The sequence below is a fragment of the Peromyscus californicus genome, unplaced genomic scaffold, assembly GCF_007827085.1.
Source record: "Peromyscus californicus insignis strain IS unplaced genomic scaffold, ASM782708v3 Scaffold_4__1_contigs__length_199733344, whole genome shotgun sequence".
In the NCBI taxonomy this organism is placed as follows: domain Eukaryota; kingdom Metazoa; phylum Chordata; class Mammalia; order Rodentia; family Cricetidae; genus Peromyscus; species Peromyscus californicus.
This window is the reverse complement of record NW_026294562.1, coordinates 116,459,170-116,531,258: the sequence shown is the minus strand read 5'-3', so window position 1 is coordinate 116,531,258 and position 72,089 is coordinate 116,459,170. Positions and strand designations below refer to the sequence as shown.

General features: G+C 38.1%; 2 protein-coding genes across 2 annotated transcripts; both read right to left on the bottom strand.

Moving 5' to 3' along the window:
* Positions 1 to 33,997: 33,997 nt before the first annotated feature.
* LOC128094393 (vomeronasal type-2 receptor 116-like) lies at positions 33,998 to 50,656 on the bottom strand. The gene is made up of 6 exons (XM_052712752.1): positions 50,457 to 50,656; positions 38,865 to 39,144; positions 37,683 to 38,489; positions 36,567 to 36,791; positions 36,055 to 36,178; positions 33,998 to 34,917 (listed from the first exon to the last, which is right to left on the bottom strand). Exons 1-6 carry the CDS (start codon positions 50,651 to 50,653, stop codon positions 33,998 to 34,000), a joined length of 2,553 nt encoding a protein of 850 aa, XP_052568712.1. The 5' UTR covers positions 50,654 to 50,656.
* A 17,828-nt stretch (positions 50,657 to 68,484) lies between these two features.
* LOC128125099 (actin-related protein 2/3 complex subunit 1A-like) lies at positions 68,485 to 70,084 on the bottom strand. Its single transcript, XM_052762095.1, is given in 2 exon segments — positions 68,485 to 69,125; positions 69,127 to 70,084. Coding segments are annotated over 2 exon segments (1,098 nt in total). The 5' UTR covers positions 69,930 to 70,084; the 3' UTR covers positions 68,485 to 68,830.
* Positions 70,085 to 72,089: the final 2,005 nt, after the last annotated feature.

Below are 72,089 nucleotides of genomic sequence, written 5' to 3'. Positions count from 1 at the left end.
CAACAATAAAGGGACATGTTACAGGGTCCGGGAGAGGTCATGCGTGGTTCCCCACTGGTATGGATTCCATGGCTGCAGAGGTGTTGAGAGGGGCGTGGAGCCACCCGGAGCTCTCTGCCCACTGAGCTCAGGCCACTCCAACACACATGCTGGACACTGCCTCGTCCACACAGGACACTCTGCTCCCACTTGGAGTTGCCACCAGCCAAAGCTTTCAGCGGGACCTGGTTTAAAGCTACAACAGCGACACCTGCTAGCCAAAAAACGCTAGTACACCCAAAAACCATTGAAAGGAAGGTAAGTCAAGCAAGCCAGTGTTTTTTTGCAGGGAATAGTACTTATTTCACAACTTGATACTGCCTAACAAATTTTGAGTAATCCTTACAATATGGCCGAAAACATTGCCTCACAAGAATTTAAAAACTTTTTTGTCCATATGATGAACAACATTGTCCTGGAAATATATGACCTTCCTAAGGCATATCTGGTCCATACCATTTTGGCATTTACCATAATAATTCACTGGTCTAATAATAATAACAAAGATGAATCATTATTGGTACTGACACGGGCTTTAAAAGATAGCAATGAAGAATTACATAAAAAGATTCTTTCTCTGTAATCTACTAACCAGGATTACAAGATAGTAATAAAAATTTACAAAACAGGCTTCTTAGTTTGGAATCTGCTAACTTAATACAAGAACTTCAGTCCATTAATAGTAAATGCATAGCCAAAATTGATTTTATTGATAATAAATATGGATATCTAATGGATAGAACAATAACTCTCCAGGGTGAAGTTGTAGCTACTCAGAAACTTTGTAAGGAAGAAAGATTATCATTAACTGAAAAGATAAGGTCTATGGAATCATGTGTTTCAGAAGAACATAAAAAATTGCATGCTTCCATGAGAAATCTGGAATCCCTAGCAATACAGGAGGTTCACTCCCTAGAACAGACCCCAGGTGCTCATTTGCAAGCCCTGGAAGAAATTCTCAGGAAACATGACAAGGGACCTAATAAGCAGAAGGGCAAGACCATACAGGTTGTAACATCTCCAGATGGCTCTCATACAATGGCTTATCTTGTCATCATCCATGAGAGGCCAACAGATGATACACACCCTGAGCCATATGTGAGATATACACTACAACCAATTTGGATGAGTGGCTTTAAAATATGAAGGAAGGAATAGTCACATATGGAATAGATTCCACATATCTAAGACTGATGTTCAATTCATGGTCTGCGTCACATAGAATCATTCCAGATGACTGGCATTATTTAATTTCAGCTGTTCTAGAATATATCCAGCAGTTACAGTGGAAAAGCTGGTTGAGGGAAGAGGCAAGAAATTTAGAGAAACAAGGTAAACTCGGATGTTTTGAGATCTCCCAAGATCAAATTCTTAGTGGGGGACATTTCACTGGTAGGAATGTACAAGTCACTTATGATGAGTATACAATATCCCTATGTGTACAGCAGCACTAAATGCTTGGTAAAAATTCCAGAACCAGGAAAACCAACTGAGGGATACACAAAGTTATTTAAGGGACCACAAGAAACTTTCACTGTTTTTTTTTTTTTTTTTACAAAGGCTGACCACAGGTATAACAAAAGATGTGTCAGATAAAGAATTAAGACAAGGCCGGGCGGTGGTGGCGCACGCCTTTAATCCCAGCACTCGGGAGGCAGAGCCAGGCGGATCTCTGTGAGTTCGAGGCCAGCCTGGACTACCAAGTGAGTTCCAGGAAAGGCGCAAAGCTACACAGAGAAACCCTGTCTCGAAAAACCAAAAAAAAAAAAAAAAGAATTAAGACAAGTACTAACTGAGTCCTTGGCATTTGACAATGCTAATACAGAATGCAAAAGAATACTTACACCATTAAAGGTCAGATCAACTTTTTTGGAAGAATGGATTCATTATACTAATGGTGTTGACTCTCTTAACTATAGTAATGAGGCTTGGATAGGAGAAGCAAATCCCAGAAATGAAAGATGGCTCAGTGGTACCAATTGTTTTAAATATGGTACACAAGGTCACATAAATAAAAATTGTACATGGGATTCTTCTAGAAGTAATCCTTCTAGACATAACCCAAATAGGAGACCCCAACCTTCTGGATTATGTAGAAGATGTGGCAAAGCCGACATTGGACCAGTGAGTAAAGACCAATAATAAATATATGAGACAACCCTTTACCAGTGGGAAATGCCTCAGGGGGCCTCTTGCAGACCCACAAATCAAAAGTGATCCAAACATTTCTATAAACTGTGGAGGAAATTCCTCTTCACGACAATTAAATAAACCAGTGGCTAATGTAAAGAATGATACTGCAATGGATAATAGAACAGCTATGATAGATGAATAAAAAATTCCAAAGAACACAATAAAACAATTTTTTGGCAGACTTCCATAAAAAACAAAGACCAAAGCTTAGAATTGGAATTAATGGCCTTTTTCTGGAGGGCATGATAGATATGGGTTTGGTTGTGACTAAAATTACACCAAAATCATGACATCCAAATTGGCCTCTTCAAGACGTAGATTTCCAATCATAGAGATTGGAACCCTGTCTCAGATAAAACAGAGTTTGCGATGGGTTGAATGCATAGGGCCAGAAGGAGAGAGAGAAAGGCTGAAGTCATATGTTGGAAATGTAGCAATGAATCTTTGGGGCCGAGATCTGTTACAACCGTGGAATACCAAGATTAAAACTCCTAAACTCTCAGAAAAGGAATACAGACCAATGCATGTTTCTAGGTATAATATCATAACATGGTATAATAAACAGTCACCAACCATTCAGGCTGTACATAAATGGAACACAACTGCTGCTGAACTCTCAGAAGTACCATCAGCCTTACCTTTTTAAAATGGCTAACTAATAAACCTGTATGGGTTGGACAATGGCCTTTGACAAAAGAGAAGCTACAAGCTTTAGAACAGCTTGGTCAAGAGCAGTTAAATGTACAACACACTGAGGAATCTACCAGGCCTTGGAATTCTCCTGTATTTGTTCTATAATAAAGTCTGGTAATTGGAAAATGGTGACAGATCTGAGAGGTATTAATAAGGTAATTCAGCCTAGGGGCTCCCTACAGACTGGGATGCCCTTGCCCTCCCTACTACCCCAAAATGACCCATAATAGTTATTGACTTAAAAGACTATTTCTTTACCATTCCTTTACAAGAAAATGATAGAGAAAAATTTCCTTCACAGTACCTAATTAAAACAATTCCCAGCCAGGCAAGAGATACAAATGGAAGGTCCTCCCACAGGAATGTTAGACAGCCCTACCATGTGCCAATACATTCTGCAAAAACTATTGCAGATAATTTGTGTTATGTTCCCACAATCCATAATTTATCAATATATGGATGATATCTTATTAGCTGATCCAAAGTTAGGCACATTAGAAAGTATGTTTGAAGAAGTGAAAAAGGTTTTGCCTCACTGGGGAGTTCAAATTTCTCCTGAAATAAATACAAAGAGGAGATTCTATTAATTACTTAGGATATAAGATAGAGCTACGAAAAATTAGACCCCAAAAGGTACAACTAAGGAGAGTTTGATTGACTGCCGACTCTTAACGACTTTCGAAAATTGTTAGGAATCATTTCCAACTTACTGGGTATTGTGGGAATACCCAAAGATGGACTACAAAATTTGGCTAATAATCTAAAAGGGGACAAAGAATTAAATAGTCCAAGAGAATCATCAGCCGAAGCTGAGATGAATTGGCTCTATTAGAAAAGACAATTTGAGAAGCACATGTGGATCGTGTGAATCCAGAACTTAAATGCATTCTGGTCATACACCCCTCCAGACATTTCCCCACAGGTATTTTGATGCAGAAGGAAGATACTATATTGGAATGGATATTTCTACCATGTAAACCAAATAAGAACTTAAAGTCTCATATAGAAAAGATCTCTGATTTGATTCAAAAAGGAAAATTAAGACTTCACCAGTTGACAGGAATGGACCCAGCATAATCTGTACTGCCTTTAACTAATGAAGAAATTTTCTGACTATGGAAAGTTAATGAATCCATGGCTGATATGTAAAATTTGGTTCCTAGTACTCCTGGATGTTGAATGGTAGCCTGATTGGAGTTCTCCGGAGAACACTGCTGGACTGCACTTCACCTCTCCTGGACCCTGTAACCTATTCCTTTACTTCTTGTAAGTAAAACCCCCAAATAAACCTCCCTTTTAACTACATGGAGTTGCCTTAATACTTCCACCATTACTCAAGTGATTGGGACAGCAACCTGGCCACAAAACTTTTGACCTATATGTTGTCCTGATTGCAGAGTGTTCTGGGGCCATAGTCTAGCATAATCATCATCAAAGAGGCCAGAGAGACTTTATCCAGAAATGGATGGAAGCAGTTACAGAATGCCACAGTCAAAGATTAGGTAGAGCTCAGTATTATGAAATAATTTTTTTGTGCACTGTGAAGATACTTCTTTGTCAAGGCACATTCTGGTTAGTTTAATAAAAGAGCCAACTGGCCAGTAGCTAGGCAGGAGGTGTAGGTGGAACAGCCAGACATAATTAATACTGGGAAGAAGAATGGTGGAGTCACAGGAGTTTCAGGAGTCATACGCAGATGCAGAGAGAAGCAAGATGAATGTGCCACATTGAAAGAAAATATTGCTATGTTGCAGAGGGTAGATAAGAAATATGAATTCATTTAAAATATAAGAGTTAGCTAGTAACAAGCTTGAGCTATGGGCTGACCATTTATAATTAATATTAATTCTGTGAGTGGTGATTTAGTGGGCAGGACAGAAACTTTAAGAACTAAGGTTACATCAATAATTACTGTTGGACAGTTCTGGCATGAACATATATGCCGTGATATTGTAAAGTTAGAATAAGTCTTGTAAGCAGATTGGCTTCAGAACAGTGAGAGGGTCATCTAAGTGTGAACCTACTAGCATGAAACTGAAAAAAAAAATGGCATTTCCGTGTGGTGGTGGCACACACCAGAACTCAAGAGGCAGGCAGATCTCTGTAGATCTAGGCAAGTCTGGACTATAGAACAAGTTCCAAATCATCCAGAGTTATACACAGAGAAACCCCATATAAAAATATAAAAGGAAATAAAATATAAATAAAGAGAAGCCTAAAAAATTGAATTAGGCTTTTGGGGCCTTTAGGTTATTATTGCAGAGAGTTTTATACATTACTAAATTGGATTCAGCCAACTGAATTTGAATCTTACTGGTCTACTTAATTTTTAGAATTTGCGTTTGTCCTACTTATGGAGTCATATTGTAATTCTCACGAACTCTTATTTTCTCCTCATTTTTGTATTTAAGGAATTCTATATCAAATCTTTGATCATTTAGTGTTTACATTTTTAAAAAATCTTTATTGCCTTGTAACATCATCAATATTTCCATATTTCTTCATTTATTTGATGAACCTTTACTTATCACTTTGTGTATTCATTTTAATCTGTGGAAAAGCTGGAGTTCAGTTGAAGAATGTGTTCTCTTTGATTTGCCATATTGTTTTCTGCTTCATAGCTGTTTTACTGTCCATATAGATCATTTCGTATATTTTTCTCATTCAATGTGACAACCGTATTCAGGAATAATCTGTATCATTTTACTTTTTTTTTATTGAGTCTTTCAGCTTTTGCTTCCTCTCATATGTATGCTATTCCTTTATAGCCATATTAACATAGTACAGTGCACTAGCTCACACTGTTGCTATGCAGCTAGTATCCTGTAGAAGAGCAACGTATGTGTCCTATAATTGTCCTACTCATGCTTGAATAACTTCATTGTGCAGTGTTTTGTGTTATTCCTCTATTTCCCAATTGTTTCATTATTGTTTGGCCACACCAAACCCACATTGGTTTCTAGTGCCTTGTCATTTTGTGATGTATTTCATTGATGTATGTTTTCTCCAGTTTTAAATTTGAAATCTTTAGTTAAACCAGTGGTGCTAATGTCCTGTGAAGTTAATATCTCAAATTACATAGATCTTTGTTTTCTAAATAAAGTTTAAGAACTTGTGTTTGTTCTTCTTATGGAGTCATACTTTCAATTTCCATGAATTACTATTATCTCCTCATTTTGTATTCAAGGAATTATTTGCCAAACCTTTGATTGTTTAGTGTTTACATTTTTAAAAATCTTTATTTGTTTGTAACATCATAAATATCTCCATATTTCTTCAACTTTGCCATAAACCTTCACTCATCAGCTTTGGGTTTATATATTTTTTTTTTTTTGGTTTTTCGAGACAGGGTTTCTCTGTGTAGCTTTGTGCCTTTGCTGGGACTCACTTGGTAGCCCAGGCTGGCCTCGAACTCACAGAGATCCACCTGGCTCTGCCTCCCGAGTGCTGGGATTAAAGGCGTGCGCCACCACCGCCCGGCTGGGTTTATATTTTAATCTATGCAAAATCACATGTTTAGCTGATGATTGTGTTCTCTTTAATGTACCATATCGTCTTCTTCTGCCAAGCATGCAAGGGACATGACATTCTCAAATTAAAAGCCCCTTATAATTTTTAAGCCAAAATATTATTGCCATTGCTTGTTTATAACCTAAACAAAATTTTGATAATATAATGACCTCCTTTGGTCACCACTAAGTGGATCATATCAATTTCTTTTTCTTGAATCCATTTGTATTTTTTACTTGCTTTATTCAAACTTAAGAATTTTCTGTGCTGTGAAAATCCACTATGTATAAAGAGAAAAAAGAAACTGGACCCAAATCTCCCTCTCTATACAAATATATGACTATAAATGGATCAATATTGGCACTTGATAAGTGCTAGAAGAGGATGCGTCAGTTTTCTTAAAGGCTGTGGCCTCTAGAGAGTCAAATACAGACTAGTGAGAGGCCACATATTGAAGAGCATATCAGCAGCACAAATTAAATTTGATGAGTTAAAAAAGAGTCACAGAAGATCTAATCCCATGAAAATATATTGTATAAAACTATCAAATAAGTAATAAAATTGTACCCAAGGCAATCAGCTCCAAAGCAGGACAGGTTTTAATAATCTCATAATCTTGGAAATTAGACTTAGTATGAACAGGGATTGATTGATTGCTTGGTTTATGACAGCATTTTTCATGTAGGTGTGAGAGAGCAGGAGCCAAACACATTTACATCACATGTTGGATAAAGAAGAGAATGTCAGGAAAAATTGGGATTCCATAATCCCAATATCAAAAAGCACACTGTGAATAACTTAATTCACTATAGCATGCACAACATACAGAGAGTTTCAAACTGAAGCTCAGCCATTCATTATGCCAGCACTTAATAACCCTCCAATCCAATTTATAGAAATTCTTGAAAAATAAAAATAAATAAATTGAATACATAAAATAAGCCCCACTTTCTTTCTTGTATTATTTAAATTACATATTTTAGCTAATAACAAGTTCAGAAGAAAAAATGTTTTATCATTCACAGAAATTCTAAATACATAAATTATTAGATGACTTGGCACATGTGAAATCTAATTTGGAAAGCCACACACCAAGAAATATTAGAAGTGTATTGACTGGGCCAGAAAATAGATAAACAAAATTTCTTTTGAAGGATTGTATTTGTGAAAACATGTGGGTGCATAATATTGGTATTGTACATTGGATGAATTCTTCAATTCAAGATTTGATTAAATGAATATTGTATGTTGTCTTTAAATACTCTAATTCATCACAAAAATTCCTGATTTTCTACAATCCTGTGAAGAACAAGATATGCCCAATATTATCACATACTACTATAGCCGGCGAACTGTGATAGAATAGGATATTTGGCGGAAAGAATAAGAACAATTTGATGATATTTTGTTCTCTCTAGAATGTCACATTACTACCATAAAAATGCCACACTCAAATACTTTTTTGACAAACAATAATCACAGCAATATCTTTTCAGTGCTTAAATACAAATGACATTTACCTAATTGGTAAATATCTTCATAATAAAAATACAGTATTATCTTAAGAAATGTCCCTATGAAGCAAGGCAGAAATATGAAAGTCCTCTCTTCACAGGAATTGGGCATTCCATAATGAAGCTAGAAATACCAGCAGACCATTGAAAGAAAACTTTACTCAGTCTGTAAGATATGAAGGCACGGCAGTGCTTTGGATTGTGCTTCTCTGGGACATCACTTGACACAACGCAGTGCGAACCACCATCAAGTGTATCCTTTAGAATAAATGTAGATATACTGTCAGTTCCAGTCTGAAAAAATGTGAGTCTAAAGGACATAAATGCAGCCTCTAAAGTACCACAAACAAGGAAGTGATCAACAGTAAAATAACACAAATTTGCTTATTTCCTAGGTAATAAGGGAGGGTAAATTAAAGAGAAGAATGGTGGTCTGCCTATGTGCAGCCATATTATATATTCTTTACACTGAAAATGAATAAAAATAAATAAAGGGAAAGTACTTACTTCTTATCTATACCCTTAATGAAATTTTCAATTTTCACCTGACCATGCATTGTATAAATGGAAGAAAAAGTAATAATTTCTTTATCTCCACCCCACATTTTTTTAAGCTCCAAAAGCACCTGAGATCAGTCAAACTGAAGAAAACAAAGGAAAACTTTAGGACAAAGAACAAAATATCAAAGAGAACATCTTTATCATGTCAACAAGATGGGGGCATTTGTTAAAATTGCAAAAGTAAAGCTTCATAGAAAACCATTTGTCCAATATGCCTGTACACATACATATGTGTCTTTTTATTACTGTAGTCACTAAGAAGTTCATTGATTTTTTTTCCCAATACTATTCTTCTCAGCTTGCTGTTCTATGGAGAAATTCTCCTTCCTAAAACTCTCATTATCTGGTCTCATGGCAAGGTGCAAACAACAACTGTTTATTTACTTTCAGGATCATCCTTCCTTCCACATTCTGGATGAGTAGATCATATCAGTGGGCATGAAATACACAGGCCAGAATCCTCTTGACCATATTATCTCATAAACCTAATTCATCACATCACAAGCTTGATCATCATGTGAACTCTTTGAAGCAGATTCCATTAGACATTCCAAAGCAAGTTTAAGGTAGAAGCATAATAAACAACTTATCCTAGAAAGATCTTAGTGTAGACATACAGGTATTATGTTCATGAATGCCTATAATATGCAATATATTTGGTATCTAGACATACAGAGAACACTCATATTCTCTGTCTCTTTGTCTCTATCTCTACCGACCTTCTCTCATACATACCTGTATTACCAGTTACTGCACAAAATCTCCCAAGCTAGCAGAGATTAGAGAACCATTCATAATTCTAAAACCAGAAATATACATCAGTATGTCAATATCAAGGTAGACACTAAGTTTTATATTACAGTTCTATTCATGACCTTGACCTCATTTTCAATGGATAGACATCTTTTCTTTTTTTTTTTTTTTTTTTTTTTTTTTTTTTTTTTTTTTTTGGTTTTTCGAGACAGGGTTTCTCTGTGTAGCTTTGCGCCTTTCCTGGAACTCACTTGGTAGCCCAGGTTGGCCTCGAACTCACAGAGATCCGCCTGGCTCTGCCTCCCGAGTGCTGGGATTAAAGGCGTGCGCCACCACCGCCCGGCGACATCTTTTCTTTTTAGTATTGTTCCTGGTTTTATTTTTTCCTTTCATATAAAAGAGCTTCTTTTCCCACAACATATATTTCAATTATGATTTTCCCTGTTTCTTCTTCTCCCTCTTCATCCTCACCTCCTCTTCCACCAGATCCAGACTCTTTCTGTCCCACATTAGAAAACAAACAGGTTTCTAAGGGATAATAATATAATATAAACAAGATAAAATAAAAACTAACACATCTGCATTGTACAAAATGAACAAACAGAAGGATAAGAACCCAAGAGAAAGCTGAGATAACAGAACCCACTCATTTGTACATTCAAGAATTACACAAAAATACTAAATGAGAAGCCATACTATACATCCAAAGAAAATACAGGATAAAAAGAAAGAATAAAAATGTATAGTTAAAATAAAATAGAAATAATACATAATAATATAAAATTTAAATGAAGTTTGGAAAGGCTTCACATGCCATTGTGAGAAAAGGACCTCCAAAGATGCCCTTGAATTAATTTTCTGTAGGTTATCTCCTGCTGGACAAGAATTCTACCTTTAAGAATACTGTGTTTTTCACTGGTGAGACTCCCTTGGAGGAAACTAAATTGTCATTTCTAAATGATTATCATTTGGAGATTGCTTTTGGATTAGGCATGGTGATATGTTTCCACTTTTTCTTTCAGCTCTAGGACCCCAGCTAATGCAGACTTGTGAAGTCCCTGTACATGATGATGCATTCTCTGTGAATTCATGTGAGCTTTGATTATACTGATTTAGAAGGCCTCATTTTTAGTATCCTCTATCCATTCTGGCTCTGAAACCCTTTCTTCCCCCTCTTCTGAAAATTTCTCTGAGTCTGAGGTGAGGGATATGATAGAGACATTCCATTTAGGGCTGATTGTTCAAAAGAATTTTCCTCTCTGCAGGAGGTCTGGCTGTCAGTCTGTGTTTCTTCCCATGTGCTACAGGAAAAACCTTCTCTGATCATTCTGAACAAGGCATTGATATGTCAGTATAGCAGAATGCCTTTATAAATCATTTTATTAATATTCTTTTAGAACATTCATGTTTTATTTTACCTGAGGTTAATGGGCTATTTAGTCTTGGGTTCCTGGTCACCTGACCGGTGTCTGGCATGGGCCTTCAGGCTAATCAGATATTGTTTGGTTACTTCCATAAGCTTTTCCTGTCATTTCTTTAACATATCTTGTAGGTTGGACAGCATTGCAGATCAACGCATTTGAGGCTATGTTGGTTTTTATTTTTCTTCCTTGGTAGCATGCCAAGTACCTTCCTATACTAAAAATACAAGCATATAGGGATGAACACTTTAGGTAGGCACCAACTGCAACACTACATATTCAATTAGTTTTATACATATTATCTTGAGCAATGGGGCTTTGCTATCAGTGTATAGAGAGCAACTTATAGTCTTGTCAAAAGCTTGCTTTTTTTTTTTTTTTTTTGGTTTTTCGAGACAGGGTTTCTCTGTGCAGCTTTGCGCCTTTCCTGGGACTCACTTGGTAGCCCAGGCTGGCCTCGAACTCACAGAGATCCGCCTGGCTCTGCCTCCTGAGTGCTGGGATTAAAGGCGTGTGCCACCACTGCCCGGCTGCTTTTGTTTTTTTTGTTTCCCATGGGATCCCTTGGGTCAATAATTCTATTAGTGTAACTAACCACCAGACTGGAGGCTGTATTTGGTGACAAAAGATGTCCAATTGGGGCTCTGTCTTCCCATATATGTGGCGATTTCAGTTAGATCATATTCATATGGATTTATGTCTGGGCCTTCAACTAGATTCCATTGATCAATATGTCTGTTTTGGGAACAATACTATGATGTTTTTATTACCATAATTTTGTGGTACAACCTGACATCTAGATTGGTGATACCTCTTCAGTTCTTTTATTATTCTGAAATAGTTTTGCTATCCTGACCTTTTTGTGTTTGTACAAAAAGCTGAAAATTGTTCTTTCAGGATATGTGAAGAATTTTGCTGGAATTTTGAGGGGGAATTGCTTTGAATCTATAGAAAACTTTTGGTATGAAATGCCAATTTTACTATGCTAATCTTATGGACCAATGAACATGGAGGACATTCCCTTTCTGTCTTCTGATATCTTCTTCAATTTCTTTCTTTAAAGACTTGAAGTGTTTATCATACAAGTCTTTCACTTGCTCGGTTAGAATTACTTCAAGGTATTTTATATTATTTGAGGCTACTGTGAATGATATTGTTTCTCTGAACTCTCTTTTTTTGTTTTTCATTTTTTTCAATACATCCTGACCACAGTTTCTCATTCCTCCCCTCTTCCCAATCCTCCACAAACTCTGAACTTCCTCTGAAAAAGTCCATTTCCCTATTCCTTTAGAAAAGAGCATGCCTCCCCCAAATAACCACCAAACACAGAATTACAAGGTAAAATAAGAGTAGGTACAAACCCTCATATGAAGACTGGTGAGACAACCCCACAGAAAAAAATGGTTCCAAGAAAAGGTGAAATAGACATCTCTATTTCCACTGTTAGGAGTCCCACAAAAATACCAACTAATAACCATAATGCATATCAACACAACATAGCACAGATATTTTCAGGCTCTGTGATTGCTTTTCATTTCTATGAGACTCTCTGAACTCTACTTAGTTGAGGTCTGTGGGATGTGTTTTCCTAAGCTCTTCTGCCTCCTCCATTTATTCCTCTCCCTCTTCCACAGGGTTCCCCAAGCTCAAATGAGAGGGATCTGATGAAGATCTCCAATTTGGGCACTTTGTGCCTAATGTTTGACTGTGGGTCTCTGCATCTGCTCTCATCAGTTGCAGGCCAATACCCCTTTGATGATGATTGTAATATTTGCCTATCTCTGATATATAGTGATAACATTAGGAATCATTTTATTGAACTTTTTCAACCATAGATCTCTAGGCTAGTCAGCCTACATTTTCTGGTCATCTACACAATGTCATGTAGGCTTCAAATCAGATCCATCATTGGTTGGCTAGCCCCTAAGTTCTGTACCTCCATTGCCACAGTACATCTTGCAGGCTGGATAGGTTATAGTTCAAAGCTTTTGTGGCTGGGTTTATGTCCCAGTCTCAACTCTGGAAGCATTGCCTTGTTTCAGAAAATGTTCTTTCTCAGTTTGTTTGCCTTTTCTATATAAGAATGCTACTAATTTCTGTGAGTTAATTTTGTATCCATCACCTGGCAGGTGAAAGTTTTAGGGTCACTTATGTAGACTATATTTCATTAGCAAATGAAGGCATTTTGACTTCTTTCTTTCCAGTTTGTATCCTTATAATCTTCTTTAGTTGTCTTAATGCTCTAGTTAGGACTTCAAGTACTATATTTAATAGGTATGTAGAGAGTGAATGACCTTGGCTTATTCCTGATTTTATTGGAATTACTTTGAATTTCTCTCCATTTAACTTCATGTTGGCTTTGGTCTTGCTTTAAACTGCCTTTATTATGTTGTGGTATGTCCCTTGAATTAAGGAATACTTTTAAACAAACAATGAAAGAGCCTGTTGAAGCTTGGTTTTTGAGGTTGTATGAAAAAAACCACATGATCATCTCATTAGGTGCTTAAAAAGCCTTTGACAAAATCCACCACCCTTTCATGATAAAGGTTTTGGAGTGATCAGGAATACAGGGAACATACCTAAACATAATAAAGGCAATTTACAGCAAGCCAACAGCCGACATCAAATTAAATGGAGAGAAACTCAAGGCATTTCCACTAAAATCAAGAACAAGACAAGGCTGTCCACTCTCCCCATACTTATTCAATATAGTACTTGAAGTTCTAGCTATAGCAATAGGACAACAAAAGGAGATCAAGGGGATACAATTTGGAAAGGAAGAAGTTAAACCTGCATTATTTGCAGACAATATGTTAGTATACATAAGTGACCCCCAAAATTTTACGAGGGAACTTCTACAGCTGATAAACTCCTTCAGTAAAGTGGCAGGATACAAGATTAACTCAAAAAAATCAGTAGCCCTCCCATATACAAATGAAAAAGGAGCTGATAAAGAAATCAGAGAAACATCACCCTTTACAATAGCCACAAATAATGTAAAATACCTTGGGGTAACTTGAACTAAGCAAGTGAAAGACCTGTATGATAAGAAATTTAAGTCTCTGAAGAAAGAAATTGAAGAAGATATCAGAAAATAGAAAGATCTCACATGCTCATTGATAGGTAGAAAAAACATAGTAAAAATGACAATCTTGCCAAAAACAATCTACAGATTCAATGCAATCCCCATCAAAATCCCAACACAATTCTTCACAGACTTGGAAAGAATAATACTTAACTTTATATGGAAAAACAAAAAAACTAGGATATCTAAAAGAATCCTGTATTATAAAGCAACCCCTGGAGGCATCATGATCCAAGACCTCAAGCTCTACTATAGAGTTATAGTAATAAAAACAGCTTGGTACTGGCATAAAACCCAACATGTGGACCAATGGAATTGAATTGAAGACCATGACATTAATCCACACACCTATGAACATATGATTTTCAACAAAGAGGCCAAAACTGTACCATTGAGAAAAGAAAGCATCTTCAACACATGGTGCTGGCATAACTGGATGTCAACATGCAGGGGATTGCACATAGATCCATATCTGTCGCCATGCACAAAACTCAAGTCCAAGTGGATCAAAGACTTCAACGTAAGTCCAGTTACACTGAACTTGATAGAAGAGAAAGTAGGAAGTAGTCTGGAACGAATTGGCAGGGGAGACCACTTCCTGAATATAACACCAGTAGCACAGACACTGAGAGCGACAATTAATAAATGGAAACTCCTGAAACTGAGAAGCTTTTGTAGAGCAAAGGACACAGTCAATAAGACCAAATGACAGCCTAAAGAATGGGAAAAGATCTTCACCAACCCCACATCTGACCGAGGACTGATCTCCAAAACAAATGAAGAACTCAAAAAGCTAGACAACAAAATGCTGAACAATCAATTAAAAAATGGGCTACAGAGCTTAACAGAGAATTCTCAACAGAAGAATCTCAAATGGCTGAAAGATATTTAAAGAATTGCTCAACATCCTTAGTCATCAGGGAAATGCAAATCAAAACAACTCTGAGACACCATCTTACACCTGTCAGAATGGCTAAGATCAAAAACACTGAAGACAGCTTATGTTGGAGAGGATGTGGAGCAAAGGGAACACTCCTCCACTGTTGGTGGGAATGCAAACTTGTACAGTCACTCCGGAAATCAGTATGGCGGTTTCTCAGAAAGTTGGGAATAATTCTTCCTCAAGACCCAGTTATACCACTCTTGGACATATACCCAAGGAATGCTCAATCTTACCACAAGGACACATGCTCAACTATGTTTGTATCAGCATTATTCATAATAGCAAGAACCTGGAAACAACCTAGATGCCCCTCAACTGAAGAATGGATAAAGAAAATATGGCACATATGCACAATGGAGTACTACTCAGTGGTAAAAAACAATGATATCATGAAATTTGCAGACAAATGGATGGATCTAGAAAATGTCATCCTGAGTGAGGTAACCCAGACTCAGAAGGACAAACCTAGTATGTACTCACTCATAAGTGGATACTAAATGGGAGGGAAGGGATGGCCAGACTGCAACCCACAACTCTAGAGAGGCTAACTAAGAGGAAAGGACCCTAGGAGGGACACATGGATGACCCTGTGAAGGAGAAGTGGATGAGATCTACATGAGTGGACTGGGTATGGGGGGTGGCAGAGGATGAGGAGTGGGAGATGAGAACATAAGTAAATGGGAGGGTCAAGCTGGAAAAGGGACAGAGTGGGAGGGCAAGGAGGAAGATACCATGATAGGTGAGGATATCATGGGAATAGGAAGAGGCAGCATGCTGAGGAGGCTCTCAGTAATCCACAAGGTTGGCATGATCTTGGTCTGCTGGCAGTGGTCCAGAGGATGCCTGGACTGGTCTACTCTGGTGACCAGCCTATCAAATAACTAGCTGTCATCATAGAGCCTTTTTCCAGTGACAGATGGAGGCAGATACAGAGATCCATGGCCAGGCACCAGGCTGTGTCCCGGGAATCCAGTTGATGAGAGAGACGTGAGATACTGCAGGCAAGGGACGTTGAGATTATGATGGGAGGATGTGCAGAGATGACGGACCACACTAGCGGAAACCCATGAACTGTGGACTGGTGGCTGTGGAGGCCCCATGTGTTGTGGGATGTTCTGTATGGCAAATGTATTGCTCTGATTGGTTATTGGCCAGTAGTCAGGCAGGAGGAAGTATAGGCGGGACAAGGAGGAGAATAATTCTGGGAAGTGGAAGGCTGAGTCAGAGACACTGCCAGCCACCGCCATGAATAAGCAGCATGTGAAGATGCCGGTAAGCCACAAGCCATGTGGCAAGGTATAGATTTATAGAAAGGGATTAATTTAAGATATAAGAACAGTTAGCAAGAAGCCTGCCATGGACATACAGTTTGTAAGCAATACAAGTCTCTGTGTTTACTTGGTTGGGTCTGAGCGGCTGTGGAACTGGTGGGTGTCAGAGATTTGTCCTGACTGTGGGCCAGGCAGGAAAACTCTAGCTACACCCATGGGACTGGACTAGGCCCTCTGGACACGGAAGATGGTTGTTTGGCTTGAACTGTTTGGGGGACACCCAGGCAGGGGGATCAGGATCTGTCCCTGATCTATGGGCAGGCTTCTGGGAATCCAGTGCCTGTGGTATAACACCTTGCACATCCTTGGTGCAGTGTGAAGGGGCTTGGACCTGCCTAGGCTCAGAAAACTGGCCTTTGCTGACTCGCCATGGGAGACTTCGATTTGGGGGATGTGGGGATGCATCGTGGTATGGGAAAGAGGGCTGAGGGTGGGAGGAGGGAGGAGACGGGGTTTGTGGATAGCATGAGGAGTGAGTAGGAAATTTCTTAATAAAGAAAAAAATGAAATAAATAAATAAAAATAAAAAAAGAAACACAGAGTCAAATATAGGGGTGAAAACCTTAGATCAGGGAAATAGGGAAAGCCAGGAGCCAACCTTACCTCACCAACTCTGCAGCTTCCTAACACATGTTACTTCCTGTCTACCCACACCTTTATTGCCTTGCTGTTTTGCCCTCTCTTTGGCTATCTTAGCCCAGCTACCTCACTTTCTGTCTGTCAGTATAGACCTTCAGGTCTCTATGTTTGGCAGTGGGATTAAAGGCCTGTGTCACCAGGCTTGCCTTTGTTCCCTAGTGTGGCCTTGAACATACAGAGACCCTGCCCACTAAGTGATAGGATTAAGGGTATGTGCTACCTGACTTCTTCTTTACTTAAAATGGCTGACCCTTTCCCCCTGATTTCCAGCAAGCTTATTTATTATCATACAAATAAAATATCACCATATTTCAGCACAAATGAAATATCACCACAGTTTTGGGCCATGGAATGGATGAGATCAGTGTAATTGCTGTGATGGCAGAAAGACTGAGTAATAACATCCCATTCCTCCTTAAGGCAAAAAGTGAACAGCCTGAAACAGTTTCAGAGAAATGAATCCCTGATGGACTGACTCATCTAAATCAGTAGGAATACTTGGTTATCTTCTCCTGAAATCTTCACAAATAGAGAGGGGTTACAGGACTATATAGGAGGGATAGCTTCCTTGTAGGGACCTAGGAATAAAGAATTCTGTGTGTGTAACCAGTTCACTGGGTCAGATAGAACTATGTTCACAGAGGATTTAATGAAAAGTTAATCCAGCAGGGATTTTGAGACTGGTATAACACTTTGTTAAAGTGGCTTTGCACAACTCTTCATTGGAGCAAGATCTTTATAAACTAGGAAAGGCTTTGATTTATCTCAGCTATTTGGAACAGAATGTAATCGGTCTTATCACAATGTTCTTTATAGAAACCAGTGACTTCTCTGAATGACCCAATCTCCTTTAAATCATGAATTAAGAAATGATTTGCAACTTGTTTGTAATTATTGACTGTTAATTACTACATACAAGGATCACTTTATGACCAACCCATGTCTTGTCCATGAGATATTCATAAATATCTTAGAGAATGATCTAGGCCTACTGGGTTATAAATGATAATATGGTCCCATGCTATAACTTAGTTCTAATAATAACAGTGTGTTTAGAGAGAAGACAAAAACTACTTCTAATTGTAAACTTTTTTTTTGGATTTTCTTTTACTTTTTATTTTTTTTAATTAAGAAAAAATTTTCATTCATTTTATACATCAATCAAAGATCCCCCTCTTTCCTCCTTCCACTCCCAGCCTCTTCCTCCCAACCCATGCCCCACTCCACCAACAAGAAGCCACCCCCTCCCACCCCACCCCACCAGTGCCCCCAACAAGAAGGCAAGGCCAGGAGGCACATCCAATAGAGGCAAGTCCAAGCCCTTATCCCTGCCTCAAAGCTGCATGAGGTATCCCATAATAGGCAGTGGGCTCCAAAAAGCCCTCTCATGCACCAGGGATGGATTCTGATCCTACTGTCAGGGGGACCCCAAGCAGATCTACACAACTGTCTCACCATGCAGAGGGCCCAGCCCAGTTCTATGCAGGCTCCACAGCCACTGATCCAACTTTCATGAGTTCCCACTAGTTTAGTTTGGTCATTTCTGCAGGTCCCTGTCAAGAACCTGATGCTCATAGAATCCCTCTTCTCTCTCTTTGACTGGACTCCTGGAGCTCTGCCTGGTGTTTGGCTGTGGATCTCTGCACCTGCTTCTATCAGTCATGTTGGGGTATTCACCAATCTGATGACTGGGGTAAGCCAGTTAAGGCACCCTTAGCACTATTTCTAATAGTCCAATCTGGGGTCATCCTTGGGGATTCCTGGCAACTTCCCCAGCACCCAGTTTCACTCTATCCCCAGAATATCTCCCTCTATCTTTGTATCTCTTTCATTGTTTTCCCATTTCATCCCTGTTCCAGCTCAACCATCCCATTCCCTATGTTTTCATCCCCCATCCCTACCCTCTGTTGACCACCCCTCATCCCCAGTTTACTCACGGAGACCTCAGCTATTTTCCTTTTCCAGGGAAATCCATGCATCCCTCTATGGGTCTTCCTAGAGATGGCTCAGCCAATAAAGGATAGTCTTACAACCAAATATTGTAAACTTTTGATTAGAGTTCTTTTGCCTTTACACTATCTCTATTTCCATGTCCTATTAACATTCAAGTAGTAGGATGTCTCCATTTAGGTCACATGACAGATCATCTAGCCCCTAAAGCATGTGACCTTAGAAATTTCTATAAAGCCCAAAGATTTTATCATAGAGTTTAATGTCAGTATCATGGGCCCTTAAATTTTAACACCAGGAAATATCAGCTTCAATTCATAGATAACAGATGAACAATAGCATGGACAATATTTTTAAATTGGGTTCCTTTTACAAATGTCATACTTCATCAATGTAACAAAATCACATCTACTCCTTGCTTCTCCATACATCTTTCCACACATAAAACACAACCTTCTCCTAGCTTCTTGGCTTTGGTTTTCATAACGCAGTATGCTCTGTTAGTGATGTTAACATGTGCATGGTAGGGACATTTACTAGAGAGTGAGAATCCTAACATAAACCACAGTCTCATAAAAGCCCCCCCATAGGCACTACCTACTCCCTATATCTAATAAGTGTGTTGTGGTGGGTTGCTAAATAACATCTATTGAATCTATGCCAGTATTTTTGCTTGTTTCTTCTTGAGATGGTTTTCCCAAGAAACCCAAAATACAATAGCAACATCATGATATAAAGATGGTACTTCCACAACACTAACATGTTAGCTCTTAAATCCTTCTGACACCTATGCCAAGATGTTCTTTAAGCAATGAAGAAGAGGGAATTTGTTTAATGTCCTTTTTACATCAGAGCACATAGTCTGTTATTCTCAGGAATTTAAACAATTATGTCTTTCTCCCTTGACTTCTTCTATTATATAAATAAAATTCTATGACTAAAGTTGACTGTAGCCTATGTCTCTGGACATAAGTATAAATATTTAGGAAGGCATTTGATTCTATGATCTCATTGCAAACTCACAACAGAGTATTATACTATGAGCCCTTATTGATCCTCAGGCATCAGATTTTCAATAACATTACAATATCAGACATGAAATAGCTTCCCATTGATTAGGCTTCAAATTAAATCAGAAAACACTTAGTTACCTCCTACCACAATTAATGGTAGTATTCCACATATAAAATAAACATATAGATGCTTATATTATTTAAACTGCTTGGCCATTAGCTCAGGCCTACCATTGTCTAGCTCTTAGTCTTATACACAGTCCATTTCTGTTAATCTATATGTCGCCACATGTTCCGTGGCTTTACCTGCTGCCTTTACATGATGCTCCCAGGATAGCAGGCTAGCATCTCTCCCAGACTTCCACCTCCCAGCCTCTCCTCTCTGTTTGTCCCACTTAAACTATACTTTCTGCCTGGTTACTGGCCAATCAGTGTTTTAGTTATTCACAACATACAGGACATTCCACAGCACTTCCCCTTTTCTGTTTTTTTAAAGGAATATTTTAACTTTAACATAGTAAGATTACATATAACAAAACAGTTACCTAGCAAGAATTACAGGTACAATATCTAGTCTATTTGTATTTGGCAAAATTAAAGAAGATATCCTATGTATTTTATATTTGTGAGTCTAAGATTTCATATCTAACTTATCTCTTATAATAACTGAGGATATTATAACTATCTAGCCTTCAACTACATCAAAGACCTCAGAAGGATATAATATAAACTGCAAAATGGGAGAAGGATGCAAGCAACTTTCGAGAGTCTTGTGAGAGTAGAGAGTGACAGCTGGCAGCCTGGATAGTCATCCAAAGTTCTCTTGTAAAGTTGGGGCATCTGTCTTTAGCCCACAGGTCTAGAGTCTCTCAATCACTTTTCTCTGTGTCCTGTAGAATGTCTGGCAGTTTCCTCTGTGAAGCAGGAAACTGAAGGACCATTTGCCAAGCAAAGTTCAGTGGTCATCTTTCTAAGGGTCCTACATGTGCACTCGATACATTTTTTTCAAGCAGTCCAGGCAAGAAAAGTTTCTTGCCCAAATGTCTATTTTTGACAAGAAGAAGATAAACTCCATACAGAGTGTCTTTGATGCCCATCCTCCTCTTTGAAGTACATTGGTCCTGCCAGGAGTAGACATGTCTCACTGTCCTGAAAGTCTAAATTTTTAAAACATTTTAAATGCCATATTCTGTAGGTCTTTGAAGTGTTTGAAGATTACCTACCTAATTGAATTATATCTATGTATACCTAGAAAACAACGTGACTATAAGTTTGACTATCATAGAAGACTAATTATTAATCTCTATTTCTTAATTATCCATTACAATCTGAATGAGTTACCTAAACATAATACCTCAAACAAGAATAGAAATATATGTACAGTATAACAAAATTAAGTTTAAACTTGTATCAATAAACTAAAATCCATAGCAATATAAAATATTATAAACAAGTTGCTCTTTAAAAGTAGATTCAGGCCGGGCGGTGGTGGTGCATGCCTTTAATCCTAGCACTCGGGAGGCAGAGCCAGGCGGATCTCTGTGAGTTCAAGGCCAGCCTGGTCTACACAGTGAGTTCCAGGAAAGGCGCAAAGCTACACAGAGAAACCCTGTCTCAAAAAACCAAAAAAAAAAAAGTAGATTCAATAATCTACCCTTCATCCTATCATATCTATATCGTGTCCCCTTTCTTCTTTAGAAAGAGATCACATTGATAATCAATGTGTTTCAAATAAAAATATTCGTTTTTCTCTGTCCCACACAAGAGAGCTCTTCTGATATCTGACAAAAGAATCTCTCAACCTTTTCTTAGCAATATGTTTGAGTTTAGAGACTGAGCAAGCCAATTCTATCTCCAAAGCCAGCTTGGTATATTTGGGAATTTGGGCATAGCTTCTCTTACTACTTCCTGCTGGAGGGGGGTGCTGTATCTTATGGGGACACAAAGAAAATTTTAGGATTATGGAGTAGTCTGTGAGGGTGTATCATCTGAGTCAGTTGCCTTGAAACCATTCTGGATGTTGGATCATCTGGACCATGGTGCCATTACCTTTCAGAGGTCTTGGCTGGTCAAACCTGATGTATCTTAATCTGGAACAAATTCATATCATCTGGCTTTCTGTAGAAACAAAAGCAGAGCCTCCTTTCCAAAGCAACAAATCCTTACATCCAAATTTTGAAGTCAAGGTACCTTTAAAATATACATATTGACTTAACTCAACAGCTTTTACAACAAAAGCTTTTCTTCAGTTAAGAATCCCAAAGACAACACAATCCAGATTCTCTGTGTAATATCCATCTTTATGTGGCTTATTTGTTATACTACCTTTACTGTCTCTTTAAGGACTTTATTCTTAAAAACTATCTTTTTTTTATATAACTGTATATATTCCTTTTTCTCTCTCTTAAAAAGCTGCGTACATTTTTTACTCACACTGTAAAGCATTTAAAGTCTTGTTTCATCTGAATCTGTCTTATTGTGAATTTATTGTTTTAAACTATAGCATTACCAGGGCTAAAATAGCAGCCTTGGCTGGTGGCTCTGCCTACCTCAGCTTCCCAACATGGTGGTGGTACATTTACCACCAGCTTTGGGAGCCTTCAACCCTTAGAAACTGTGGTTCTATGCTTCTATCCAATCAGCATTTAGCCCAGAAACCTCTTTTTTTTGTACCTGCCAAGGGTATATCTGCCACACAGCAGCAGTGTAATGTGAAGCTTGGAGACAGTTCTTCCCCGCCATATTGCTGGTCATGCTCGCATGCCACGAACCCACCATAGTAACTCAAACCTGCAGTCTGCTGCTAACTTGAGAGAGACAACTAGTAAGCTGTTTTTAGCTCAGTTTTAGAATCTTTTTTCTCAGGTTTTAGGTGGAAACTCTTGCCAACCCATTGGGTGCCATTGTAGCTAGAGTTTTTCTCTCTGGGTCCAGCCAAGACCCAGCAGTCCTGTAGCCCACTTGTAAAATAAACATAGAGATGCTTATATAATTTAAACTGCTTGGCAATTAGCTCAGACCTACCATTGTCTAGCTCTTACTCTTATACACAGCCCATTTCTGTTGATCTATATGTTGCCAAGTGTTCCGTGGCTTTACCTGCTTCCTTTACATGATGCTCCCTAGACTGCAGGCTAGCATCTCTCTGACTTTCATCTCCCAGCCTCTCCTCTCTGATTGTCCTACCTATCCTATACTTTTTGCATGGCTACTGGCCAATTAGCATTTTATTTATTCACAACATACAGGACATCCCACTGCACCCATTATTTGCCCTCCATTACTACCCCCTCACTCCCAGTTTACTCATGTAGATCTCATCTATTTCTCCTTCACTGGGCTATTCATTTGTCTCTCTTAGAGTCCTCCTTGTTAGTTAGCTTCTCTGGATCTATGGCTTGTAGTCTAGTTATACTTTGCTTTATATCTAGTATCCATTTATGAGTGAATACATGCCATGTTTGTCCTTCTGAGTCTGGGTTACCACACTCAGGATGATACTTTCTAGTTCCATCCATTTGCCTGAAAATTTCATGATATCATTGTTTTTTACTGGTGAGTAGTACTCCATTCTGTATGTGTGCCACATTTTTTATCAGTTCTTCAGTTGAGGGACATCTAAGTTGTTTTCAGGTTCTGGCTATTATGAATAATTCTTCTATGAACATAGTTGAGCATGTGTCCTTGTGGTAAGATTGAGCATTCCTTGGGTATATGCCCAAGAGTGGTATAGCTGCGTCTTGAGGAAGACTGATTTTTAATTTTCTGAGAAACCACAATGCAATATTTTTTCATGTAACAGTAACATACAATTTGTAGTGGAAAACTTATAGCCAATGAAATGATGTATAAAATTCAACGCCAATTTACAGATAACATGAAAGTCAATAATAATTAAAGAATAGAATTACAGGTATAGAAATGGCTTATTTTAATATTATCCAATTGAACTGATGTGCAGGTTTTGTGTTGGAACATTGTTAGGCAGCTTGTTTTCTACATTTTTCCATGATATCAAACTTCATATTTTTAAATAGTATTTGGTTTGCAGAAAAGAGCCTTGTTATCTTGTGGGCATGTCTGTTATAGGAATTAAGTTATTTAAAATTAAGGATATTTTCAGCTTTGAAATGTCTTTTCTTGACCTTATGAAAAGAATTTACCTGTGGTTTGAACAAATAATGTAGCACTTTGGGGCAAAGGTGCAAATAAGCAGCCCTGCACTTGAGGCCAAGATACAGTAGACCACCACAGCTACTGTAGCCTTGCCCTTTGTGCTTTGGTAGACAGGGAGGGATGTAATCCAGACACTACAGAACACCATCATGCTGAATATCAGCAACTTTGTTTCATTGAATGTGTCAGGCAGATTTCTGGCCAGGAAAGATACAGTAAAAGTTGCATGGTCAAGGGAGCCCAAGTATTTCATGACACAGTGGAAGGCAATAACTGAATCTTTGTTTCAGACAATCAAAATATGGCCATGTTCAGCATGTACATCCTCATCATCAAATGGAGGAGAAGTTCCCATCCAGATTCTGCGGAGAATCAGTTGTGTCACAGTGCAGATGGGAATGATGAAGTGAAGGTGCACCTGATGCCAGCAGCCACCTCATTCTTCCATCTGGAACAGTGACATTGAATGCTAGTACCACAGTAATTGTCTTAGCCAAGACAGAAGTGGCTGCCACAGTGAAGACAATTGCAAATGAGGTCTGCTGCAAGAAAGAGGTGGCCATTTGGGATGGCCAATATAGAGCAAGGAACAGAGAAAACAAAATATGAGGCAGATGAGTAGTACATAGCTGAGAACTCGGTTATTGGCCTTGACAATGAAAGTATCTTTGTACTTCAAAAAGATAGCTAGTACAACAGCTGTAAGAGAATGGAAAAACTGTTCCAAGTTAACCAGAGAATTTTCCAAGGGATCTTTTTAAGTCAGAAAGGTCTCAAGGTTTTTTTAGGCTATGAGTTCATTGTGTTGGCACACTGGTCATCTGGACACTTCACACAATGATCTATGTCTGGAATAGGAAGGGAAGCATTTTCAGATTTAATTTTCCCCTAGTATTCATGAAATATTCTAGCTATATTAATGATTTAGGAATTATGATGAGTTTTATCTACATCTAGTAGTATATGAAAACTAAATGTGTTTGATGCACAGTATTTCATTCTAAGTTTCATTGAGTTTCGTCTTAAGTCTAAGGTTTTTTATATTTATCTTACATATCCAAGAAATTTTACTAATTTTGTAAAAAATAATGCAATTTTTATTATGTTCAAGTAGCCTCAGTAACCTACCTTGAATAAGGCACTCATAGAATCACAGTTGTTACTCAGAGTTTTGTATAGAATGCCAAACAAGACATGAGAATGAGCTACTTCCTTGCATATTATGATTTGTTTATCGGCAGCAATTAGGTCCCACATAAAAATGGTCTCACATGAATCCTTTGGCATAAAAACATTGTCCACTCCATATTTTTGAAGGAACCTATATCTACCAGACTATTAAACCAGTACAATTTCTAACAATGTTCAATATATTTACTTACACCCATACTAGTAAAGTACTCTCCCCACACTAAGGAAACTTATGTATGAGACAGAGACCACTATAGAAAATTCACAACCAGTGAAAATGTAGAGTGTTGGAGCACAGTCTAATAGATGCATCTGTGATAATACTCCCTCAATTAAGTCTCAGAAAAAAATTGCAGAAGAGGAGGATGGAAAGATTGTAAGAGCTAGGGGATCAGGGAGTTTGATGTGAGTAGGTGTCTCATAGAAATGTCACAAGCTACACACATAAAGTCTCATAAACATGACTGCTTCAACATGAGTAAAACAAGGAAAAATTAATAAATGTGGCAAATTGGATGGGGAAAAGACAATCAGGCCTCAACCGTACACAGAGAACTATAGGCACCTAAGGAATATTGAGCACAGGAGAAATTGTCTTTTCCAGACTATGGCACACCAAATGATTATATGTGGATAACAAAATGGCCAATCCTGAAAACAGACAATTAATATTGTACAGTCTGAAGAGTTTATATTTAGAAACATATATGTATATACACAAAATATATGCACATGCCAACACTTCATGGGGAAAGTGGCAATAAATTTGAAAGAAAGCAAGAAGGGATATGTATGGGGATTTGGAGGAATGGTGTCAGAAGGGGAAATGATGTAATGGTATTATAATCTAAAAATAAGAAAAAAAAGATAAGAAGCAAAAAAATAAAACCCTGCATTGATAATTCCAAGGAAAGCAGAGACAACATGAACAAATTATCACCCAAATTCTCTACATGTTGAAAATATCACATCTATTTTTATGATTCACTCTTTGATCTTTGGTTGGGCATATATTCTACAAATTTTACTAATTTCTGTAAAATTTGATAGTTCATTGCTCCCAATGTTGTAGTACCTATTGTGAAAACATCAATATGTAGATAGCATTTCAATCCTCATGAGTATAATTTTGAAGAATAGTACTGGATGAAGTTGAGAAATTCCTTCCATTTTTACTTTGTAGTTTATATCAAAATATATTCACTTTTCTTTGAATTGAATTGACCCAACAGATCAAATTGAAAACATGCCATTCCAATACTGAGTCTATCCATCAGAATGCTTACATTTCATTTCAGTTGTTCAATCCTCTCTGATTTTCTAAGCAATGTCATTAAAACTGATGAGTGGAAGTATTCAAATGCTTCAATTTTAATATGTATTTAAAATTAAGTAGAAGAATGCTGTATTTATTCATTTTTACAGAAAATATATTCTTTTCTGGTACAATATCCTCTGACCACAGCTTCCCATTTCCTCCACTCCGCCAATGCTTTTTTTAAGTAGGAACAAGGGGAATTAAGTAAACTTGAGTACAGTAACCTTGTGTTCAACCAACACAAAAGTCAATACATTTGAATTTTGGATTTGTTATATGTGCGATAGTATCATATGAATCAATACAATTTTATATATTAGTCTTTTCAAGTGTTTCATTTTCTTGCATTAGTCACTGGGTTTTATAGTCAAATATATTTATAATTTTAGTGTAACTTTTTAAATACCTGAAATATTTCTTCGCATTCCTTGTGTAAAAATAAAATAGATTTATATTTATATTCTGGTCTGGTTCTAAATGAATCTGCCAGTTAATTATTTGGCTATTTCTCTTCACTACAACAGTAATTAATTCCATTCTTCAGAACCTGGTATACTATGTAAAATACAGTTTTCAAAATTTCTGTACATCAATGTTGATTCTATGTAGAGAGCTGCGTGCAGCCGTGCCTCAAAGATGGCTCTGGCCTCTGCCTTCCACCCTCCGGACGGTGAGTGTTCTCTGTGATAAACAACTCCTTATTTGCCTAAGGCTATGATCTGGCTTGCTTCCGCGTACCTGGACCTATCTGCAGTTTCCACGTGGCAGACTGGGGTAGGCTACCCAGAGGCTATTTAGGTTGTGCGTAGGCTCTCCCTGGGGTCAGAAGATTGTCTCAAGGTTCCTGAGTAAACTGCTTGGAGAAGAGCCTGGTGTTGCATCTTCCTTGCTGGTCGAGGCAGACACGACAATTCTACATCCTACTTAATTAAAAAACTCTCTGTGAATTACTTGCTACCAATAAGAAAATCTTTAATTCACAGTTCAATATGATGGCATCTAAACTAACCTGTGAAATAGAGTAGGACTAGAAATACAAATTACCAATGATAGCATTGATCTACCAATGCAAAAAGTACAAAACTGAGCATTTCTAAAAAATGGTAGAACATCACTGAATATTCTCTTCTTGTTAGAGAACTTGGGTGGTACAGAGTACATTAGGATGCATAGCATATAAGCATTAAACAAACTGCAAAGTAGGTACAAATTATTAAAAATGCTGAATATTATGATGAAGATGAGTTGCAGTAGGAATGTTTAGTACTCTCATATAATATCCGGGAGAAATGTTACGTTCATGGTCTAGACTCTTCTGTCAATATGTAATTAAAAAGACAAAGAGTGTACCACATTTTCTTAATCCATTCTTCAGTAGAGGGGCATCTAGGTTGTTTCCATTTTCTGGCTAGTATGAATAATGCTTCTCAGAACATATTTGAGCATGTGTCCTTGTGGTATGATTGAGCATTTCTTGGGTATATGCCCAAGATTGGTATATATACATATATACATATATATACACAATGGAGTACTACTCAGTAGAGAAAAACATGATATCATGAATTTTCAGGCAAATGGATGGAACTAGAAAATATCATCCTGAGTGAGGTAACCCAGACTCAGAAGGACAAACATGGTATGTACCCACTCATAAGTGGATACAGATGTAAAGCAAAGGATAACCAGACTACAACCTACAGCTCCAGAGAATGCAACTAACAAGGAGGACTCAGATTGGGATGTATATATCACCCTGTGAAGGGGAAATAGATGAGATCTCTTTGAATACACAGGATGAGGTGTGGGCAATTGAGGGTAAGTGATAGGGAATGAGAACATAAGGGAATGGGATGGTTGAGCTGCAACAGGGATAGAATGGGAAAACAATGAAAGAGATACAATGATAGAGGGGGATTTCAAGGGGATGGAGAGAAACCTGGTGGCAGGGAAGTTGCCAGGAATCCCCAAGGATGACTCCAGCTTGGAATACTAGAAATAGTGGACAGGGTGCCTGAACTTAACTGGCTTATCCCAGTCATAAGATCGGTGAATACCTTAACTGTCATCACAGAGCTTTTCTCCAGTGACTGATAGAAGCAGAAGCAGAGATCTACAGCCAACACCAGGCAGATCTCCAGGAGTCTAGTTGGAGAGAGGGAAGTGTGATTCTATGAGCAAATGAATCAGGATCATGATGGGGAAACCTGCAGAGATGACCAAACCAAACTAGTGGGAACTCATGAAAGTTGGATCAATGGCTGTGGAGCCTACGTGGGACTAAACTAGGCCTTCTGCATGTTGAGATAACTGTGTAGCTTGATCTGTTTGTGGGGTCCTCTGGCAGTAGAATCAGAATGCATCTATCATGAATGAGCGGGATTTTTGGAGCCCACTGCCTGTAATCAGACAACTCGTGCAGCCTTGAGGATTGGGGAAGGGCTTGGACTTGCCTCTACTGGATGTGCCTCTCCATGGGATGCCTTGCCTTTTTGTGGGGTGGTGTGGAGGGATGGAAGGGCATGACTGGTGGGTGGGAGGAGGGAAGAAGGGGATCTTTGGTGTGTGAAATGAATGAAAAAATTTTCTTAATAAAAAATAGATAAAAAGAGAGTGTAGTATTTCAAATACCACTGTGACTGATGCTTTCAAACTCCTAATGAAACTTTTCTTTTCCCCAAAGGACTCTTTGCAAAATATGTAAATATGGGAGAAAATAAACAATCTGTTGATTATTTTGGTAAATCACATCTTTACTCGTCATGTTGGAAATTTAATTTTTTGGACAGGGATTACAGTCAAAACAGCAGCCTGTCCCTCCTGAGGGGATTTTCTGTGTCCAGGACTGAAGGGAATACTGCATATGGAGGGTGGACTCTGAGGAAATTCAGATACATTTTAAACACAAAGAGTTTAATAAAAGTTTCAAAAGCTGCAGTGATTCAGAACATGGAGGCAGTGAAAATCCTCCTATTTAACCCTCGTAGTATATTATAACTTAATATTTCATTGTTTTTAAGATAAATATTATGAATTTATGGGAACCTTATGAGAGATAGAGAATGAGGAAGGGAGAGAGAGAGAGTGAGAGAGAGAGAGAGAGAGAGAGAGAGAGAGAGAGAGAGAGAGAGAGAGAGAGAGAGAGAGAGAGAGGATATAGGAGAGTGGAAATGAGTCAATAAATGAGTAATTGTCAAAATGTCAAAACCTTTTATCCCAAAGATGAAGCTTGCTATTTTAGAGTATTTTTGCTACATGTAAATTATTTGAGACCAAATTACCTGTCTAAAAGCTGTTCCCCACTCTATCATTTCATCAGATAAGCACAATTGTGGATCATCTGGAAACTGTCCAGAAAACTTTCCTATTTTCACTTTCAGTCGATATAGATAATGTCCTACTCTTTATCATGTTTTGGCTTCTGGTTCATAATCACTAGGTTTCCAGTGGGATTTGCAATTTGCATGTTCTTCAGAAAAGGAACATCAAAAACACAGTTGTCATTGTAAGTTTAAAAATTACTACACATTAAGACAGAAAATATAAATTTGTAATGCCTATAATTTTATTAGCCTGGCCTAAAATGTGACTTTATTAGAAGTACTCAATAGTAAATAAAGAAATTATATACAGGCATAATATTTCACTACACTTAGATTTAAATTTTTTTTTTTTTGGTTTTTTTCGAGACAGGGTTTCTCTGTGTAGCTTTGCGCCTTTCCTGGAACTCGCTTTGGAGACCAGGCTGGCCTCGAACTCACAGAGATCCGCCTGGCTCTGCCTCCCGAGTGCTGGGATTAAAGGCGTGCGCCACCACCGCCCGGCTCTAGATTTAAAATTTTATCACTGGAGTTGATACTCTAAAATACACACACTTAAATTATATGCATAAAGAGTAGAGACACATGCTGTATTTCTTCCTGGCAACATTATGTTTTGATCATAACCTAGGCAATTTTGGCTTATTAATAGTTCAGAAAGTGGCAATATTACTAGTATTATCTAGAATCTATTTGTTACAATGATGAACAAGTTTTTGATCTTATAAAATGTAAAGGGAAACTGCAAGAAGCCATAAAATTATTAAATAAAAACTTTATTGGTAGTAGTATTAGTGTGTATGTGTTTTAGTCTAGGAAAGACTCTGAGGCCCATAAATTATAAAATTCATTGCTTATGCTCTTGAATTTTTGGCAGGACTGGTTGGTGTTATCTATGGCTAAAAACACTGAATGTACATACTTTGACTGCAGGACACCGAGAAATTAACCTGGGACTAGAATGGAAACTCTCACCATGTTAGCTGCCTTATGGAATGTCAGAGGGGTGATGTGAAATTGCCAGTGGAGAATTGTCACCAACATTCCTGTTTGTCTATGGACCCTGCAAACTACACCAACAACATTCCAGGAAAATATGATTTCTTCTGCATAGTTGCTCAGTGATCAGGGGTAAGAACAACAGTTTTCCAATTAGATGCAATACCCACTAGACAAGAGAGAGTTCAAGCCTGATGATGTAAGTCAGAGTGAAAGTCTGTGGTTGAAGAAGCATTTTTTATAGTTTTATTTGATAGACATTATGAGCCTGTCAAATTGCATTCTGAAAAGGTGTGCTTTTACCCATAGCTCACTGTTATTGTCAGTCTCAACTCGTAACTACTGGTGAATATCCTGAGAACAATCGCCTGTTATTGGGACATGGTAGGCTATTAATTATTTGTGTACAACTGTAGTCACTGATGCGAAAGCTCATGGATCACTGCAGAAGAGGGTACAGAAAGAGTGTAAGAGACATAGCGGGGAATGGAGTGCTGGGTAACTGTTTCCTCTGCAATTAAAATTTCCAAACTACTCGGACCTCATAAGAGGGAAGATAAACAACTCAAAATGGCTTCATGCAATCCTTGATACTTAAAAGGTTCACTGGATCCCTCCCTGACACTGTGAGCAATGACAGATGAGAGTCTTTCTCAGATAAAATTAAGCCAAGCTATAAAGAAGTCCCTCAGAGGATCAAAGCTGCAAAGAAGACCAGATCCATGTCACAGAACAAAACTCAGGATATGTGAAATTTTTGAGACTTTAATTCCAATTCAAATTCTCATCATTATACCTTCTACTGGGAGAGATCACAGAAGAGACACATCAGTATTTCTTATAACTTCTAATATAGACATACCTTGTACAACATGTTACCTCAAAGTGTTATTTTCAAAGGGATGTCACAGATCTGGAATTTCCCTAGGATATATTCCTGTCACAGTGTCCTTTAAAGAAACCAATAACTTTCCTGGAAGTGGCAATAACCTTAAAATCATGAATTAAAGAAAGATTAGCAACAAGTTTCTAAATTATTGGCTATTAGGTACTACACACATGGACCACTTTATGACCAAGCCATTTCTTGTCCATGAAAATGTCACAAAATTCTTACAGAACAATCCAGAGCTATAGGGTTATAAAGGATATGTGGTCCCAGCCTATACTGTAGTTCTAAGAACTCCAGGTGTTTAAAGATGACAAAAAGCACCACCAATTTTCAAGTTGTAATCAGCATTCCTTTGCTCTTCTCTATGTCTATTTCCAGGTTCTGTTAACATTCAAGTAGTAGAAACTCTATTTAGTTCACTTACTAGATCATCTGGGCCCTAGGATATCTGACCTTCAGAATTCCTATAAAGCCTAAGAACATTTTAGGGCACAGTTTTATTTCAGTCCCGGGGACCCTTAAGTTTATTACTGGGAATAGTCACCTTCAATTCATAGATGAATTATGAACAATCTTTTATTTTCATTTTTCTTCATTAAGAAATGTTCTACTCACTCCACATACCACCCACAGATCCCACCTTCTCCCTCCTCCCAACCCCTGCCCTCTCTCTCAAGCCATCCCACATCCCCACATCTCCCAAATGGAGGTCTCCCATGGGGAGTCAGTAAAGCCTGGCACACTGTGCCTAGGCAGGTCCAAGACTCTTCCGACTGCACCAAGGCTGTGGAGGGCATCACACCACAGGCACAAGATTCCCAGAAGCCTGCCCATGCACAAAAGATAGGTCCCAACCACTCTGCTTGGGTTCCCCCTCCCCAAACAGTTTGAGTCAAACAAAGGTCTTCCATATCCAGAGGGCCTAGTCCAGTCCCATGGGGGCTCAACAGCCACCAGTCCACAGTTCATGGGCTTCCACTAGTGTGGCCCATCATCTCTGCATGTCTTCCCTTCATGATCTCAACGGCCCCCACCTGAAGAATTCCTCCTTTCTCTCATCAATTGCATTCCTGGAGCTCAGCCTGGTGCCTGGCCATGGATCTCTGCATCTGCCTCTATCAGTCTCTGGACAAAGGCTCTATAATGACAGTTAGGTTATTCGCTAGGCCGGTCATCAGAGTAGACCAGTCCAGGCACCTACTTATAGGGGACATTTTTAAATTTATATCTTTTTGAGAATGTCATTAATCAATGTAACAGAATTATATCTATTCCTTGCTTCTCCAAACAACATTCTCCTGACCGAAAGAGACCCTTCTCCCAGAAGTTTGGCTGTTGATTTTCATAACACAGTAAGCTCAGTTAGTGATGGTAAGATGTGCATGAGTTTAGGGTCATTTATTAGAATCCTAACAAAAAACACAACCTCAAAAAAGTTTTCCTCCCACAGGCACTATCAACTGCCTGTAGCTCACCAGTGTGTTGGGGTGGGATCCTAAAGAAGACCTACTGAGACTTTGCCAGTATTTTCAATTGTTTGTTCTTGTGGAGATTTTGTCAAGTACCAGAAATACAGGAAAACATCTTGCTATAAAGATGGCATTTCCAGAACTACTTAGCTGTAGTTGTCTCTTAAATCCTTCTACCACCTATTCCAAGATGCTTCCTAAGCCATGATGATGAGAGGATTTGGTTAGGTGTCCTATTTAGGTCAGGGCAATTAGTCTGTTCTTCTCAAGACTTTAAACTATTATGCATTTCTCCCTTGACTTCAATTACATAAAAAAGCTTTTATGACCAAGGTAGAGAGCAGCCTATGTCTCTAGATATAAGCATAAATATTAAAAAAGGCATTTGATCACTGTGATCACTTAGCAAACTAACAATGAGCCCTTTTCCATGCCCAGCCTTGAGATATTCAATAGCCTTACAAATAAAGACATGAAATATCTTCCTATTATTCAAGTTTAAAATTAAATCAGAAAGCATTTAGCATTATATATCTCCTAGCATTATTATTTGTATTATCCCATGTTCTGCTCTATACCCTTATATAGAATGTAATTTAATTACTTTTTGGTAGCTTTCTTTACAATCCTAAATCAATATGAAGGTTTTCATAATTAAATCTTGTTTGTATATACACTCTACATGCCAATGTTTTTTGGAATGTATGAATAACACATAATTTGTAGTTAAAAAATACAGTCAAATGAAATAATGTGAAGTTTTCATGCCAATACACAGATACTACACAAATCAATAATAAAAAATAACAAAAAGTAGAAATACATATGTAGAAATGACATTACAAGAAAGTGAAATCCAGATTTTGTGTTCAAACTTTATTATGCAGTTTGTTTTCTACATTCTTACTTTGACATAAAATTTGGTTAGCAGAAAGGATGCTTGTGATATTGTAGGAATGTCTGTTGTAGGAAATAAGTTCGTTATATTTAATGGATATTTTCAGTTTTAATGTGTCTTTTCCTGACCTTATGAAAAGAATTTATCTGTGGTTTGAACAAAATAATGTAGCACTTCGGGGCAAAGATGCAAAAAAGTAGCCCTGAACTTGAGGCCAAAATACAGAAAATCTCCACAGCTACTGTAGCCTTGCCCTTGGTGCTTTGGTAGACAGGGAGGTAGGTGATCCAGACACTGCAGAACACCAGCATGCTGAATGTCAGGAACTTGGCTTCATTGAATGTGTCAGGCAAATTTCTGGCCAGGAAAGCTACAGTGAAGCTTACTAGGGAAAGTGAGCCCAAATATCCCAGGACACAGTGGAAGACAATAACTGAACCTTTGTTGCAGACAATCAAAATATGGCCATGTTCAGCATGTACATCCTCATCAACAAATGGAGGAGAAGTTCCCATCCAGATTCCACAGATAATCAGTTGGATCACAGTGCAGATGGGAATGATGAAGTTAGGTGCACCTGATGCCAGCAGCCATCTCATTCTTCTATCTGGAACAGTGACTTTGAATGCTAGTACCACAGTAATTGTCTTAGCCAAGACAGAGGAGGCAGCCACAGTGAAGACAATTGCAAACGAGGTCTGCTGCAAGATACAGGTAGCCACATGGGGATAACCAATATAAAGCAAGGGACAGAGAAAACAAAATATGAGGGAGATAAGGAGGACATAGCTGAGAACTCGGTTATTGGCCTTAACTATGGGTGTATCTTGATGTTTCAAAAAGATAGCTAGTACAATAGCTGTAAGAGAAGAGAAACACAGAGCCAAGCTGGCCAGACACATTCCCAAGGGATCTTCATAAGCCAGAAAGGTCACAACTTTTTTGAGGCAGTGAGTTCGTTTTGCATTGCTGTACTGATCATCTGGACACTCCACACAATCATCCATGTCTAGTATAGGAAGGGAAGTATTTTCAGTTTTAGTTTTTCCCTAGTACTCACAAAACATGACACATTAATATATTAGGAAGTAATAGCTTGTCTTTAACCAACACAAAAGTCAAGATTTGATCAGTTAATTTGGAATATATATATATATATATATATATATATATATATATATATGTATCATTTGAATTAAATAATTTTTATTTTTTTTGTACATTATTTTATTCAAGTAGTTTGCTTTCTCACATTATATCCTGGGTTTTATATTCAAATATGTTTATTATTTTTGTGTAATTTTTAAAAACCTGCACTATAATTTTTTGTAATCCTCAAGTTTAACTTATATAGAATCATTTACATGGTGGTCTGGCTCTAAGTGAAACTGTCAGTTAAGTATTTAGCTATTTCTTATCACTACTACCATTATTAATTCTACCTTTCTGTTACCTGATACACTACCAAAACGATGTTTTCAGTTTCCGTACCTCAAATTAGATTAAATCACCTCTATAATTAAAAAAGTCTCTTTGATTTATTTGATATGAATATTATAATAAACTCTTTATTTCAGAGTTCAATATGATGGCATCCAAACTCACCTATGAAGTACAGTAAAACTGAAAAAAAACTACCAATGATAACATTTCTATATTTCTACATCTCATATTTATACATAGCATGATCTATATTTGCACACAGTACAAAAAAGAGTGTTTCTAAAACATGGTGCAATGTCACTGAACATATACTCATTGTTAGAAACACTGGGAACGGGGGAACTAGGAACATGTGTATGCACAGTATATACGTCTTAAATAAACAAATAAAATGAAATGTAGATACAACTTATTACAAAATGCTGACTATTAGGATAGAGATTAGTTGCAATAGTAACTGTTAGTGCTCTAAAGTAATGTCAAGAAAATATATTATGTTCAAGAACATAGAATATATGTCTAGAATAATGACACAAAAATGTAGTTTAAAAGACAGAGTATAGTATTTCAAATAGCAGTGTTACTGATGCTTTCAACTTCATAGTGAGATTCGTGTATTCCATTTTCCCAAAGGACTTTGTGAGAACTATGAAAATATGAGAGAAAAAAATCTGTTGATCATTTTGATAAATAATTTCCTTACTTGACATGTTGGAAATTTTATTTTCTGGACATGGATCACAATCAAAACAACAGACAGCCTTCCCTTCTTGAGGGGATTTTCTGTGTCCTGGACTGCAAGGCCTACTGCATACAGAGGGTGGACTCTGAGGAAAATCAGAAACAAAGAGTTTAATGTAACTTACAAAAGCTGCAGTGATTCACAAGGAGCCACTAAAAATTCTCTTTTTAAATGCATATGATATAAAGTAAAAATCCATTTTATGACAAACATTACGAATGTATGGAGATTTATGTACTGTGAAACACACACAAGAGAAAAGAGAGGGAGATATACACACAGAGGGAGGGAGGAAGGGAGGGAGGGAGAGAGAGAGACAGAGATAGAGACAGAGACAGAGAGAGACAGAGAATATAGAGGAGTGGAAGTGAGTCAATAAATGAATAAAATCAAACTCTTCATCTCAAAGACGAAGCATGCTCTTCTAGAGTATTTATGCTACATGTAAATCATTTGAGTTAAGACCAAATTACCTGTCTAAAATCTGTGGCCCACTCTATCATTTCATCAGATATGTACAATTGTGGATCATTTGGAAACTGTCCAGAAAACTTTCCTATTTTCACTTTAAGTCCAAAGTGATTAAAATATGTGATATAGAAAATGTCATACTCTGTATCCTGTTTTGTCTTTTGGTTCATATTCACCAAATCTCCAGAAGGATTTATAAATTGTATGTTCTTCAGGTAGGAGAACATCTAAAACACATATGTTATTTTACTTTTAACTATGTCTTCACAGTAGGACAGAAAATGTGAAGTATATAATGCCAGTAACTTTCATTTGCCTCTCCTAAAATGTAACTTTATTAGAAGTACTCAGTAATAAATAAAAGTAATTACATACAATCATAAAGTTTCCCTGCACTTTAAAGTTAAAATTTTCTCACTGGGGTTGATACTCTAACACACACACACCCTAAGTTATATGCTTATAGATTAGGGATGCATTCTCTATTTCTTCCTGGCAATATTGTTATTTGATCATAACCTAGATAACTGTGTTCCTTAACAGTTCAAAAAGTAGCAGTGCTACTAGTATTATCAGGAATCTATGTATTACAATGATGGGCAACTTTTTAATCTTGTAAACATTCGTTTTCTTGTTGCCATTTAAGAAATTCACGAAAAAATATTTTTCTTCCAAATTTTAAAAACATAAGATTAATGATTGTGTCTGAAATATTCTGGAAAAATTTCTTCACTTAGAATGTAAAATGCAGCCGGGCAGTGGTGGCACATGCCATTAATTCCAGCAATCGGGAGACAGAGCCAGGCGGATCTCTGTGAGTTCAAGGCCAGCGTGGGCTACAAAGTGAGTCCCAGGAAAGGTGCAAAGATACACAAAGAAACCTGTCTCGAAAAGCAAACAAACAAACAAACAAAAGATTGTAAAATGCAGACTTGTGCCAGTATCACCTGTAACATAATTTATGACACTAACATGATATTCATCTCATGCAGTGAAAGAGTCCAGAAATATATGCATCTGGAAGAAAAGTTTGTAGTTTGCCTAGATTTAGAAAACTGTGGTTCCCTTCAAGAAAGTCATCACAATGCCATACAGGTCATGCAATGCAAGAAAAATACCTGCCAGGAGTCCAATTCCAGTCCTTTTCCAGCATTCTCTGACCATATGTCTACTTGTTTCAGAAGCATTTCATGGAGCGAGTGGGCCACAGCATACACAGCATTGTATAAGTTATAACTTGAGTCACTCATGGACATTCCAAACTGGTGCCTAAACAACCACTTGAATATATTTGTGGTGGAACAATTTTTCAGTTTCTTACAATTACAGGATGACAAAGAACAATTAAAATAAATCCACCATAGTCTAGCAAATGAAATTTCATTACTGTAATTTGAAGGGTGCACTGTCTGCATAAATTGTTTAAAACCAGATATCTCAGAATTCTGATGTGAATAAATGAGAGTCCCATAGGGGGAGTTAAGCAAGAAATCTCCTTTAATTGTGATTCTATCAAATTGTGACATACTGACCCAGATTCTGTTAACTGTTACAGATTGCCATAGTATAAAGCTCACTTGTACAGTAGAGTCTTTGTCTCCATAAACAATCACAACTTTTGCTGAAGACATCATGATCTGGTTAAAGTATTTATCAGCCATTTTAAGGAATGATAAATTCCCGTTGGCGATAATACTCACAAATGCTAAACAGGCAATGTTTCTTTGCATCTTCTCTCTCAATTCAGAAAGAAATTGAATTCCATGGTCATCATCTGAAATGATCACTCCCACCCAATTCCATCTGAAGTGAACCAGTAGGGACACCATGGCTAGTGGCAGAGATGTGTCCTTGGGAGCTATCTGGTAGAGATGAGGATATTGTTCATGGACATTCAGGAGAGGTTGAAAATAACCATAGTAGAGCTAGAGGACATAGGACATAAGCATGAACGACAAAGATGTAATGAATAATATTTGGTCTAAGAACTACATGTACTAAGCAAATGCTGGGGGTGTTAGAAAATTCAAATTCTTATCCTCATCATTAAAATCATATCCAATTTTTTGTGGTTGTCCAAAATCTACAAATAAAATAAGTTTTCTGGTAAAATGTTTCAGAATTCTGCTGTCTTTATGTGATAAAGTTGTTATGTTTTCTGCTGAAAGTTTATGTGAGCATTTATTTTTGATAGAACTGAATAGATATAAAACCAGTCTCTGCCTTTTAACCTTTTTGGTACTCAGAAAGTCAATTTGAAGTAGACAGTATTTCATTAAAGTTATTGCACCTCAACTTACTTCTGGAGTTCTAGACATGTACCGGAATGCTCCAAAAGTTGCAGGAACTCCCCATATGGGTCCTGTAAGTACAATTAAATGTTTTCTCTGATTTTTGCAGTAGTAGTTAGGGAAGTTTTCACTTCTTTTTGGAGATAGACCATGTTTCATCCTATCCTCAACCAGGTTACATTTGATGTTTACTAGCAGAGAAATGTTTGGTAAAATATGAGGATTCCTGTTGATCTCTTCCATGGCAAAATAAAGAGAGAAAATCAAGTGGACGTTCTTCGGTGTCAACCTGAAAACAGAGCACATTATTCATGAGAGATTAGGTTCCAAACATGACAATTTTAAATCACACTCAATGTGAGAATAAATTCTTGGGTTTTTTTGTCTCATTAGTAAGAGACACAAGTCCTATTTCTTTGGTGTTCAGTGACCTATGGGTGAAAATTAGGATTCTTAAAGGCTTTTTTTTTGGTGGTGAGTGGATTTCATACCAAATGAGATTGATCTTTTTTTTTTTTTTGAGACAGGGTTTCTCTGTGTAGCTTTGCGCCTTTTCCTGGATCTCGCTCTATAGACCAGGCTGGCCTCGAACTCACAGAGATCCACCTGCCTCTGCCTCCCGAGTGCTGGGATTAAAGGCGTGCGCCACCACTGCCTGGCTGAGATTGATTCTTTTACTTTGAATTTTCTTAATGTTCCATCCTATTTTCTGTAAACTTCATAAAATATATGCATGCCATTCAGGGACTAGAAAAGATTGTGCTGGCTACCATTGAATCTGCTCATGCCATCATCTTGTACTTCTAACATTTAACACATGTGGAAAATAAATGGATATTATCTGCTATCTGGAATGCTATACTTTTATACACAGGCACAACTGGACAAAGATATGTCTTTGTTAGGGATATGAAGACTAGGCAGCCAAACCTGCCTGTGTCAAGAGCTCTGAAAAGGCTGAGCGATTTATAGGTAATGCAAATAGCATAATAATTCTTATACTCCCTCTTCCCTTTCACATACTTTCTTATTTTCACTTTGTATTTGAGGATTTGCAATATTCAGTGATATAAGATCGGATATAAGTATATCTGCTTCCAGTGAGGAATGAATTACCTCCTCTTTACATGAACCTTTATGCTGCTTTTCAATCTATATATTCAGCTTGGTATTACAGAACAGGCTCTGTGTTGAGTTGTTTTAGACTTGTCCTGATATGTCCTTGTAATAGTCTTACTTTAGCTTCTCTCTTTCATTTAAGATATTTTGATTGGATGTAAATGTTTTGATAGATTTTGTATAGAGTTTGATCTTATTTAATAATATCTCATTTCAGTGTGTTTATGAGTATTTTAGATATTGCCTCATGCTGAGAGCTGCTGGTAGCAATGATTTTACTAGAGGCCCAAGAGTATACAGCAGATGGCAACTGACAGTTCAGGTGTCATCTCACCAGGTAAATAATTCTCTAATGCAGAACCTCTTCAGAAACAGCTAAAAGAGCCACAGACCCTGGACACTGTTGCTTGTGTCTGTAATTTCACATATGCATAAGCAGGTATGCTATTTCCCTGTAACATGAATCTTAAAAGATTTATTAATATAAACAAACCCAAGGCCAGGTATTGGGGTGAATACTTGAAGATCGGAGGGGCAGAACACAAACCACAGCTGACTTCACCTCGCCAGCTTCTCAGCTGATCCTGCGTCCTTGAACTGGAAGCCTCTGAGTCCTTAACTGAATGAATCTAGACTGAACGGCTGCTAAATGCCTAAAAGATTAACCAGGCTCTAGTTCCTGGTCCTCATGCCTTATATACCTTTCTGCTTCCTGCCATCACTTCCTGGGATTGAAGGCATGTGTCACCATGCCTGGTTGTTTACAGTGTGGCTTTGAACTCAGAGATCTAGATGGATCTCTGCCTGTGGAATATTAGGATTAAAAGTGTGTGTGTGTGTGTGTGTGTGTGTGTGTGTGTGTGTGTGTGTGTGTGTGTATGTGTGTGTGTGTGTGTGTGTGTGTGCGCCCCATCATTTTCTGGTCTCTATATTTAGTTTCCTAACTAAATATAGAGTTAGGAACAGCTGTTATAGGAACAGAACAGCTGTTCTGTTTCCTAACCCCAGGTAAGTTTATTAGGGTGCACAGTATATTGGGGAACAAAATATCACTATATTTCCCCAATACCTGAACTTTAATGTGCGGTGATATTGTGTCCCTGTGAGTTCAAAGCCACACTGGAAACAGCCAGGCTTGGTGACACAGGCCTTTAATCTGGGGAAGTGATGGCAGGAAGCAGAAAGTTATTTAAGACATGAGGACCAGGAACTAGAGTCCTGTGAAGCTTTCAGGCTGTTAGTAGCAGTTCAGATGAGATCCATTTGGATGAGGACAAAGAGGCTTGTAGTTTGAGGAAACAAGTTCAGATGAGAAGTTGGCAGTGTGAGGTTAGCTGTGGCCTGTTCTGTCTTTCTGATATTTCATTGTTCACCCCAGTACCTGGCTCCAGGTTTGATTTTATTACTAAGACCTTTTAAGATTCATGCTATAGTAAAGGATAATCTCATCTGATGTGTATATGTAATCTCCGTATTACATCTCAATATTATGGGCACATATATCTATGGATGGTCGAAAGATGACTTCTCATTAAGTTGTATAATTCTCATTATTCTACCAGGATTATATGTAGCTGGAGAGTTTTCTCTCTGGGTCCCACCAAACACAGCAGTCTGACAGCCCACTTATAAAATAAACACACAGACGCTTATATTATTTAAACTATTTTAACTAATGGCTCAGGCTTCTAGCTATCTAGTTCTTACATCTTAAATTAACCCATTTCTATAAATCTATACCTTGCCACATGGCTCATGGCTTACCGGCATCTTCACATGCTTCTTGTCATTTCGGTGGCTGGCAGTGTCTCCCTCCACCTTCCTGTCTCTCAATTCTCCTCTCTGTTAGTTTCACCTATACTTCTTGCCTGCTACTGGCCAATCAGTGTTTTATTTATTGACCAATCAGAGCAACACATTTGACATACAGACCATCCCACAGCAATTATAAGGCACTTAGGCCCTCTTTTTTATCACTAGCCCAGACTAGCATAAAGAAAACAGCAATTTCTTCTCAGTTCTAAGAGGAGCTACATACTATTGGCTGACTTTGGGCCTGAGAGCAAATTCAAACTAGACTGAATGTTTCTGAAAATGGACCATAAGTTAAGCATTACAGATATACACAAAGATAGAGTTGTAGATGTCTAACCTTGGTTATTAATCACAAAGCATACTAAAATACTATGCTACTTTCTCTAGCTACACCCCATTGATAACAGAGACCAACATTCACTCCCTACTAAATTCTTTGGTAATTAACACTTTGTACAAACTTCTAGCCTCATTTTATGAACAAAATTCAAGGTTCAGCTAACTACCTGTTTATTATTTAGGTCCCAAATAACAAGTAATCAATTAACCAAGTCAAGAGAGAAACAGCTTTACATGGAAAATTTTTCACAATGAGCCAGGGCTACAGAAGATTGTCTGGCCCCTCAGCCTTGAATATATAGTTACAAGTCACTTCCTTATGATTAGGGTCCACAAACAGGATAAGAAAATATATTTTTACATTTGGGACCTATGCATTGCCATGGTAAATGACTCTGCTGCTACTCATTTACTCATGTGCTATGACTTTCAGATATGCTTTTGTATCTTTTATTTTTATTGCAAAGAGCCTCTTGTTAAATGTGTATATACCTGTGTAGGACAAAGGGAGCAAGAGAATTGCAACCGGAGAGAGAATTGAAGGTGTAGAGAAAATAAAGAGCATGACACTCATATCTTGTATGTGAGTCTGATTCCCTCAAATAGACAGAAACTTATTCTATCTATAGACTCTCAGATAAAGAAGTTTCTTAAGATCCTGCTACTCTGAAGGCATTCTATTTACATCCCTGGAGCAATTCTAGGAGCTGGACACCCAGATTGTGTTAGCCTCATCCATATTTTCTGTATTGCTTTGTGACTAAATACATATTCAAGTAACTAGACAGACATGTGGCTGTGAAGCTAGTATGGAACTGATGGAATGATTATTTTTCCCATAATATTTTAATGCTCATGTTTGAATCAGTTTTTTTGGCAGTGTCTTATTCTTGTATATCTTACAATTATCTCTTTCAGAAAGAAATGAAGTTATGTCACATTGTCTAGGCCCTTGCTGTTCTATACTGGAGATGAATATGCCTTTTTAATATTGAATTCTCCCATTCATTCACTACAATTACTTATCTGTGAAATACTATTATGCCAAATAATATAAACTAGACAATAATTTAAAAATCATGTATTTTAGAAAGTGAAAGGACAGTAACTGAATGGATACATGGAGTAGAACACAAATTTGTCCATACCTATCACCTAGCACAAAACTCAACTCCAAGTGGATCAAAGACCTCAGTGTAAGACCAGATATGCTAGATCTCTTAAAAGAGAAAATTAGGGAATAGTTTTGAACTCATGGTTACAGTAATTTTTTTTTCTGAACAGAACACTGATAGCAAAAGTACCAAAATAGCAATATGCAAATGAGACCTCATAAAATTGAAAAGCTTTTGTATGGCAAAAAAAAAAAAAAACTCCACCAGCATGAAGACAGAGTTGCAGACTGGAAAATGAGAAGGGATCCTTACTCATCAGGGTACCCTAAGTTAAATGTACTTTGAAATTTTATCCAATTATGTTTAATATGGCCAACATCAATCAAACAAATGCTAGTTTGTGCTGCAAGAATGCATAGTAATGAGAAGACTCACCCATTTCTTGTGGGAATGCAAACTTGTAGAGCATTATGAAGATCAGTGAAGTAGTTCCTTGGGATGCTTGTAAGAGATCTACTTCAAGATCCAGATATCTGACCTGTCTTAGGATTTCTAATCCTGCAGTGAAACACCATGACCAAGAAGGAAGCTAATAGGGAAAGAGTATATTTACTATATACTTCCATATCCCTGTTCACGAAAGAAGAAAGTCAGGACAGGAACTTCAACAGAGTAAGAAACTAGAGAAAGGAGCTGTTGAAGTAGCCATAGAGGAGTGATACTTATTGGTTTTCTTCTCATGGTTTATTCAGCCTGCTTTCTTATAGACAGTAGGATCACAAGCCAAGAGATGGCATGACCCACAATGGGCTGGGCCCTTCCCTGTCAATCACTAATTAAGAAAATGTTCCACAGACATGCCCACAACCAATATCATGGAGATACTATCTTAACTGAGTGTACCTCATCTCAGATGACTTTAGCTTGTGTCTAGCTGACATAAATGTTTAGCATACTACTCTAGTTCATGCACACAAAGGACTCTACATCATACTATAAAGACATTTTTTTGGCCCATGTTCATATGATGGAAATCTAAAATAGTACAATATTCCTAGAATAAATGCATCTACAAAGACAACCTAAATGAAATTGAGATATAACAGTTGAGATCAAGCCCCAACTGTACAGACAAGTTTTGTAAACAAAGGAAGCTTACAGCACCGAGAATGGGTTACATTTTATTGAATATTAAGCCAAATCTGCCCCAAAGGGACCCTTCAAAAACACAGGCTATTACCAAGGCTCTAGGCTCCTGTCTATAAAATGAGGATAAGGCCCTATGGCTAAAGATGACACCTACACAGCTGAGTGAAGATTAAGAAATCAAGCTGGTGTCTAACTAGAGCATTTATGCCTGCTAACTACTGCCCATAGTACTCAAAGTTCTCTGAAAAACAAGCAAGGTAAACACAAACCTAAACATCTACAATGGGGACTGTCTGCAAGATGTGCTAGTGAAACAGTGGCACAAAGCTGGTGGGAGTAACCAAATAATAATTGACATGGTTTAGGTCCATTCCAAGGGATCAAATACATGTCTGACACTGCAGTGCTGGCCAAGAACCTGACAACAGATAAGACAGGGACCTAGGGGAAAACCAAAGACTACTGCTCTGAAACAGAACAAAGCCATAAAATGAATCCTAATTTCATTCTACTACAGTTATTGATCTATTCTTTACTCAGACATTTCAGAAAATTTTTTTCTTCCAGCATACATAGATAAATACTGAGACCCACAGCTGGTCAATGTACAGAGAGTGAGAGACCTTGCGCCACTTTTACATATTGTTTCTCCATTAAATGCACCACCACTTCCCACAGGGCTCAAGGAACTCCAAGGCAGAAGAGGTAGAAAGATTTTTAAGAGCTAGAGTGGATTGAGAACACAAAATAAATATGGCATACTAATCACAGGACTGATGCACATGACCTCACAGAAGCTGAGGCAGTATTTACAAAATCTGCACACATAAGTGCCAAATGGAGTCGGTTTGCTCAGTGGAAAATTGGACAAAAGCTCCTATCCTAAGCTCAGGAGATATCTCCTATCTGCTTGAAAACAAAAATTTAGTTCTCTCCAACACTGTCTCCCTGAGGACACACATTTCCCTTTGGGGCTGATCCAAGATTCAGCATTATATGGTAAAAAAGTCTAAATGGTATCTGTGAAGCTTCATGTATAATAATTTATTTTTCAGGGCTTTAAAAGTTATTTTAACTTTAAAGTCCTTTGGATTTGTGTTATGTCTTCCAGTTTTGTGTTTTTATGGGATTCCTGTGCCTAAGAATGTGTTTCTCACCAGGCGGTAGTGGTGCACACCTTTAATCCCAGCACTCGGGAGGCAGAGGCAGGCAGATCTTTGTGAGTTCAAGGCCAGCCTGGTCTACAAAGTGAGATCCAGGAAAGGCGCAAAGCTACACAGAGAAACCCTGTCTTGAAAAACCAAAAAAAAAAAAAAAAAGAATGTGATTCTCTTATTATCTATATTGTATCTCATTCTTTTTATTACTTCTGTTTGTCTGATTGTGTTACCTATTCTAATTTGTTTGTTTTGTTTTATCTTATTTTCTAACAATTAATTAGAAGACTCTTTGTTTTCCATCAAGAGAAAGAAAGGGTGTGGGTTCAGATAGGAGGGGAGGTGCAGAGGATCTCAGAGGAGTTGGGGGTGTGAAACCTATAATCAGAATATAATGTATGAAAAATAAATTTTCAATAAAAAATGCAGGGGATTTAAGTGTGATCTGTGCTGTAGTGTAGATAGCTCTGTGAAAATATTATATTAGGTTAAAAAAAAGCATAAAAGAGCAAAAAGCAGATTATCTCATTCAAAATAAAAGACCAAATGGAACTCTATGGGATAGAATGTAGATTCAGGAATAGGTAGGAATGATGGGATAAAATGATGACATCTGAACCGTTCATTATTCATGATTCCTATTGAAATGCTCTGTATTTTGAACTTGACTATGGTGATAGATGCACAGTTCTTTGTATGTTTCATTCATTATTTTAAACAAGTGGACCATAAAATATATCTTAACAGAAACAAAAACAAAAGCCCAAAACAAATTAGCTATTTGAGATTTGTGCCTTCCCCCTTTGGAATCATAGTTCAACTTAAATGAACAATTATATTATTCAATAATTTTATATTTAGAGTTTTCTATATAAAATCTTCAAAGGTTTACTTCTTTACATTTCAAAAAGTACCCACTGCTACTTTGTGCCATCATCAATGATGCTACCTTTTCTTATCTGCTTGGGAAGCCTCTATTTATCAGTTGTTGTTTTTCTTTTTAATCTGTGGAAAATCTGGAGTTTATCAGATGAGGTTTTTCTCTGGGACACAGCACATTATCTATGGAAGTGAAGTAGCATTGTGAACTTTTTAACTTGAATGTTCTATTTAGTCACAAGTCACTTATCTTTCTGTAAAAAAAAATCACTATATTTAGAAAGGAGAAAAAAACTTACTCCAACGTTTTCTCCACATAGAAGATGACTAGAAACTAGAACAATATTGCCAATTGATAGATAACTGAAATATGAAGGCCAGTTTTTAGTTTTTTAAAAAAAAGATTATAGTACTTTGATGGTTAAACATTTTCCAATGGAAAGCCATTTTTTCAAGAGAAATTGGACAGTACAAATTAGACTTGTGATGCATTGAAAAATGAGACAAAGTAGGGTGGTTGAAGAAAGAGTCATGGATGAGGGAAGTTATTGGAAGTGCATGGATATGATCATAATGCATTCCATGAAATCTTCAAATGAGCAATAAAATTTTAAATAGACAACAAAAGCTGGTGTAGTTACGTGAGAAAATAATTGAATCCTTCCTGCATTTTTCAGGTAGGCTCACGGTTTCGTGATTTGACTAAATCTGTATGGAGATTGATTGATTGCTTTGGTTCTCTCTCATCACTATACATTCATATGGGAAACATGTATGACTAGAATAGTTTCAACATGATTTGGGCAAATAGTAGAAAATTATAGGCGAAATCTTGATCCTAATTCCAGCGGAGGGTACACATACCAATTACTTAATTTCCTGTTATATACAAACAATGCTGACCTGAAGATCAATAATATGCAGGACAAACATTTAGATATCCCTCATATCTAATCTCCAACATCATTGGAAATATAGATAATAAATATATATAATAACATTACTTTTCTTTCTTATGTCAGTCAAATTCCAATTCATAAAGAATAAATGATACCACAAGAAGAATCCTTTTCTCAGTCACAGAGAAATTGTGATTATGAATGTCAACAGAGGAATTGGAATAATTGAAATTTTGTTTGTTAAATGACACCCCTAAGTGCTCATTCATATCAGAAATGTTGTAAAAGGGCCAGGAACTGCAAAAACAAACAATCCTTCTGATAAATTACATCTGATGATAGCTATGAAGATCCATAGAATTTAGCAAACTAATGGAACATACTATTCATTTTTAAGTTATGACAAATACATATGCAGTAAATTTATATTAAATTCTCTAACTTGCCACAAAGTAAATTTCTGATGTTCTATAAAGCATATGAAAATAAATGAATGGACTGTCACTTCTCTTCTATGTTCACTATGATGGCACAGGACACTAGTAGAAATAGTCAAACAAAATATGAATGATATTGTATTTTCCCTTAAAATTCATGTTAACCATGCTATTCACATATAGCTAAACAATACCTTAAAGATTTTACAAATAGGTACATAGGCAGAATGTCTCTTCATAATACCAATTTATATTTCCACAGAAGAGCCTTATTTAAGATGATGAATATGTGTTTAATTTTGCTGAATCTCATTCAGCCTGGCCATGTTTCAGAATGTCATATTTTATTCATAATGATCTATATTATATATTTATTTATTTAGACAATAAACCATGTAAGTGCATTAATAACTCATATTTTATTCTATAAATACATTTGTTTTATCAAATGTGATATCTTGTTTATAATCATGGTAGAACCAACCAAATATTGCTTAGAAAATAATATTGAGTAGCCATAAAACAAAAACTGCTGTTTAATCACAATACAGGAAGAGAAACATACAGTAATCTGGAAACATGTTTGCTACATAATAAAAAAGACTTAATAGAAATTTAGATACAAAATATCCAGTCTGTAATGAGGATAGAAGTATATGAAGAAAATTCAGGATATGATCAGGACCATTGTTTTACATGTGAGGCATTTATGCCTCCATGAGAAAGTTTCTATACTAATTGATTACTTTTTATTAATAAAAATCCAAACAAATGAGTCTAGGAAGAAAACATTTGCTTGGCCATTTTCTTTATTACTCATAAGTTAGGAGAAATTAGAACATTTCTCTGGACTTCTCTCATCTTGTGTTATATAAATATGTAAGCATAGAGGTAGAATGTCTGTGGTATTTCAAGTGCCAGAATTTCAGACATAAAATTCCTCAATGTCTTAAAATAGGAGGTCACATTACTGAAGCATATTAATTCATTAGCTGATGAAATTTGAAAGTGAATAATATGAATTAAAAATATCTTCTCTATTACTTTCAAGGCACAGCCTGCCTACAATGTGGAGATAATCATAGGCTTATGGAAGACATGATATAGGCAATGGTGAACATTTTTTTCAAATTCTACTCAACTTGCCTTTCACTTTTCCTCATTTGTGTCTGAACATTTGGATGTCTGGGTCATCTTCTCCATGTTCCATATTACCATGAATATTACTTTTCTACGGCAATATTATATAATTACTTGCTCATTGTTCCACATTCTCCTTTAAACCTAAGGGTATTTTTGATAAACATATGAATGATCAACACATAGGATATTGTGTCACTTCTACTGTGATTTTTAATTTGTTCTGAGATTTTTCTATTTTGTAATACAGTCACAAACTTTCTCCTCTGTTTTGAATGTCCTACTAAGATATGGTATTAAAAACTGAACATAACATTTTTCTGAAACTGAAAACTTCATGTGATGATTTTCACACATATAGAATGCCACATCTAGAAATATGATTTTACCCAAATTTAGAATGTTATTTTTGACAATTTCCTTATAAAACCCAAGAGACATTGTAACCATTTCCTCAACCAGTAACCTCATTGAGAAGGGAAAATTATGGAAAAAAATATAAATCAATTATTGTGTAGTACACTTATCCTCATAATAAATAAATTTATTTAATATAATTATGGAAAGAGGAGAAAGAGATTTAAATGTGGAATAATTTAATAAAAGAAAACATATTCAGCAAAATGAAACCTGACAATTTCTAATCAATAAATGGGCTTCAGCCTAGAGAAATTAGGATGAACTTGTTACCTTAGTACTTCTCTCTCAACTGTTAGTAACTATCACAGACAACACCTTTTATTCTAGCACTTTCAAAAGAAAATAGTAAATCATTGCTTGCAGGGGCATCCTCTATTCTAGCAAATAAACAAATTGACTACTGGAGTACTCTAAATGGATGGTTCATGTGTTTCTACATAGAACTTTAAAAAAAGTTCTGATATTGTTTATTCAACAAAAATGTGGCTGTGCATATGTACCCGAATGTAAAGGAAAAGACAGCATAAAACTCTCATAGGGAACAGATATTGATTTTCCACATCTGATTTCAGCTGCAGGAGTCAAAGAACACAACAGTTGTAAAATTATGACAAATAGATTATTTGAAAAATATCTCTGCACCTTTTTAATATATATAACTAAATGTCAGCGCAAACACACAAAGGTCCACTTTGTAGGAATTGGTCATTGTGTGCTGATGAAAAAACAATAAAAAACAGTAGCAGACAAAAGAAAGACCACTTTATTGTAGCCTCTATGATATAAACTAAAGGAAGTGTTTAGTATCATGTTTGTGAGGGACATCACATGACACCAGTTGGGAACTGTCATATTAAAATATTGTCTCTAAAACAAAATTGACAGCATTGATCATTCATTCAGTTTTCAGCCTGGAATCTGTGACTTGAAAAATACAAACAAGCTAATCCCCAAAACCATCAGAAACAGGACAATAACCTTCAGTAAACATGAAATAAATTTGGGTAATGTCCTAACAGGGGGAGGAAAAGACAGAAAGAAGACACAGAGAGTAATGGCTTACCTCTCTGCAACCCTTGAATGTATCATCTACCATGATAAACAAAAATTAATAAGTGAAAGAGGCACTTACTGCTTATCTAGTTTTCCACTGAAGTAATCATTCTTCATGTTTCCATGTTCTGTATAAATGAAAAAGGAACAATCAGTGTCTTTATCTCCTTCTGGGTTTTTCTTGTCTTTCATTCTGAAAAAGCACACAGGGTCAGTCAAACTGCAGAGAAGGAAAGGAGGCTTCAGGATCAGGAAGACAAAGATCAAAGACAACATCTTTGTAATGTAGCTGAGATGAGAGCCTGAGCAAAGTGCAGCATGGAGAGTCAGGAAGAAACTCATGTATCAATTATTCATGAACCCATGCAGGTGTCTCTTTTTATTATTATAGTTACTGCGAAGGGCTGTAATACTTTTCAGAAATCTCAGTACATGTCTTTTGAGTATACTGTTTGTCTCTATGGGTTGTATAGTCACTCTCTGGCCTGGGGCTCTGCATATGATTTCCTAAGTCCAGGGGATAATTAAGGGATAATAATTTCATTCATGATAATTCTGCTCCATATCCATTATGAGTAGATCTATGTAATTGGACATGAAGCTCACAGACACAATTCCTCTTAGGCAAATTACATAACAAGCTCTGATTACCATTTGTAGTGGTTGACTTGGATTACATCAAATATTCCAAATGGATTTTGTGTCAAAAACAGTTTTTCATATACAGAGATTATTCCAGACATATGGGAAATATGACCTGCAATATTCATGATAGGAAGAAGTATCTTTACTGTCTGTTGTATGAGTATATTCTTTGCCTGCTTGAATGTTGTTTTTCTGTCTGTCTGTCTGAGAAGCTTCTGCATGGCAAAGACAATGTCATTCAGACAATACAGTAGCCCTCAGAATGAGAAAGAGGAATCTCAAATGGCTGAGAAACACTTAAAGAAAAGTTCACCATCATTAGCAGTCATATCATTACAAATCCAGTCTACACTTAGATTTCATCTTACACTAGTCAAATGGCAAAGATCCACAACACAAGGGAAAGAAGAGCTGGCAGGAATGTGAAGTAAGAATACTTGTACATTGCTGGTAGGAGTGCAAAACCACAGAGTCACTATGAAAAACAGTGTGGCAGTTTGTCTAGAAGACGGCAATCAGTCTACCTCAAGATCTAGCTAAACCATGTTAGACTATATATCCAAAGGATGTTTATCCTACCACTAAGACACTTGCTGATTTATGTTCCTTGTTAGTCCATTAATAATAGTGAGAATTTAAAAACCAACATGGATTCTCCTAAACAAGAATAGATGAAGAAAATGTGGAGCATTTCTATAATGGAGTATTATTTAGCTGATAAAACAGTGATACCATGAAATTTGCAGGAAAATGGGTGGAATGAGAAAAATAATCACACCGAGTAAGCTATTCTAGAATCAGAGAGATAAATATTGCATATACTTGCTTGTATATGGATATTAGCTGTGAAGTCATTGATAACAAAGTTACAATTGTTGGAACCACAGAGAGTGTGTGTAGGATGAGGGACTGGGGGGAATAGTTGATCTTGTTATGAAAGTAATATTGAATAGACAGTTAGGGATGGCTAAGGGTAGTGGGCTAGAATGGGAGAATCAAGATGTTATGGGAGAGAATATGGAGAGAAATATCTAAAATCAAGAGCCATTTGAAGGTTAGTGTAGAACCTTATTACAGTTTAAACTTCCTCAAATATATATGTACATAAAGGTATTTTAATGAAATTGTCAATATTACAGTACACAGAGTGTAGACAAAATTCTAAACAGTCTTGGTAGAGAAGAAACACAGAGCCAGATACAGAGTTAAATACCCAAAGAGATCAGAGAGTCAAAACTACCTTATCTTACCACCTTGCCTCTGTAGCTTCCCCAGAGAGAATTTCTTTCTGCCTGACTTGTGTCTTTATTGCCTTTCTGTTTAGTTTCTCATTGGCTCTAACCCCAACCACATGACTTCCTCATCACTACCTGTCTGTACAGATCTCCAGGTCGCTATGGTTGGTAGTGGGATTAAAGGCTCTTCTCACCACTCTTGGCTGTGTCCTTGACCACACAGAGACTCTGCTTGCCATGTGATCAGAATAAGGGCAAGGACTACCACTGCCTGACTGCTATTCCTGCTTGCTATGACCTCTGATCTTCAGGCAAACATATCTATTAACATACAAATAAAAATCACATTTCAGCACAAATAAAATGTCACCATAACAGAGTCCCAATTGCTCATCTTTTTTCACCAAGTGAAGATTTTTAGTATGCGGATTGGGTTACATCAAATTGTGTTGTTGGCCAAAAGTGACTCACAGGGATCCAGAAAAAAACCAGGAGGTTGCTAAGAGTAAAGATTGCTCTCCACACACTGACAGCAAGGTTCCGTTGCTGAGGGCACCTACAGAACTCATTGAAGATGGAGACATCAAGCCAGTTCCTACATAGAGGCTTTTCTCCCATGTTCCACTGTATTTGGTATAGGAAATACTCTGTAAGCTCACAAAAGTGAAATGTAAACACTTGGCCAATGACAAACCTTATACACACAATGCTGTACTGCCTGAAAGATATGCTGGGGCAATGGTGACAAAAAGCTAGTAACAACAGATAACAGATTTGACTTAAGTCCCACCTCACAAGATAGAACTTACCCTACACTGCTTACATGCTCAAGACCCTGAGTCTAGATAACACAGAGACATAGGATAAAATTAAGTAATACAGATTTAGGAAAAGAAAAAAGTAGTGATAAGATGACTCCTAATGATATTCTGCTCTACTTAAAAACCAGTGTCTCTTCCCTTGTCATCAGAGAAGCTTGCTCCTACAGTATATGGGTACAACTAGTGAGATCTACCACCAGATACTGTAAAGAAGGTGAGAAATCTTGAAACAACCAGCACTAAATAAATCTCTCCATTCAGAGCTCAGGCCTCCTCACAGCGGGGAGGAAAAAGATTGTAAGAGTCAGGGTGGTTAGAAGACAAGAAAACAAGCCCCTCTAAATCAACATGTCTAAAGCTCATATGAACTCATAGACTGAGATAACTTGTACAAGACCTGCATGGAACAGGACCAGGTCCTTTGTATTTGTATTTTGGCTCTCAGGTTAGTGTCTTTGTGTGAATCCTAGGTGACTGAATGAGTGGGTCTCTGATTCTTGTGCTTTCTCTTGGGCTTCTTTTCTTCTTTTAATTTGTTTTGAACAAAGTAACACGAATCTTTTTTAATTTTTAAATTTTTTTATTAAGAGATTTTATATATCAACCACAGACTCTCCTGTCCTCCCTCCTCCCATCCCCAGCCATCCCCCAAAATCCACCCCCCATTCCCACCTCCTCCAAGGAAAGGTCTCTCCTAGGGAGTCAGCAGAGCCTGGTACAATCAATTGAGGCAGGTCCAAGCCCCTCCTCCCTGCACCAAGGCTACACAGTGTCTCACCATAGGCTACACCTTGCAAAAAGCCGGCTCATGTTCTTTGCCTAACATAAGCTAGATGCTTCTGCGACTCATGGAGCCACTCTTGGTCCAGTCAGAGCTAACAGATTCTGTGTCTCAGGGTCTCAGGAATCCTCTCTTGGTCCAATGAGAGCTGGCAGTTTGGTTTCCATGCCTCAGGAAGTTACTGGGATCACAGGCAGGTCTGTATCATTGTCAGGTGTGGAAATTGTAGATTTCAGTGTCCGATGGGGGGGGTTTGGTGGGGGAGGGGGCTTCCGGCAGGAGTTTTCTCTGCTGTCCAGCAACTGGCACAGAGTTGGGTTGTAACTCAAATCTTATACTGAATTTATCTTCCCCTATAATCAGATTAATGACTACTCTAATTGTCATCATGAAACCTACATTCAGTAATTGATGGAAGCAGTTGCAATGATCCACAACCAAGCACCAGTGTGAACTCCTAGACTTCAGTTGAAGAGAGTTAGGAGGGATCACAGGAGAAAGTGATGTCAAGATCATAATGGGGAAAACCACAGAGACAGCTGACTGAAGCTGGTGGAAACTCATGAATTCTGGCCTACCAGCTAGGGAACCTGCATGGGACTGAACTAGGTCCTCTGAATTTGCGTGACAATGATGTGGCTAGATCAGTGTAGGAACCCCTGACAGTGGGACCAGAATTTATCCCTTCTGCATGGCTTTTTGGAAAGTATTCCCTAGGGTGGGATACTTGACTCTACCTTGACACAGGGTGGAGATGCTTGGTACTGCCTCAACTTTGTATGCTAGACTTTGTTGACTCCCCAAGGGTGGCCTTACCTCTCTGAGGAGTGTAGAGGGGGATGGAGGAAGTGGGGTACAGGAGAAGGGGAGGCAGGGGGACCTGTGATATTATGTAAATTAAAATGAAAAAAAAACTAAAAAAGCCAAAACCATAAACAAAACAAAACCAACACAAACAACAAAATAAGAATGTTGTTGTGGATGCTGTACTATAGTCCACTGTGTCACAGTTACCCCTTTAGTTCATTCATCTTTACTTGCAAGTGTTCATTGCCTGGGGTCATTGGTCTGACTAGAGATCTCTTGTTTCTGTTACACCACTGATAATGGGCTCTCAATTGGGCTCCTCTGGAATGTCCTGCTGTTTTCTTGTGTCATTGAGATCCTCCTGTTTTGGACCTATAGGTCCATTCTGTTCACATATTCCAACAGTTCATAGATTCACTGGATGTTGGAGGGGACAATCTCATAGTCCTGCTTCTGTACCTGGGTGGTACCTGGGTTGATCAGCCTGCCAGCTTTCCCTCATCTTCACTACGTAGGTGAGCTCTCCAGCACTGCCTTGGCTACTTCAACCAATGCAGCCTGAAGCAAGGAATGGGACCAGGTCTCCTGCTCTCAGGTCCCCATATTTGGTTCACCCACACTCATACCAGCAGGACCAGCTCTACTATTTTGTTGAGGAGAAGTAGAGGGACTTCTCTCCTGATAGCTGTAGGGGTCATATGGGGTGCACTGGGGTCTGCTCTCTTTCTCTCACACTCTCAGACCTGGCTCATTTCCATCCCCTACAGCACGGTCAGCTCTAGTGTGCTGCCAATATGGGAAGCAGAGCCTACTCTCACACATTCTGCACAGATGAGAGTCAGAGTGAGTCCTCTGACTCTTGTGACCAGGGGCCAGCCCTCTCATCTGCCACAGGAGGTGATGGTGAGGACAAGGTGACATCTTTTCTCTCAGCTCATGCCAACACATGCCGGAGGTGAGGGGTGGGGTCAGCTCTCTTATTCTCAAACCCTCAGGGTTAGCTTACCTGTGTCCCTGACTAGTGTAGTGCCCAGATGAGGTATATACCTATGGGGCCATCTTTACCTAGTCCTGGGGCAAGCATTCCCCTGAGGGGTAGGGCCAATTGTCCTGCAGCAGTGTCTAGTGTGGGCTGGGGTAGCAATCCCAGGATCAGTGAAGGGCAGGGTAGGTTTAGCACAGCATGGGTCCAATGAGCCCGTGTGCTAATATGGGCCATGGATATCATCATAGACTCCAGATGCAGCACGACCACAGACTGAGACCTAGTCCTTGGCAGAAGCTCTGGCCTGGAAGTCACCATTTCTCAGTTGGCAGAACAAGCCACCCAGATCAGTATGGCCCCTGTGACAGCATAGTCTTAGGAACAAACCTGGTCTCAGGAGGCAGACTGTCCCTGGGCATCTCAAGAACCCTCAGTGTTAACAGGAGCCATGGGCACAACCCCAGTCCCTGGCCACTATGTGGTCACAGACCTGAACATGGACCTAGGCAGTGACCATAACAGGAGGTTTCCATGGCCCCGGGTGGGAGTAGCACACACCCAGATCAGTTTGGTCCCAGCAGTGGCGTGATCCTCAGACACTGACATGATCTAGATGACTGACCAGACCTCAATCATCTGCATGGCCCTGGTTGGTAACAGGAGCCATGGCCATCAGCCCAGACATTGGCTGCTGTGAGGCAATGGATCCAGACTTGGACCTCAGCAGCAATCCTAGCCTAGATGTCACTATGGCCCTAGGTGACAGCACAGGCCACTCTGATAAGCATGGTGAACTATAGAAAAATCTAGTACTATTGCCAGTCTCTCTATGAACTGTTTCTATGATGAAAAGTTTTATTTTTATCCAGAAGATCAAAATAACTCAAAATAATTATTTTTAAAGGATAAAACTTATGGAGATAGAGCATAAAATCCTAGTCTTATGAAAGCTATTAGGTTATTGAAAACTGTTAAAGGTAGTTAAGAAATACAATTTAAGGGTTACTCACCTTATAAATGATCAGTTCTTTAATATGTTTAAAATTATACTTATAGTCATACTAAATACTAAGACAATTAATTACAAATACTAATATAATTAATTATAAATGTAAGCCTTACTTTGCCTTTTGTACAAGTTTTCAAAATTAAGCCTAAAACAAGTCATTAAAAATAAAATTTCTAATAAAATATATGCTTCAGAGGTCTTCAAAACTCAGCATTTAAAATGTTTAAGCTTCCAATAATAGACAGAACTTCTGCTTCCTAGAGCGAAACCTTAAGGTAACCAAAAGTAAAAAAAAAATGGGGCATGATAACTCCCTCTGAATTATGGTAATGCCAACCATTGAGTTAAAAGTGCCCAGTGCTTTGCTAGTTGCTAGAGCATTGCTCAAACTGTGGACACTTTTGTTGATCACCCTACTTTGCCTGATCAAAGTGAGGTCAATCTCCTAATTTGCTCTTCTACATTAAAATAATCTCAGACCTGGTTCTGTCAACCAAAGGCCTATGCTGTTCTCTATGAAAGCTAAAGATTAAATGCTGTCCTGTATGACAGCCAATGACCTACAACTGCTGTCCCAAAGGATCACCAGAGCCTGTGTTAACATGTCTAGGTAATGGGTCTCTGTCATTTTAATTGAAACATGTGCCATTTAGATTTAGAGTTATAATTTTTCCTTTTCAGGTCTTTGAGGATATCAATTTACTGTAGCTTTAAGAGTAACAAACACCCAGTTCCACTTGCAAGGATTCAACTGCCTTTTGAGTTCTCTTTTTATGTAAAAATCAGGCCACAGGCCTCACTTTCCTAAAGCTATTACAATATATAAAACCAGTTTGCTTTGCTATCAGGTTCCAAAAAGAGATGAACTCACCAAACAGATTTCAAAGTACCTTTTTAGTATTCCTTTATTTCAAATAATTTTTTTTATATTAAATGATTAAGTAATCAACCACCTATGTATCATGGTAAACAATTGGCTAAAAAATAGTAGAAAGCTTATACAAGGTCTAAAGATATAAAAGCATGAGATTTAAGGAGCTAAAAGTGTAGTAAAACATTTTTATAAATATAAATTATATATATGTACTATAAATATACATGTATAATTTAAAGTATGCAAATACAAGTTATAAAGGTCTATGGATATGCAACTTGGGTGACAAGAGTCTGAAAAGTATTTTGAGGTATGTGGATATAATTTGTGAGGGTATAAACAGACGACCTAAGATATATAAAATGTTTCAGATTTCTTTCCTTTTCTTATTTTCCCTCACTATGCTATTGTTATATTAATACTTAAACAGGTTCACTGTTCTAACATTAGTAAATAAAGTCCTGATAAGCTATTAACCTAGTTCTTGTAAACACTGGCTGTTGTTATCATAGTCACAAGTTCAAGATTTTAAATTTCCCTATGGTTGCTTCTACATATAAAGTTAAAATGCTTCTCACTGTGTTAAAAACATTTGCTTAATCTGTATACACCTAGTCTTTTGGAAAAAATGTTAATACTTTTAACTAAAATTATTTTTAAGTTCATAACCTTTTACTATGGCTCAAAGGCATGAGTCTATTGCCTTTTCTAGAATGTGAATTTCAGGACAGACTACAAACAATTACAATGCTAACATGCTAATGTATCTGGAACTTTTGCCTTCAAATACATAAATAACTAAAAGATTCTTATAAGCTTCAGGAGATTGACTTGGAGCCACCTCTCACAGAGCAAAATGGGCTTCAGATAAGTATTGCCAGTCAACAAACCTGTTTCCCACCTGCATATTCCTGATGGGGATGGGACCTCTTCCCCTTTCCCTGATTTTGGAACATTCTTCCCCTAGTTACCATGACTGTGGACCTGGAAGTTTCAAAAGTACACCTAAGAAAAAATTTCTCCCCTAAAAGTTGTTAACTTTATTTCCTGCCTTTAATATACATCCATTTCAGCAGATTTCAAATTAAAGACTAAAGATTGTTCCAACTGAAGCCTGCACACCCCTAGTCCCAGGTTGTTTTACAGAGCCTGAACTGCAAATAAAGCAGCATGCTCTTCCTGAACCTGGTCAACATTCCAGCCTTTCTGTCTGTCAGTCTTCACTCTTCCCATGGCTAGCCACCTTCATAGGCCTGGAGGTAACAATCTTCATGGCTAGCCATATGGAGATTACGGCTGTCTCCACGGCTAGCCCTGTTGACTGGGCTGATGTGAATGATCTAATTTTTTCTCCTAGCAACTTGCCTTCTGTACTTCCTCATGGAAAAGTATCCTGGGGTCTCCAGGATGGCAGTTAACCAAATGCTTCTTCACCCATACCTCCTGATGAGCACAAGCCCCATCTACAACCAATTTTGATGAGGGACTTTAAAATATACAGGAAGCAATAGTCACATATGGAATAGATTCCACATATGCAAGACTGATGTACAATTCATGGTCTACCTCACATAGAATCATTCCAGATGACTGACATCATTTAATTTCAGATGTTCTAGAACATACCCAGCAGTTACAGTGGAAAAGCTGGTTGAGGGAAGAGGTAAGAAATTTAGAGCAACAAGGTAAACTTGGATGTTTTGAGATCTCCCAAGATCAAATTCTTGGTGAGGGACATTTCACTGATAGGAATGTACAAGCCATTTATGATGAACATAAAATATCCCTTTGCCATACAACAGCAATGGTTGGGAAAAAATTCCAGAACCAGGAAAACCAACTGAGGCATACACAAAGATATTTAAGGGACAACAAGAACCTTTCACTGAATTTTTTTTCAAAGGCTGACCACAGGTATAACAAAACATGTGTCAGATAAAGAATTAAGACAAGTATTAACTGAATCCTTGGCATTCGACAATGCTAATACAGAATGCAAAAGAACACTTACACCATTAAAGGTCAGATCAACAGTTTTGGAAGAATGGATTCAGTATACTAAGAGTATTGACTCTCTTAACTATAGTAATGAGGCTTGGATAGGAGAGGCAAATCCCAGAGGTGGAAGAAGGCTCCCTGGCACCATTTGTTTTAAATATGGTACACAAGGTCATATAAATAAAAACTGTACATGAGATGCTCCTAGAAGTAATACTCCTTGTTGACATAAACCAAATAAGAGACCCCAATCTTCCGGATTATGTAGAAGACACAGCAAAGACAGAAATTGGACCTGTGAGTAAAGATCAATAATAAACATATGAGGCAACCCTTTACCATTGGGAAATACCTCAGGGGGCCTCTTGCAGACCCACAAATCAAATGTGATCCAAACATCTCCAGCAACTATGGAGGAAATTCCTCTTCAGGACAATTAAATAAACCAGTGGCTAATGTAAAGAACAATATTGCAATGGATAATAGAACAGTTATGACAGATGACGAAAAAATTCCAAAGAACACAATAAAACAATTTTTTGGCAGACTTCCATAAATGAACAAAGACCAAAGCTTAGAATTGGACTTAATGGTCCTGTTCTGGAGGGCCTGGTAGACATGGGGGTGGATGTGACTAAAATTACACCAAAATCATGGCAATTGGCATCTTCAAGAGGTAGATATACAGTCCTAGAGGTTGGAATCCTATCTTACATAAAACAGAGTTCAAGATGGGCTGAATGCATAGAGCCAGAAGGACAGAGAGGAAGGCTGAAACCATATGTAGCAAATATAGCAATGAATCTTTGGGGCTGAGATGTGTTACAACAGTGGAATACACAGATTAAAATTCCTAAACTCTTAGAAAAGGAATATAGACCAATGCATGTTTCTAGGTATAATATCATAACATGCTATAATAAACATTCACCAAACATTCAGGCTGTACATAAATGGAACACAACTCCTATTGAACTCTCAGAAGTACCATTAGTCTTACCTTTAAAATGGCTAACTAATAAACCTGTCTGGGTTGGATAATGGCCTTTGACAAACGAGAAGCTACAAGCTTTAGAGCAGCTTGTTCAGGAGCAGTTAAATGTTCAACACATTGAAGAATCTACCAGCCCTTGGAATTCTCCTGTATTTGTTGTAAATTAAAGTCTGGTAATTAGAAAACGCTGAGAGTTATTAATAAGGTAATTCAGCCTATGGGCTCCCTACAGACTGGGATGCCCTTGCCCTCCCTCCTATCCAATAATGACCCATAATAATTATTGACTTAAAAGACTGTTTTTTACCATACATTTACAAGAATATGATAGAGAAAAGCATGCCTTCACAGTACCTAATTATGACAATTCCCATGCAGTCAAGAGATATCAATGGAAGGTCCTCCCACAGGAATTTTAGACAGCCCTACCCTGTGCCAATATGTTCTGCAAAAATTATTGCAGATAATTTGTGTTAGGTTCCCACAATCCACAATTTATCAATATATGGTTGATATCCTATTAGCTGATCCAAAATAAGGCACATTAGAAAGCATGTTTGAAGAAGTGAAAAAGGTTTTGCCTCACTGGGGAGTGCAAATATCTCCTGAAAAAAATACAAAGTGGAGATTCTATTAATTACTTAGGATATAAGATAGAGCTACCAAAAATTAGACCCCAAAAGTTACAACTAAGGAGAGATTGACTGGTGACACTTAATGATTTTCAAAAATTGTTAGGAATCATTTCCAACTTACTGGGTATCATGGGAATACCCAAAGATGGACTACAAAATTTGACCAATACTCTAAAAAGGGAGAAAGAATTAAATAGTCCAAGAGAATTATCAGCCAAACCTGAGATGAATTGGTTCTAGTAGAAAAGACAATTTGAGAAGCACACATGGATTGTGTGAATCCAGAACTTAAATGCATTCTTGTCATACTCCCCTCCAGACATTTCCCCACAGACATTTTGATGCAGAAGGAAGATACTATATTGTAATGGATATTTCTACCATGTAAACCAAATAAGAACTTAAAGTCTCATATAGAAAAGATCTCTGATTTGATTCAAAAAGGAAAATTAAGACTTTGCCAGTTGACAGGAATGGACCCAGCATAATCTGTAGTGCCTTAAACTAATGGGGAAATTTTCTCACTATGGAAAGATAATGAATACTGGCAGAGAGCCTGCAGTAACTTTTTGGGAGATATTAACAACCATTATCCCAAAAGCAAGAGAATAGTATTTGTAAACGTGACTGAAGGGGTCTTTCTTCACAATGTATTACAAAAGCCAATTTCTGGAGTCCTCACATTCTATACTGATGCAAATAAATCAGGGAAAGCAGGATACATATCAGGAGACTTAAGAAGAGTGGTTCAAAGTCCATACAACTTTATACAAAAGGCAGAACTGTATGTCATTCTTACAGTACTGATGGACTTCACCAAACCCCTCAATATTGTCCCTGACTCTCAATATGGAGAAAGAGTTGTTCTACATATTGGAACGGCTGAATTTATTTCTGATAATAAAGAATTATCTTCATTATTCATACAACTGCAGAAAATCATCAGAGAAGAAACACCATGTAAATAGCAAGCTTTGAAGAAAGATTTCTCTATCACTTGGCAACAAGCCAAGGATATTATTAAAAGAATGTCCTACTTGTTCCTTCAATAACCAAACTCCATTGCCTGCAGGGAGCAGTCCAAAAGGTATACAAAGAAATGAAATTTGGCACATGGATGTGTTTCAATTGGCAGAATTTGGAACATTATTTATATCATACCATTGACACCTATTCATGATTTCAGTGGGCAACTCCAATGAATTCTGAAAAGACTGATTCTGTGATTACACACTTATTAGAAGTTGTGGCCATCATGGAAATACCTGTACAAATTAAGACATGCCATGCCCCATTATATGTCTTCAATAAAATGAGACAGTTTTCTCTTATTATAGTATAAAGCATGTTACAGGTATAGCATATAATCCCACAGGCCAAGCAGTCATAAAAAGATCTAATCGAATTTTAAAGGATATGCTAAATAAGCAGCAACAGGTAACAATAACTCCTAGAAACAGATTGCATAGTGCTTTATTTATTTATTTATTTATTTATTTATTTTTGTTTTTTCGAGACAGGGTTTCTCTGTGTAGTTTTGTGCCTTTCCTGGGACTCACTTGGTAGCCCAGCCTGGCCTCGAACTCACAGAGATCCGCCTGGCTCTGCCTCCCGAGTGCTTTGATTAAAGGCGTGCGCCACCACCACCCAGCGCATAGTGCTTTATTAACCTTGAATTAGAAAGGAACAATAGCTGTGGACAGACATTGGACAACAGACAAAACTTCTGAGCTAAATCAACCAGTTTATTTCAAAGCTGTGTTGACCTCAAAATTGAAACCAGGATATGTCCTACATTGAGGAAGGGGTTTTGCTTTTGTTTTTTCAGGAGAGCAGAAGCTATGGATACCAACAAAATTAATGAAAATTTGATTTGAATAGGAGAAACTCCTTGATGAGAAGTAAAAGCTTATCCACCTATGCTGAGACACTTTGCTCAGCCTTGGTGTAGGGAGGAGGGGACTGGACATGCCTCAACTGAATCTACCATGCTGGGCTGACTTCCCAGGGGAAACCTTGCTTGGAGGAGGTGGGAATTGGGGGGTAGATTGGGGGAGAAGGCTGGGGGGTGGGAAGAGGGAGGACAGGGGAATCCATGGCTGATGTGTAAAATTAAAGTAATTATAAAATTTTAAGAGGGGAAAAAAATCTCATCCACCAATCTTGTGTCAACTTGTGACATCTCTACAATTTTTAAGAAAAATTTAAGAAACAAGGATTGGGGTAGTGTTCTGGTTTTGTCTTTAAAGGATAATAGAAATACCCATCTTCCAGAAATTATAAGGCCTTGGATATCGAGAACTCTACAGAAGAAAGAAAGAATCTATTGTTACCAATCTACACAGGGTAAAAATCTCACTGCCTTACAACTATATCTCTTTAATTCTAGAAAAGTTGTGGTTCTGATTCAATTATACACCAAGCTGGCTTTGGAGATGGAATTGGCTTACTCCTCTAAACCCAAGCATATTGCTAAAAGATAAGTATGAGAGATTCTTCTGACTCTTATCATAAGAGCCATCTTGTGTGAGAAAGAAGAAAACCAATAAAAAGGGACCATTGTCTTCAAGATTCTAATTCTCTCCATGCTTACTCTTGATTTCTTGGGATCATTCTTATGTGTCATGCTGTCTTTAAATCAAAACTTTCCATTTTGATATATTAATAATGTTCAAGTTTTTTTACAGTAAAATATAAGTTTTTTCAATAGAAATCTCTGAAGTCTCCAGAAGGAAGATTGGGTCCCACAACAGCAACTCTACCCAGTCCAGAATGATGCCATGGCACTGACAAACATTACTCAATGATTAACCTTGGAACGAAAACTCTCCAAGATAATTCCATTATTCGATGGTTCATCATACTACACATCTAGCCACAATCTCAGACAACCTTATCTATCACTCTGAGACTGACTGCAGAATCTACAGTTAGTCCAACTGAGACTTAACTATCTGAGGTTTTTTACAGAACCCCACAGAGACACCATCACCACACGAACAGCAGGAAACAATTATAAGAAAAGGACACCCCTTTTCCCTGAGGGTTTTATGTTTCTGAGGGTTATGGATAATGGTTATAGGGTTGGGGGAAGAAGAAAACTTTAGACTTGATATTACCCTTAAAAAAGAAAAAAAAGGGGGGGGAACGGATAGGTATAGGATACCAGTAAACTAATTTAGTAAAATGTCAGCATTAGATAAATTGCACTGTTATAGATTCTTGTGTATTGATACAAATGTAAACTACTTTTCTATTCTTATTCCAGATCATTTGTATATTGATACAAATACAGAACCATATTTGTTGTAATGTACATATATTTCTACTCTTATTTGAAATGTTTTGTATATTGATACAAATGTAAAATTTTATTTATCATACTCTATGTATGTTCTACCTCTGTTTAGAATATTTGATATATTGATGTATATTTAGGATAATTGTCATATTGCATATTGTCCTATACATTCCTCCCCTGCTTTAGCTATTTTGTATATTGTCACAATTTTGAGGTCATTGTCCTTTTACTGTACCATTTCTTACATACTATTTACCCTGTTTACATGAAGCCTTAGTCCTTAGGTTATCTAGGTAGATAAGACTTACCAATTTATAGTCATCTATGCTTGTCATCTCTATAGTTATGTTAGTTAGGTTCTCCAGATTTACAGAAACATATTTCAGATGGATTGGTGATCTTCAAACACTTCATAGACCTGGAAAATATGGCTTTTAAATGTTTTGATAATTTGGAATTCTGTTAATGTTGAGAGACAATTGCTCCTGAGAGAATGTTGGGCTTCTGAGACATTTCTGTTTGGAAGTTTGTCTTCACCTTGGCACAAAATGGCCTACTGGTAAAAGAACTGCCCTTGCCTTAACTGCTGACAATAAAATGGTCTGACAGATAGATACTCTAGGCCTGTAGCCAGTTTGAATGCACCAATGATGCTGAGAAACGTTAGGTGACTGTCCAGGCTGCCAGTTGTCTCAGTCTACTTTTGCAAGACTCCCAAAAGTTGCTTGCATCATCCTCCAATTTCTCAGGTATTATTAAATTCCTTATCATGTCTTTGATGGGACTGAAGACTAGCAGTTATATTTACAATCTTCTTGTATCTTAGCTAGATCATATTAAGTATTAGATTTATGTTATTCTTTGGGATAGGACAATTTTGGAATGATCTTTGTAATATGTCATTTATCTATGCTCCAGACTTCTCTGCATTTTAGTATGTGTCTTGTTTGATATTGTTCATGTTGATTGTAGTTCCATCTTGTCTAGGTCATTAACCCTTATTTCTCCTGAATAATATTTAATAATCTTTCCTATTGTATATAGTTTTGTATTAGGTTAGAATTTTCTTATTTATACAAAATGGGGAGGTGTAGTGGCTAGCTGTTCCAGTTTTAATCTGGAAATACTACCCCCAGTGAGGCTTCCAGTAACTATCATGCCTACCTATGACCTGCCCCTGAGGAGGGGCTGAGATGGAAACCCTTAAGACCTGAGATCTGGATGTGCCAGCTGTCTTGGTTCCTAGTACTCCTGGATATTGAATGGCAGGCTTAGTGGAGTTCTCCAGAGAACACTGTTGGACTGCATTTCAACTCTCCTGGACCCTGTAACCTGTCCCTTTACTTGATGTAAGTAAAACCCCAATTAAACCTCCCTTTTAACTACGTGGAGGTGCCTTAATACTTCTACCAACACTCAAGTGATTGGGACACCAACCTGGCCACAAAACTTTTGACCTATACTTTGTCCTGACTGCAGACATAGTCTAGCATAATCATCATCAGAGAGGCCAGAGAGACTTTATCGAGCAATGGATGGGAGCAATAGAGTGTCACAGATTAAGTGGAGCTCAGTATTATGAAATAATTTTCTGTGCACTGTGAAGATGTTTCTCTTTGCCAAGGCACATTCTGATTAGTTTAATGAAATAGCCAACTGGCCAGTAGCTAGGCAGGAGGTGTAGGTGGAACAGCCAGACATAAGAAATGCTGGGAATAAGAAAGGTGGAGTCACAGGAGTTTCAGGATTCATGAGCAAATGCAGAGAGAAGTAAGATGAATGTGCCACATTGAAAGAAAATATTGCCATGCAGCAGAGTGTAGATAAGAAATGTGAGTTCATTTAAAATATAAGAGTTAGCTAGTAACAAGCCTGAGCTATGGGCTGACCATTTATAATTAATATTAATTCTGTGAGTGGTGATATAGGGAGCAGCTGGCAAGACAGAAACATTAAGAAGAAAGTTTACATCAATACTTAGTTTGGGACAGTTGTGGCATGAACAAATATGCTGTGATATTGTAAAGTTAGAAAAAGTCTTGTAAGCAGATTGGCTTCAGAACAGGGAAAGGGTCATCCAAGTATGAACCTATTAGGATGATTGTAAAAAAATTGTTAAAAAATGGCATTTCTGTGTGGTGGTGGCACACACCAGCATTCAAGAGGCAGGCTGATCTTTGTAGATCAAGGTGAGCCTGGACTACAGAACAAATTCCAAATTATCCAGGGTTATACACAGAGAAACCCCATCTAAAAATATAAAAGGAAATTAAATATAAATAAATTAATTAATTATAAAGAGAAGCAAAAGCAAATGTTTAGCTAAAGTTTATGTTCTCTTTAATGTACCATATTGTCTTCTTCTGCCAAGCATGAAAGAGACATGATACTCTCAAATTAAAAGGGCCTGATAATTTTTAAGCCAAAATATTATTGTCATTGCTTGTTTATAACCTAAACAAAAGTTCAATGATGTCATGACCTCCTTTGGTCACCACTAAGTGAATCATTTCAATTTCTTTTTCTTGAATCCATTTGTATTTTTTCTTGCTTTATTCAAACTTAAGAATTTTCTGTGCTGTACAAATCCACTATCTATAAAGAGAAAAAAGAAACTAGACCAAAATCTCCCTCCCTATACAAGTATATGACTATAAATGGATCAATATTGGCATTATTGGCATTTGATAAGTGCTAGAAAAGGGTGAATTAGTTTTCTTTTTAATTTTTTTATTTTTATTTTGCAATGCAATTCAGTTCTGCATATCAGCCACGGATTCCCTTGTTCTCCCCCATCCCACCCCCCTCATCTTCCCCCCAGCCCAACCCCCATTCCCACCTCCTCCAGTGCAAAGCCTCCCCGGCGGACTGAGTTCAACCTGGTAGATTCAGTCCAGGTAGGCCCAGTCCCCTCTTCCCAGGCCGAGGCATGCAATCCTGCATAGGCCCCAGGTTTCAAACAACCGACTCATGCAATGAGCACAGGACCCGGTCCCACTGCCTGGATGCCTCCCAAACAGATCAAGCCAATCAACTGTCTCACCCATTCAGAGGGCCTGATCCAGTTGGTGACCTCTCAGCTATTGGTTCATAGTTCATGTCTTTCCATTCATTTGGCTATTTGTCCCTGTGCTTTATCCAACCTTGGTCTCAACAATTCTTGCTCATATAAACCCTCCTCATTCTCGCTAATTGGACTCCCAGAGATCCACCCGGGGCCTAGCCATGGATCTCTGCATCCAGATCCCTCAGTAGTTGGATGAGGTTTCTAGCATGACAATTAGGGTGTTTGGCCATCCCATCACCAGAGTAGGTCAGTTTGGGCTGTCTCTCAACCATTGCTAGCAGTCTGTTGTGGGGATATTTTTGTGGATTTCTGTGGGCCCCTCTAGCACTTTGCTTCTTCCTATTCTCATGTGGTCTTCATTTTCCATGGTCTTCTATTCCTTGTTCTCCCTCTCTGTTGTTGATCCAGCTGGGATCTCCCGCTCCCCCAAGCTCTCTTTCCCTCGACCCTCGACCTTCACTACCCCCACTCATGTCCAGGCTGTTCATGTAGATCTCATTCCATTTCTCTGTCATTGGGTGATCCCTGTGTCTTTCTTGGGGTCCTGTTTTGCAGGTAGCCTCCCTGGTGATGTGAGTAGCAGTCCAGTCATCCTTGTTCCACATCTAGTATCCTCCTATGAGTGAGTACATACCATGTTTGTCTTTCTGAGTCTGGGTTACCACACTCAGGATGATTTTTTCTAGATCCATCCATTTGTCTGCAAATCTCATGGTGTCATTGCTTTTCTCTGCTGAGTAGTATTCCATTGTGTATATGTTCCACATTTTGTTTATCCATTCTTCAGTTGAAGGGCATCTAGGTTGTTTCCATGTTCTGACTATTACAAACAATGCTGATATGAACATAGCTGAACAAGTGCTCTTGTGGTGTGGTTGAGCATTCCTTGGGTATATGCCCAAGAGTGGTATAGCTGGATCTTGGGGGAGATGGATTCCCAATTTTCTTTTTTTTTTTTTTTTGCACACTTGGGATCTTTAATTTTTTAGCAGACAACACACACTTCCCTCACCCTTTAAGTTAGTGTGACAATCTTCCATAATAAACTACTTCAAGAGAAGCTTTGGTCAAAAATGGAATGAGATAGCAAAATCAAAACAACAAAACGGAAGAAAAACGAAAAGAAACCCTTGCTGTCTTTAAAACCCACACTTCACCCACAACACCCACACGAACACACGCTAGTTGCTTGATAGTGTGACAGTGTTTCCACGGCCGGCGATCCTCACCACCACGCGAAAGGCAGAGTGTGCTCAGCCCCGTCTCGCTCCGCATGCTGGATGGCAGAGGCTCCCTCGGCTTCACATTATCCGGAGGCCCTGGATGGAAGACTCCAGGGTCTTAAAATCCCAAATTGTCATGGCTCCATCGATGCCAGTAGTGCAGAATTTCCGACAGTCTTGCTTGTCCACCTCATAAATAGACACCTGAGTGATGCTGTTCTGGTGCAGCGTCTCCAAGGCTGTGTTGCGGTCCTCAGTTGTGGCTCTCTTGTCCATGTTGCGGAAGCGTTCCATAGCGGACATGTTGCACTGGATGCTCTGTTTTGGGACGTCTAGCTTGGACACAAAGGTCAAGTAGCCACGGTCATCATAGGCAGCAGTCATGGCCGGCGGCCACAACACTGTTCTCTGAGACGAACGACACACTCAGCAGTGGCAGGAACTCTGTCTTCAGAGTTGAAACCTGCACACTTTTCGAGGCATCAGCAACGGACACAGTGCTGTCATGGCTGACCCAGGCCAGGCGGCTCCCACTGGCAGAGAAGCTGACCCCATGCACCCAGCCGCCGGTCCCACTGCCACCAAACTCAGACATCAGCTGACCAAAAGGCATCTTGCTGCCCCGGGGCGTGCTGGCTGGCTTCTCATCCACCTCTTTGATGTAGGCAGAAAACACTCTGCATTTGAAGTCACATGAGCCTGCAGCCAGCAAAACATTGTTGGGATGCCAGTCCAAGCTGAGGACTGTGGAGCGAATCGGCTTCTTAATGTGCTTGCTCACCCACCAGTCATTTTCAGACTCAAAGTAACAAACAGAGATGAGCCGGGCCCCACTGCCCACAGCAAACTTGTTCTCCAGTGGGGACCACTTCACAAAAGTGGCTGCGCGGTTAATCCTCAGGATCACCAGGGTAGGCTTCCAGATGCCATCCTTCTGACTCCAGACGTAGGCGTTTTGGTCTGCCCCACAAGTGACGATGCGGTCGCTCTTAGGAGCCCAGTCAATACCTGTGATGTGTCCGTTATGTTCCTTCAGCTCATGAGCTTTCATCCACTGGCTCCCATTCTTCTTGTAGATGTGTACTTCGTGATTATTGGGGCTCAGGGCGATCTGGGTACGATCCCTATTCCAGGCATGACAGGTGATTGGCTCTAGCAGAAACTGATGCAGAGACATGATTCTTAAGTGTTCTCAAAGGTCAGAAAGCTGGGGTCGGGGCGGTCCGGAGGGCCGGAGCGGACGATTCGCGGACTCTGGTCAGTCGACGCGAACAGGCTCCGGCGGGCGCGGACGGAGGAGGGAGGCCCAGAGGGAGCGGCTGACAGATCCCGGAAGTCGATTCCCAATTTTCTAAGAAAGCGTCATATTGATTTCCAAAGTGGTTGTACAAGCTTGCATTCCCACCAGCAGTGGAGGAGAGTTCCCCTAGCTCCATATCCTCTCCAGCATAAGGTGTCTTCAGTGTTTTTGATCTTAGCCATTCTGACAGGCATAAGGTGGTATCTCAGAGTTGTTTTGATTTGCATTTCCCTGATGATTAGGGATGTTGAGCAATTCCTAAGATGTCTTTCAGCCATTTGAGTTTCCTCTGTTGAGAATTCTCTGTTTAGTTCTATAGGCCATTTCTTAATTGGTCTGTTGGGCATTTTGATGTCTAATTTCTTGAGTTACTTATATATTCTGGATATCAGTCCTCTGTCAGATGTGGGGTTGGTGAAGATCTTTTCCCATTCTGTAGGCTGTCGCTTTGCCTTGTTGACCATATCCTTTGCTCTACAAAAGCTTCTCAGTTTCAAGAGGTCCCATTGATTGATTGTTTCTCTCAGTGTCTGTGCTACTGGTGTTCTATTTAGGAAGTGATCTCCTATGCCAATGTGTTCAAGACTACTTCCTACTTTCTCTTCTAGCAGGTTCAGAGTAGCTGGATTTGTGTTGAGGTCCTTGATCCACTTGGACTTAAGTTTTATGCACGGTGATAGATATGGATCTATTTGCAGCCTTCTACATGTTGATATCCAGTTATGCCAGCACCATTTGTTGAAGTTGTTTTCTTTTTTCCATTGTGCACTTTTGACTTCTTTGTCAAAAATTATATGTTCATAGGTGTGCGGATTAATGTCAGGGTCTTCAATTCGATTCCATTGGTCCACATGTCGGTTTTTATGCCAGTACCAAGCTGTTTTTATTACTGTAGCTCTATAGTAGAGCTTGAAGTCAGGGATCGTGATGCCTCCAGAGGTTGTGTTATTGTACAGGATTCTTTTGGTTGTCCTGGGTTTTTTTTTTCCATATGAAGTTGAGTATTATTCTTTCCAGGTCTGTGAAAAATTGTGTTGGGATTTTGATGGGGATTGCATTGAATCTGTAGATTTCTTTTGGTAAGATTGCCATTTTTACTATATTAGTCCTGCCTAGACATGAGCATGGGAGATCTTTCCATTTTCTGAGATCTTCTTCAATTTCTTTTTTCAGGGACTTAAAGTTATTATCATATAGGACCTTCACTTGCTTGGTTAGTGTTACCCCAAGGTATTTTATGTCATTTGTGGCTATAGTAAAGGGTTATGTATCTCTGATTTCCTTCTCTGCTTCTTTGTCCATTGTATATAGGAGGGCTACTGATTTTTTTGAGTTGATCTTGTATCCTGCTATGTTGCTGAAGGTGTTTATAAGCTGTATCAGTTCCTTGGTGGAATCTTTGGGGTCGCTCAAGTATACTATCATGTCATCTGCAAATAGGGAAAGCTTGACTTCTTCCTTTCCAATTTGTATTCCCTTAATCTCCTTATGTTGTCTTATTGCTGTAGCTAGAACTTCAAGTACTATATTGAATAAGTATGGGGAGAACGGAAAGCCTTGCGTCGTTCCTGATTTTAGTGGAATCGCTTTGAGTTTCTCTCCATTTAATCTGATGTTGGCTGTTGGCTTGCTGTAAATTGCCTTTATTATGTTTAGGTATGTTCCCTGTATTCCTGATCGCTCCAAGACCTTTATCATGAAGGGGTGTTGGATTTTGTCAAATGCCTTTTCTGCATCCAGTGAGATGATCATGTGGTTTTTTTCTTTGAGTTTGTTTATATGGTGTATTACATTGACGGACTTTCGTATGTTGAACCACCCTTGCATCCCTGGAATGAAACCTACTTGATCATGATGGATAATTATTTTGATGTGTTCTTGGAGTCTGTTTGCCAGTATTTTATTGAGTATTTTTGCATCAATGTTCATGAGGGAGATCGGTCTGTAGTTCTCTTTCTTTGTTGTATCCTTGTTTGGTTTAGGAATCAGGGTAATTGTAGCCTCAAAGAAGGAGTTTGGCAATGTTCCTTCTGTTTC

Bases quoted from the DNA above. Each gene is read 5' to 3' on its own strand.
- LOC128094393 (XM_052712752.1), bottom strand. From the start codon at position 50,653: ATGTTGTCTTTGATCTTTGTCTTCCTGATCCTGAAGCCTCCTTTCCTT. The intron at 36,792-37,682 runs GTATTTTTCTTG...TATGTGTTTTAG, and splicing joins TGGAATTGGACTCCTGGCAG to ATGTTCTCCTACCTGAAGAA. The intron at 36,179-36,566 runs GTAATTTGGTCT...GATTTTCCTCAG, and splicing joins GGGCCACAGATTTTAGACAG to AGTCCACCCTCTGTATGCAG.